Raw genomic sequence first — 72,089 nt, forward strand, 5'->3', positions numbered from 1 at the left:
CAAGCAACCGATTAGAGCGAAAAACGAATACTTACAGTTTTTGGCTCACGAACTGAAAGCTTTCACAATCCGTCTTCGTCTTGAGTCGTCATGATGAAGGACTCGAGGATGACACCTTAGTCTTCCAAAACGTAATCTCCGAGGCGAATAAGAAAGATGAGTGGGCACAGTCCTTATCTCACTAGATCACGAAACTAGGTGTTTCGAGATCTTGCTCTTATTTTACTAAGAATGGAAACGAATTTTCCGAGGGGAAGAGAGAGAGAATTTCGCACGGCCAAGGAGGCTAGAATGCACGAAATTATTAGGTCAAAATCCTTAATTTTTGCCTTCTCATGAACCCCTATTTATAGTAGTAAAAATGAGATATTCATGGAATCTTCCAGAATATTTTATTTCCTTTTATTGTGTTCACACTAGAGGATTTAATCTAGGCCCTAGGATCTCAACAAGTGAATCCTACTTTTTCTCTCATCCATCAGATCAATATCTATGGGATATTATTCTTTTATTTAAATAGAGAATAATTTATTTAGTGAGATAATAAAGGAGAATATATTATTCTCCTAAATATTCTCCTAAATATTCTCCTAAATACTTTCCTTTAAATAAGGAGAAAATATAGGACAATATCTTATATTTTTCTCTCTCCTTTATTTAAACAACTAAAGAGAAAATATTGGTAAATACCAATATTATGAAATTCGAATTTTAGGCACACGGCCAAGGGGATTTGCGCAAACCCTAGTGCCAAAATTCCCAAATTCGACTTTTCATGTGTGCAAGGCTCAATTGCTTAAAACCCAATTAATTATTTATTTACTTGGTCCAACAATAAACAAATAATTAATAATTGTTTATTTACTTGATCAAACAATAAATAAACAATTCTACCATAAATATTTATTTAATTCTGCGAATACCCGTTTTCCAGAATTAATGCTGTCAATCACAATTACAGCAAGTGAGATTAATAATGATAAACATTATTATACGAAAATTCTTATCCGCCTTTATCAGAGCCGAATCGGGGACTATGGACCTAGTAATAGGAGCTTAACAAATCCGATGAAAAAGACGAAATAGTCATTTCTCTTTTGTCCATTGATTCGTCTAATCTTGGTCAAATAGTCCACCTTGTAAACCAAGACTGAACTCTCCTTTATACTAGAATTATATTTACTCATCGTGACGAGTGTCCACTGATATAGTCAGTTCGTGATCAAGATCCTCCAGGTTCAACCTGTGTCAAGAGAAGTCAATTTATCCGTTATACTTCTCTTGATACATATCAGCCCTAAGCATTGTTGCTTCCCCAGCGAAAGATTCTTTCGAACGTTACTTACTTCGAAAGTGCTAGCAATCTATCGGTTCTGGAATCAACCCTTAGGTGAGTGAACATTAACCTTCTTTCAGGAAGGCTGGATTCCGTATCTGTAAATCACTTCCCACTCGAATCATGCTCTGAGAAAACTCCCAAGACATAAGCTGTGATTAGCATGAATAGCCTTTTAGCGAATGAGTCAAAGAGCTCAGTAACATAACCCAGTGTCCATGATCACTTCAGGATTTAGATCAAGTCTCACTGTGACCATCATAGTGACCTCGGTTAGTGTGTCGTAACGGTCCTTAAACGATACATCTACACCAAGACCTGTCCAGGTCGTACACTTACCACAAGTGTAGAATGCTCCCACATAGTGATCAGCCTTCACCCATGTGTTCCACATATATGACTTTAGATATAGTTTTCCAGGCGTATATCAGTCATCGACCATGTTTTAGCACACCGCCCGAACTCAGGTGCCCAGCACGTGACTCAGTTAGATACGGAGGCTATGGAAGATAGTTGCTATTGATTCTAATTGTTTAGAACTCAACCCACTAATCATATAATGCTAATAAAGTAATCTTATTATCGAATTTAGCAATCATTTATTCATTATCTTCAAGTGGGCAATATTCCTAACAGAAATGTCGTCTTCACATCTATCTGTTGCAGATGCAGATTCTCCTTGGCAACCAACCCAAACACAGTTTTGATCGCCACAAGCTTGACGACCGGAGAGAAGATTTATGTGAAATCGATTCCCTCCTTCTGCTGGAAACCTTTCACCACCAGCCTCGCCTTGAACCGTTGGCTTCCATTGCTCTCCTCCTTTATCTGGTACACCCACTTGTTGTGCAGTGCTTTCTTCCCAGCTGGTAACTCTGTCAGCTCCCAAGTATGATTCGTGATCAGCGAATCCATCTCATCCTTCATGGCGAGCTCCCACTCGGTCGAGGCATCGACCTGCATCGCCTCTTCATAGCATTCCGGCTCTCCCATGTCTGTCATGAGGATGTAGTTGAGAGTCGGAGAGAACTTATGCACTAGTTTTCTCACTCTGCTCGATCTCCGCAGCTCGGTCACTAGAGTCCGTTGATTCACCTCGAGTTCAGTGTCCTCATCAGCCTCGTCTTCACTTTCACGACCACGTTCAGTTCGGACTAATCTCTCCTCGATCGTTGAAGCGTCTTCACTCAGCTCGATCGTCGAGAAGTCTCTCAGATCGATCGTCGACTTCTCACCCTCATGAGCTTTGCTCGTTGAGCTCCCTTTCAGCTCGTCCTTATACATCGTCTGCTCGTTGAAGACGACATTCCTGCTCCGAACAATCTTAGTTGCATCGGCATCCCAGAAACAATAGCCGAGCTCAGTGTTACCATAACCAATGAAATAATACTTCTTAGATTTCGGATCAAGTTTATTTCTAGCAGCATCATCAATATGAACATAAGACAAGCAACCAAACACTTTCAAATAAGAAAGGTTTACCTTCTTCCCATTCCACGCCTCGTATGGAATTCTGAAACCCAAAGGAACGCTCGGTCCTCAGTTGATCAAGAAGGCTACTGTGTTGATTGCATCGGCCCAAAACGTCTTGGGCAACCCGGAGTGAATCCGCATACTCCGAGCACGCTCATTCAGCTCTCGGTTCATCCTCTCTGCTATGCCATTCTATTGGGGAGTTCCTGGGATCGTTCTCATCATCTTGATCCCATTATCAGCACAATACTTCTTGAAGTCGGAGTCGACGTACTCTCCTCCGTTGTCTAACTTCAAGCACTTCACTTTCGAGCTCGTTTCCAGCTCGACCATTGCCTTCCACGTCTTGAAGGTAACGAACACATCAGATTTATTTTTCAAAAAATGAACCCATACCTTACTTGTACAGTCGTCGATGAACGTCACATAGTAGCGAGATCCCCCGAGTGATGGGACAGGAGCCGGTCCCCATACGTCGATATGTACCAGCTCGAGCTTCTCCGCCTTCAGCTCTCTGCTCGCATTCGTGAAGCTGACTCGCTTCTGCTTCCCAAGAATGCAGTTCTCGCATGTGTGATGTTCCACCATCTTCATCTCAGGGATCTTTCCGTCTTTCGCCAACATCTTCATCCGTTTCTCGCTCATGTGTCCGAGCCTGTTATGCCACAACTCGGTCTTCTTGGTTTTGTCGACTACGGCCACCATGTCTCTGCAGCTCGACGTCATATAGAGCGTGCCTGTCTTCTGTCCGCGAGCTACCACCATAGCTCCCTTTGACACCTTCCACGAGTTGTTCCCAACGCCGTGGTTTAGCCTTCATCATCGAGCTGACCCATCGAGATTTGGTTCCTCATAAGCTTCGGCACGTGTCTGACTTTTTTGATCTTCTAGACTTGTCTGTTACACCCACTTGTTGTGTAGTGCTTTCTTCCCAGCTGGTAACTCTGTCAGCTCCCAAGTATGATTCGTGATCAGTGAATCCATCTCATCCTTCATGGCGAGCTCCCACTCGGTCGAGGCATCGACTTGTATCGCCTCTTCGTAGCATTCCGGCTCTCCCATGTCTGTCATGAGGATGTAGTTGAGAGTCGGAGAGAACTTATGCACTAGTTTTCTCACTCTGCTCGATCTCCGCAGCTCGGTCACTAGAGTCCGTTAATTTAGTTTAGTTTTATATTATCGTAATTATTTGAATTGAAATTTAAATGTTTATGTGATTTAATTAGTTAAGTTAATTTACTATTTTTCGACGGCTAATTAGTTTATTGGATATATGTTGAGTTGAATTGGTTGTTTAATTTGATTGTAATTTGTAGTTTAATGTGATATATGTCGCACCTAATGCCTTTAGCGACGGACTTTCTAATAAACTATTAGATGCGACATATGAGGTATTTGGTGCCACAATCGTCGCATCGGATAATGTTTTTTGTTCTAGTGGCAACACGCGGACCGCCATCCTCGTTTTTACTAAAACTTTTACAAAATCTGCATTTACATTGTGAAAATGTAATTTATACTATTATTATACAACAAACATGCATACAATCTTGCGAAAAATTTCACCCGGTGAGAGAGTAACCGGCTACGAACACAGACAAGTGGAACTCGAATATTATAAACACAACAGACAGTTCTTCCGGACAGAGAAAGAATCGAGTCGATGCGCTAGCGGTGCTCCAATGCAGAGCAACATCACAAACACCGATAGCGGAGGCAGAAACGGGAGAATCGCGCCGAAAGAACTTGAACGGAGGAGCAGGAAAATAAACTTAGAGTGGTCAAAAATAAATTTTAAAAATTAAGTGGGGTAAAAAAAAGTAAATTTTTAATTGAATATTAATAACTAAAATAAATAGAGGGGTGTGTTAATAAGTTTTTTTTTTAACGTGAGACAAAATAATATTTTACGCAAATAGGACTATTAATGAAACTTGGTCCCTAATGTCACGTAAATGAAACTTGGTCCCAAATGTTAGCTATATATGGACTTTTTTAGCAGTTTAATAAAGTATCATTAAATTAAAAATAGTTTAGGTGGCAAAATGCGACAAACTTACGGACTATTTGCACTGAATAAAATTACACACAGAATATAAACCAAACCAGTCTACGCAATGTTCATTATTTACAAACATTAACCACTATAAACCTTTAGAAACATATAAAAATGGGCAGAGATAGAGTGGAATCTGTTTGAAGAAGACTATTGAAAGAAAAAGAGCAAGAGAGTATTAAGAGATAACATCTAATTGCTAAAAATGTAGATGTATGAATTATTTTTTTTATTATTGGTTATTTGACTGATTATGTTTCCTTTTTCTGATTCGTTGAGTTTCTTGTTTATTCATTTACTTTAAAAACTTAGGCCAGTAGCCACAAGGGTAATGTAGTCCTCATTAGCTCGTTTATTTTTTGTTAATAACTCGATTACAAAATTAATCAGACATTAACTAGATACATTCAACGACTACTTTCCTATATTTTCCTATAAAATATATCATTGAAAACAATGAATATATAGCTTTTGTTGCTACATTGGTGTTTTGGTTCAGGCAACTTTATTGTTCTTAGTGTTGTTTCTTGCGTCGCACAGAACATCTTTCGTCACTTTATGCCAGGATACGACGTGGCCTCCCTGACAGCTTTTTGTCTGTGCTCGTCCTGATGTGTGTCATCTGTCCTGGTGTCTGATCATGGGACAATCTCGTTTACTGTCTCTTATAAAAGAGAATGTCTTACCATAGGTAGGACAGCACACTTTACATGCCGAAATCATCTCTTCAAGAGAAAAGTGTGTGCGTTTTGTTCTATAGGTTTTGTTTCTTTTCGGGGGAGACAAAGCCAACATTTTTACAGTTGTTGTTGTTATGGATATACATTGATACACTGGGAGAGTGTAAGAGTGAAAAGTGAGGGGAGCTCAAATATAAGAGGAGCCTAGGTTAGTAACACCATAGGATAGTTTGGAGTAGGAATAGTGGACGATGATCATCCATTGTATTCCAGTGTTTACTCATTCTATTGTCTAGTGGAGTTACTCTTTTTACTGTGATACAAATCCCCCCATAGTAGGCAGTTGAGGCCGAACTAGGTTACCACTCTTGGTGTCATTTACTTGCTTTTATTACCGGTTGATTGTTGTTCTTTCAGTTGGTCTTAACAATAGCTATCAAGACAGGTTATACAGTAGATCTGGACCTTCAGCTTTTATAAAAATATATAAGAATTAAAATATAAAAAATAACGAAACGCATAATGATAAAAATATAAACCCTTCTCTAGGTATGATTGAGCAACTTGGTTAACACTTCTTCCTAGCTTCTCTGATTCTAATGGTGACTCGGATTCTCAAGATCTTGGTTGAGATTCTATGTAAGTTGCAGTGGCGACTAAATCGCTGGCTAAAGGTGGTAAGTTGTTGCCGGTGGCTCCATTATTACTAACCACAATAATTTCCGATGCTGATTCCGTCGGAGAGGACGGCGTTCACTATTACGTCCTCCATGATGATCAATTTATTTGGCGTTCGGCGGTGTTGAAAGATTTGGAGAGGTCGAGATTTGAGGAGGACGCAGCTAGACTCCAAACTTAAGGGAGCTAAAATGAAAAAAAAAATCAAGTGGCTAATTTGTAAATTTTTAAGGTAAAAATAAGAAAAAAAAAATAAAATTTTGATAAAAAAAAAGTGTAAAAAAAAAAAAAAATTGAGGAGGGCTTAAGCGCCTTGTGGGCCTGAAGTGGCTTCGTCCCTGGATGGGTCAATGGAGGAGTTTGACCGTGTGATTTACGTGAAATGAGTCTCGGAGGTCGGCTCGGAGATCGTTACACTTCCGTGCTCTCATGCTTTTCACGCCATTTGTGTTCTCGACTAGCTAGACAGAGCTCACACGTGTCCCACGTACCGTCATGAGCTCTCTTTTCATCATCCTCATAACCCATGGCCAAGCACCGGGCCTTAACTTGTGAATTTTTACCTTATCATACTATTTTGCAGCATTAGGGTTTCTTTCAATTAACTACTCAAGCTTTCGTGTGATTCGCCTTTTTGTTTAATTTTCTTTTTTGTTTACGATTCAAATCATGTATTAGTCTTATTGTGCTTTCAATATCCAACAAAAGTTGTAACCTTATTAACATTATGTACTTTGAAAGAAAGGAAAAAAATATTAATAAGAAAAATTCAAGACGAGTGGCACCGCAATTGGTCTAGTGATAATTTCACACCACATCCAAAGTGGAGGTCATGAGTTCAGTCTCCACCGCTAGCAAATATTAGATATATACCACTCTCTTATATATAGGTAAACGTGTCATGTGGGCGGTTCAGCGAGAAGCAGAGTATGCCACCAACCACACACTACACTTCTGGGGATGCAGCCCTCGATGGTGACCTCTGAAGGAATGTTGCGATCGATAGCATCGCCCAATCCAAGCTGCCATGGGAAGCCAAAGTAAGTATGTACGTATGAGATGCATAGAAACGTTTGAACTAGAGACCAACTCATTTTACCTGCCCATACTTGTTCCATCCCCAGCAAAAGACTTTACTATCCTCTTTGAGCCAACAAAAGACACAAGAAATGCTTGATTAGCAATACAAAAAAAAAAAAAAAAAAAAAAAAAAAAAAAAAAAAAAAAAGGTTTATCTTTTGTACATATGACTAGGATGACCATTGAGCTCTATACGAGCTTTGATATGTTTGACCCTTATCCTCGCTTCAAAAGTCTTGGTATACTTTGACCAACTTCAGTCATAGTTAGGTTCATGTAATTTTATACTCAAATCCATTCTAAAAATCTACTCCGTGCCTAAAGCTTGTTGATCTCTACCCTTGCAATAGCTAATTAGAGTCCATATCTACATAACTACATAGATTTTTTTTTTCCTTACAAAAATTAAGGTGACGTGAGTCGCACACTTAAAATGTCGTCCAATACTCTAAGAGCCATAGGTCCAAAAATTTCAAATTTCAAGGAGGCCGATTCAGTGCAAAACGATGAATATTTAAATAAGAGCGAATCTGATATACCTGTGATTATGGCGGTATGGCGAGCCCCACATGATACAGCTTTTGCATTTGTGTATTCGAGGCTCGGAGAGTCGAGAAGCCTAGGAAGAGTCTGTAGTAATTTGTTAAACAAATGCATATCCTTTGTTTCGGAATTTTAAGAGTGTGTTTACCTCTGCGTGGTCAACTCCGGTGCCTAGCTGACCAAACTGATTTCCACCGAATGAGTAAACATTTCCATCGGAAGATGTACAAACAGTGTGCCAAAGTCCAGCAGCGACGCCCTCGATCCTGATGCCCAGTAGCGAAGATACACAAACCGGGCTTAGCTCATCCTCTGTACTTCCTTGCCCACACTTGAATCAAACAACACAACGCCGGAATTGGTCAGTCTAACTACTATCATACAATACAAAAAAAAAAAAAAAAATAGGCTTGAATGATCTATAAAGCTCAAGGAAAGTATATAATGTCTAGAGACGAGAGCAATCGAGCAAAAATAGCCGTTTTAATCTTGGTCATTTGCAAAATAGCCATAGTTTATAAAGATTGAGAATAATAACTATTGTTTATTCATAGTGGTCGTGGATGGAAAATGACGAAAAATAACCTTTCTATTTAACGAATTTTTATAAACAATTATGTTTACAAAATAGTCCATAATTTATTATTTATCAATTAAGAGATATATGGGATAAATATTGAATATTTAATTGACCAACAAAATAGGAAAATGTAACTAAAACAGTATTGGAAACTCATTTCACGCTTAAAAAGTTTACATTGCAAAAAAGTAAAAATAAAAATCAAATCAAACCACAAGCCTAAGATCTTACACGGCCAAAAACTATCAAATCTATTTGTCCATGAGCTGAAAGACAAGTTATATATATATATATATATATATATATATATATATATATATTGTACGTCTGCTTACTAGATGATGTTAAGAACAACAAGACAAACAACAAGCAACACGTAATGAAAGCAAGTAAAGAACACCAAGAAATGGTAACCCATTTCGGCCTCAAATGCCTACTCTGGGGGATATCAATCCCGGTGAAAATAACAACTTCACTAGACAATATGCTGAGTACACGTCGGAATACAATGAATGGTCACCTTCCACTATTCCTAACTCCAAGCTATTTCTATGGTGTTGTTAACCTAAGCTCCCTCTAGGTTTGAGTTCCTTTCACTTTTCACTCTTACACTCTCTCGGTGTTTTAGTTCATTACAATAAAAAAACTACAGCAACAACTGTAAAATACACTAGGTAAGACTTCGCCGGACATGAGTCAAAAACCTAGAAAAACAAAAACACACGCTTGAAAGATTGGTTTTCGGCGGTAAAGTGTGATACCCTCGCCTAGGGTAAAACCATTCTCTTTTATATGAGACAACAAAAGAGAATGTCATGTAATCGGACACCGGGACAGATGGCACATAGCAGGATGAGGAGAGACAAAAAGCTATCAGGAAGGTCACGTCGACTCTTGACCGTACAACAACAATAGTGTTCTGAGCAATGCTAGAGACAACAGCAAGGACAATAGAGTTGCCTGAACCAAAATGTCAACTCAGTGTAACTACAATCTCCCCCTTTGGCTTTGAGAAAGCAAAACTCTATCCTGCAACCACTTAGCCCTCAACAAGGTGCGGCAAGATTCACTCATGCCACAGTGACTGGCAGAGGAAGGCAAAAACCAACATAACACACTAAAATATATAAAGCATTGTATCAATTGAAAAGCAGAAAAACTAGAGTTGCAAATGACTCCCCTTTTTTGCCAAGCAAAGAAAAAAAGGAAAGAGACTAAGAGTAAGAGAAAATATATTACAGACCAGAGGGTTTGAGAAGAAGGAGGAGAAAGAAACAGGAAACCGGAACATAATAACCAAACTTGATCAGCAAACAGTGTGATTAGCGAGAGGACGAGGCGGGGTCTTCATGGAACATCTTCATCAAAACTTGATCAGCAAACAGTGTGATAGCGCTGATGTTGTCACAGTACAACGTGATGACATCATGTGAAACATCGTACTCTTCCAGCATAGATTTGTGATAGACTAGTTCAGTGCAAGCCGCACCAGCAGCAATGTACTCAGCTTCAGCTGTGGACAGCGATACACAATTCTGTTTCTTGCTGGACCAAGAGGCCAGGTTGTTCCCAAGGAAAAAACAACCTTCTAAGGTGCTTTTTCTATCATCTGAGTTGCCTCCCTAATCCGCATCGGAAAAACCCACAAGAAAAGAATTTGTGTCAAATGAGTAGAGGATACCATAGTCGGTGGTTCCATGGATGTTCTTGATAATCCTCTTGACATAACTCAAGTGGGTTGTAGTAAGTTGAGCCTGGAACCTAGCACAAACTCCCACTGAGTAAGAAATGTCTGGTCGGCTAGCTGTCAAATAGAGGAGACTCCTGATCATGCTCCTGTATAATTTGGTATCAATTGATTCAGCTCCATCTTCTTTAGAGAGCTTGACTGTAAAAGAAGCTGGGGTCCTTTTAGGCTTTCCTGATTCGAGACCAAATTTCTTAACCAATTCCTTGGCATATTTCCCTTGAGACAAAAAGATTCCCTCTTCAAACTGTATCATCTGAAAACCCAAGAAGTAAGAGAGCTCACCCACCATACTCATCTCAAACTCAGATTGCATTTGTTCCACAAAGTGGTCCACCATGGTCTGGGACATCCCACCAAACACTATGTCATCCACATAGATCTGAGCAAACATCATCTCCGACCATACAAGGCTTTGTGAGGCTTGTAGACATGGTTTGGAAACTTAGGATCCACAAATCCCTTGGACTGCTCAACATACACTTCTTCATTCATAATACCATTCAGAAAGGCACCCTTGACATCCATCTGGAACAGCTTGAACCTCTTGAGGCACGAAATACCGAGAAGGAGTCGAAAAGTTTCATGTCTAGCCACATGAGCAAAAGTCTCATCGAAGTCTAGGCCCTCAATTTGAGAGTAATCCTGAGCAACCAATCTGGCTTTATTCCTCGTGACATTGCCAAGAGCATCAGGTTTGTTCTTCAAGATCCATTTTGTTCCAATAACATTCACTTCCTCAGGTCTGGGAACAAGTTTCCAGACTTCATTCCTCTCAAACTGAACTAATTCCTCTTGCATGGATATCATCCAGAACTCGTCACTAACAACCTCCGTGACATTCTTTGGCTCAATTCTGGATGTGAAGCAAACGTTGCCTATCATTTCCCTGTAATTGACAGGTTCCTTTCTCCTGGTGATGACTCCTTCATGCAGGTTGCCTATAATAGCTTCTGTAGGATGATTCTTCTTGACTCTACTCGAGACTTTCTTCACCGGAGAGTCAGGATCAGTTCTTTCCCTTGAGATAGCGGAAGTTTCACCAGTGTCTGAGACATCTTCTGTGTCAATGGAATCAAGGGAGACACTAGATTCATCCTCCTCAGAAACCATGTCTTCATCGTCGACCACCACATTCCTTGACTCCACGATACACTGAGTCCTCTTGTTGTACACTGTGAATGCAGCACCACTGGATGTGTAGCCTAAGAAAATGGCCTCATCACTCTTAGGATCCAACTTCTTCCTAGGTTCTCTGTCAGCAAGAACAAAACACTGCTACCAATGATATGAAAATACTTGACATTGGGCTTCCTCCCCCTCCATATTTCATAAGTTATGCAGGACATGCTGGGACAAATTGAGACCCGACTGTGAATATGACACGCAGTGTTTACAGCTTCTGCCCAAAAGCGGTACGAAAGAGACTTCGCGTGAAGCATAACCCGTGCCATTTCCTGGATAGTTCTGATCTTTCGCTCCACAATGCCATTTTGTTGAGGCGTGATAGGGGCAGATAACTCATGCATGATCCCTTGAGAATTTCATAACTCAAGGAATTTGCCATTCTCAAACTCCTTCCCATGATCGATGCGAATCTTCATAATCTTGCCTGAAGTGTTCTCCTTCTCACCCTGCAACCTCAGACTCAGGGTGTGGAATGCATCAAAGGCATCAGACTTTTCTCTGAGAAACTCAACCCAGGTGTACCTTGAGTAGTCATGAACAACTACCAGAATATATCTTCTCCCACTCGGACTTTCAACTTGCATGGGACCCATGAGGTCCATGTGGAGGAGTTCCAAAACACGAGAGGTGGTGAGGAAGTCTACCTTCTTGTGAGATGCACGCACTTGTTTACCCACTTGACACTGACCACAGATCCTTCCTTCTTTGATCTTCAACTCAGAAAGACCTCTAACAACTTCTTTGGACACAAGATTGCCCAAACTCCGTAGATTCAAGTGCTCAAGTCTTTTATGCCAAAGATCTGTGGCATCAGCTTTGCTAACAAGACAGGTGGACGACAAAATAGAGGTAGCAGACCAAAGGTAGCACTGTCAGGGGACCTTAAACCTTTCATGTACACTGACTTGTCGTCACGCGTGCCAGAGCAGTCGTTCTTGGTGAAAGTGACTATCAAGTCTTGGTCGCATAACTGCCTAATGCTGATCAGGTTTGCTTTGAGCCCATCAACCAGAAGGATGTTGTCGAGAGCTGGAAGGCCCGATACATTTAACTTTCCTTCCCAACCCCAGTGATAGTCGATCCCCCTCCAAAAGTGACATGCCCCTTAGGACAACTCTGCACGTTGTTTAGAAAAAAACCCTTCTCCAGTCATATGTCGTAAGCATCCACTGTCAAAATACCAGTCGTCTCTGGTACTAGCTTTGAGAGAGGTATAAGCAACAAAAGCTCTGTGGTCGTGTTTGATTCTCCACACTTGACCAGCAGGAGTAAGCGAGGTCTGCCTCTCTGAACATTCTCTCAGATCCACCTTCATCTTGGGGAATCTACTCTGAGCATACAGAACATTTTGACCAGTTTTTTTCCTCTCTAGAAACCTGCCATAAAGAGAATAGCAAAAGGGGCGGATATGCCCCCATTTTCCACAGAAATGACATCTCCAGTTAGATCTAGGAGCAGACCTTGGCGTTGGTAGAACATGACTTGATGTCTTCTGAGATGGTGGAGACATCTTGCGCCTATTTTCTACTGGCACCTGAGACGGAGACACAAAGTTAGTCTTGTGTGCGAGGTGGAGGTGCCAGAATGATATCCATGTCCTCTATGACTTGAGGATGATTGCCCAATCTTCAGAATCTCATTCAAGCTGGAAGTTCCTGAGTTCAGCATCTGAACACCCTTGGTCATATTCGGTAGATCAGCATTAAGTTTAGCGATTTGTTTCTTCAAACTCCCAATGACCTCAAGATGGTGAGATTTTTCACCAAGCAGCGATTCAATCCTGTTCTTTAGCATGTCAGGAGCGTCATTCCTTAGTTCTTCTATCTCCTCGAGTAAGCTAGATTGCCTAGCCTCCAACTCTTAATCCTAGATTTCTACTTAAGAAATTGTGCATGATTTCACACTTCCTGTGGACCCAGTCTGCGACATGATGACTTCATAGGCATGAAGTAGAAATTCGTCACTGAGTTCCCCACTTCCAGCTGACTTGAAATCGTTGGAGCATTCAGAAAGAGCCAAGGCAGTTTCCCTTTATTCTCCTCTGATGGACTGTCCTGAGCACCTGAACTCCGAACCATGAACGCAAGGAAATTGTTGCCTCCATCCTCTCCTGCTTCAGTACTGGAATCATTGTCTTCATCACTCAGAGTGGAGTTAAAATTCTTCTGCTGCCTCCTCTGATAGTTTGGACACTCAACCTGTATGTGGCCAAAACCTTCACACTCTCTGCATTGAATCCCCTTTCCTTTGGATGCATAAGAAGTTCCCCGATATTCTCATCCCTTTTTAATGTAATTCCCATGTTTGTAACCCTGAGAAGTCTTCTCGCGGTTGAAGGGACCAGATGCCTGTCCAGAGAGATTGGGTGATCTCTTCTCGAACTTCTTCATGAGTCTCCCATAGTTCTTGACCATCAAGGCCAAGGACTCCTCGTATGATTCTGAAGGTATCTCAGCGTTCGGGGATGAGAGCTCAGAGGCAGTGGACTTGAGAGCAAGACCTCTTGATTTCTTTTCAGAGGACCCTGTAAATGACATCTCGTAGGTGAGTAGGGATCCTATGAGCTCGTCTACCTTCATCGCAGAGGTGTCATGCACTTCGTCTATGATGGTCACCTTAATTTTGAACCTCTCGGGTAGAGATCTCAAGATCTTCTTGACCAGTTTAGCATCTGACATTGGTTCTCCAAGAGAGTGAGACTCATTGGAGAGATCTCTGACCCTCACATAGATTTTGTTGATTGTTTCCTCTTCAAGCATCCTCATGTTTTCGAACTTGGTGGTGACAAGCTGTAAACGTGAATTCTTCACTTTGTCCGTCCCTTCGAAGTCAGTTTCAAGAATGTCCCAAGCTTCCTTGGCACTTTCACATGTATTGATCAACCTGAAAACATTATTGTCTACACCATTATAGATGGCATTGAGAGCCTTGGAGTTGGATAGAGCGGCCTCATCTTCTGTAGGACTCCACTCAATCTCGGCTTTCTTTACAAGGGTAAAGCCATCATCCACAGCCTTCTTGGGAGCTTTCCACCCTATAATAATGGACTTCCATGTCTTGTAGTCGATGGACCGTATAAAAGCTCCCATATTGGCTTTCCAATACGCGTAGTTCTGGCCATCGAGAAGCGGAGCTTGAGAAATAGAGCCTCCTTCCCTGAACGTGTCCATATTTAGCAACAACAATAAGATTAAGAGAACCTCACCCAGAAACTTAGGGTGTTTGCTCTGATACCACTTGTAATTCCAGATCTACTATGTAGCCTACTTGTTAGATGATATTAAGAATAACAAGATAAACAACAAGCAACAGGTAATGAAAACAAGTAAAGAACACTAAGAAATGGTAACCCAGTTCGGCCTCAAATGCATACTCTGGGGGATATCAATCCCGGTGAAAAGAACAACTTCACTAGACAATATGCTGAGTACACGTCGGAATATTGTATTGAATGGTCACCTTCCACTATTCCTAACTCCAAGCTATATATATGGTGTTGTTAACCTAAGCTCCCTCTAGGTTTGAGCTCATTTCACTTTTCACTCTTACACTCTCCCAGTGTGTCACTTCATTACAATAACAAAAACTACAGCAACAACTGTAAAATACACTAGGTAAGACTTCGCCGGACATGAGTCAAAAACCTAGAACAACAAAAACACACACTTGAAAGATTGGTTTTCGGCGATAAAATGTGATACCCTCGCCTAGGATAAAACCATTCTCTTTAATATGAGACAACAAAAGAGTGTCCTATAATCGGACATATGGCACATAACATGACGAGGAGAGACAAAAAGCTGTCAGGAAGGCCACGTCGACTCCTGACCGTACAACAACAATAGTGTTCTGAGCCGTGCTAGAGACAACAACAAGGACAATAGAAGGACAATAGAGTTGCCTGAACCAAAAGGCCAACTCAGTGTAACTACATATATAATTTATACATTTAACAAAAAAAAAAAAAGTTTGTTTATAAACCAAAAAATGAAGACCAAAACGAGTTTATGGACTGTTTACGTATATTAAAAAATATCGCATACTGTCTATTAAAAAATTCATAATCCATTGTTTATTTGTGACAAAGTATTTTATAAACAGCAAAAAACACAACTTCATTTTGCATGGGTTATTTAAAAAAAAAAAAAAAAAAAAAAAAACAACCTTCATAATGCATAGTTTGTTTGTAAGAAAACGAAGTTTGTTCTTAAAAAACAAAAAAGATTATAAAAATACAAAAATGAGACCAAACGACCTTATAAACTACTCCAACAATATAGACTATTTATATATAAAACACATAACAACATAATGATAGTTGTTTATAAACTAATATATATATATATATATATATATATATATATATATATATATATATATTCGTACTACTGAAACTAAGAAAAAAAAATCCGACGTTTTATGAAATAACATCACCTATTATATTAGTAAATCATAGTTGAAAAATATGGTGTGATAACTAGTAGCTAAGAGAGGAAAGCAATTAATGAGTAATAAAAACTTCTAAAAATTTTTACAAAAAAATTATTGACAAAATTTAAGAAAATAATCTCACATCAATCTGAGCGAACATTAAAATATGAAATTGTTATCTCTTAATAAAATCTGCCAGTTAATTAGTTTCTAAATACAAAAAAAAAAAAAAAAAAAAAAAAAAAAAAAAAAAAAGTTAGAGAAATGATAAAAAAAAATGTAAATTGAAAAAGAAAATATGCCAAATAAAGTGATCGTGGCTAGTAATTTAAATAAAATAAGACCATTGTTATTTCTTAATTGAAATAGTTTAGAGTGGCATAGATTGTGTGATTTCTCAATAACTAACCTGTCCATGAAGTCCCCATCCAAAAGCAAGAACCGCTCCAGCATCTTTAGTAAGAATAATATAATATTTGTGAGTTGATGATGGTGTTAAACAAAACTACAACGAAAAAGCAAAAGAGCTTGATATCTGAGTGCATGTTTAATATTATTTCATTTTCATTTTCTGATGGTAAAAACATACTACAAACAATGGGTTGCAATAACCAATTTTCTAAATTTTTTTTTAGATTTTAGCCAAAATTTCATGTTATTGAGAAAGTAGCAGACCAAGCTCGCAGTAAATTAATTTAATTATTAAAGAGTAAGCAAACAAAAGAAGAAAGATGTATATTCTTTTCAGTATATGTTTGTACAACAGGACCTGTGATTACCGCACTATGTCTCCCTCCACAGGCTATGGCCTTGACATGATTTCCTGGAACCATGCTTTCACTGTTACTTCCATATGAATCGGTGCAAGGCACGGGAAGTGGAGATGAAACCATGCGCATCCGGGAGCCCGAACCAAGCTGTCCTTCTCCTCCATATCCCCAACCCCACACCTGTCCCATATCTGCAATTAAATTTTTTGAAATATTATTAAACCTACTAGTGGATTTGGAATATAGCAACGCTTTGTCTAAAATTTGTGAATAATATACTAATATAAAAGAGACCGATAGATATATAGCCATACAAAATATTGATTTTTGCCATTTAGGCAATCTTTTGTAAGTTTTATTAGTAAATGACCATGAAATGTTATTTACAAGCCCAAATTGATGTCAATATCTCAAAAAATTTACAAAAATTAACGTGTAACACATGCAAATATGAAAATCAGAAACTATCTAGAAGATATCACGTTGCTATTATGAGTATTTACTTAAAATTTAAAAAAAAAAATAAAAAAAATGACTATTTAGCAAATCTTTTAGTTTAGCTAGTTTAGTTAGTTGTAGATTTGAATACAAAATGTGCAAGTACCAAGTTCAAAATAATTTTTTATCCTGAGTGGTACGTTGTTTGCTTATACCATTTCAAACTCACACTAAATTGGTGTGAAAAGTGACATTTATTGTGCGAATGGCTCCAATCCACTCCAAATTATACACTAAATTGATGCAAAATTTAGTGTGATGAATAGTCTCGCACTAAATTTGATATTTGACTGTTCATATACACTAAATTGGTGTAGCACAATTTCTAATTGCAAATGAATCACTAAACAAAAATAATTTATAATTTTGACTTTAATTTAAATCATTTATAAAAATAAACTACATAGCATTAACTAAAAAAGAGAGTAAATAAGATAACATTAATAACGTACATAGAATTAATGAAATATAATGCATTCTATATGAAATATCACACCAGTTATACTAATAATATTTCAAAAAAATTAGAAAAATACCCAGTTTAAATGTTTGAGATAGCCAACGTTTGGTAAATCTTAAGTAAATATCCACTTTCAGAAGTAAATTTTAAGTAAATAGTCACTTTAATATATCAAACGTTGATTATTTACCTAAGATTTACGTCTGAAAGTGGCTATTTACCTAAAATTTACCAAACGTTAGCTATTTAACAATATCAATCATTTAAGTTGGCTATTTTCCTGATTGATTCATAATATTTTGTGTGTTTTTATTTTTCTTTTGCATGTGCGTGTTTATTTTTTTAAAAATATATTTTGAGTATTTAAGTTTATCAAAGAAATGCAATGTTTATGTAATATTTAACATATGAATATTAATGTAATCCAAAATATATTTATTTATTTTTTTAGGTATTTTTTTAATTAATTTTGTGATATTGACATAACATTTCATATTATTGTAAATTAATTTGGTATTGTTGATATAGAAAAAAAATATATATATATAATATTTATAAGATTAATATTGACATAAAAACTAATAAAAAGTTTAATATGCAATTGATATGGAGTCATATTGAAAAGTATAAAAAGATAATATATATATATATATATATATATATATATATATATATATATATGTGTGTGTGTGTGTGTGTGTGTGTGAATGTGTGTGAAAATTGGTGTTGTGAGTTTGAGATACAAATATTATTAGATATGATAGTTACATTAATTTGGTGTAAATGTTGCACAAATTTGGTGTTATGGTTTGAAGATGATCTTATATATAGAGGATTAGTATTTAGGCTATTTGTTAATCGATTAGTTTCAAATGGATTTTTTTTTTTGTATAACATTATGTTCATATTTTTTACCCGATAAAGCTAGAGTATGGCGTCCTCCGGCGGCAACGGTGGCTATTCGGACTCCAGTATACAGCGTTACAAGACGTGGCAAGGACGAACGGCTTTCGTCCTTTGATGAAGAATTCTTGGCGGCTTTCTTTGCCGACGACGAAGCTCTTTTTCGCTTTGAACTTTCTTCTCCACCTACTCTGGTCTCGTTTCCTAAGCATGTTCGTCCTTTAGGTCGGGAGCCTTCATAATGAGGACTAACTATAGCATACCCATAACACAAATGAACACATCAATCTACATCCAGAAATAGACTTCCACAAATATCAAATAAACACTATTCTCCTTAAAAAAAAAAAATAGACTACCTGGCTCTGTAGAGGTACTCTTCTTTTCACATGTTTCTTTATTGTTGTTACCAGAAGATAGTTCTCCAACTAGTTCTCCGGATGGAACGCACTCTTTCCAACCCCACGTGTAAACTTCGTCACCACCTACAACAAGCATACTAATAATGGAAATCGTAATACAAAGTAAGTAACTAGGTATAGAGTCCAAGAGAAGACTTGGTCTACTGATAATGCCAAGGCCTCATAAATTTTAGTCGGGTTTAACCCAGACACTAGGTTATTAAAAAAATTGTGGAGTATGGTTAACCAAATCTCACATACATGGCAAGTGACATTATGACAAGTCAGCAAGGCCGTATACAAGTTAGCGGGGCAATTAGATTATGATAGGAACAACATAATTGACTTAAGATTGAATCATACCTAAACTCCACATAAATTTTGATGCAAATCATCCATCATTCTGCATCAGTTTATCTTATTGTTCATTTAGGAGTGGCAGAGAGAGAGAGTATCAAGAGAGAGATGAGAGAGATTCTGAGAGTGACATGAAGAAGATTTGGATCTTGCTTATCGGGAAAACATATGAGAAACTTGTATACAAGCATTAATCTGTGATCAAGGTTTGGAATAATTTTTTGGGATTATCGATTTTGTACTCGTGTGTAATTGAAGATTGGATATTGTTGATCGCAAATATGTTTCTCGTATTTTCCCTGACTCGGATTAGGATCACACTGATATGAACCTAGGATAAAAATCGCCACGTCTTTATTTGTTTATGATCTTGGGGCGCAATCACTCTAGATTGCTTGCTCAAGACTAGTGTGTTCTTGTGTTTGATTGTTCTATTTCGTGTGCTATTTTAGCTATTCCATGTTTATTCTAACAAATTGGTATCGGAGCTTTGCTTCTGCTCTGTGCACAGAATTTTCGAGCCTTCTCTTCGCATCGAGTGAGATTTGTAGTTTCAGAATTGACAAATTCCTGATCAAGAATAAACGATAGAAATTTTTAAATCTGACATCGAGAAGTTTGTTGGCAAGAATCTAGGACTTGACGAAATTCTTAAAGGCGATATCATCTAGAGAATCAGCGATTTGACCCCAATAAAGGTGATGTAGGAAGAATATTTGAGTCAATGTACATGAAAAAGTCTTCTCCAACGCGGATCTACCTGAAACAGAAGTTCTACAGCTTCAAGATAAACAAACAGAAGCCAGTCGATGAGAAGGATTCTCCAAGCTTGGGTCATATCTAGAGGATTTTGAAATCGAAATTAAAGATGAAGACTAAGCCACTTTAATCAACTCTCCCGCTAAACCTTATGAACAATTAGGTGATACATTAAATTATGGTAGAGATAAACTAAAGGTTGATGAGGATATATTTACAACAAATTCTAAGGAGCAAGATCTGAATGCCAACCCTAAGAACGTGAGATCAGAAGGATTGCATGTGAGAGGAAGACGAGAAGCGAAAGAGATCAAAGTCCATATCCAAGTCCAAGTCAAAGAGAGAAAGAAGCATTTGGAGGCTAGAACATTGAGGAATCATCGATTCTCTCAAGCGGTCTAATTGACCATGTTGAAGTCCTGTCTCTGTATTAGATGATAATCCTCGAGCTTCCACATGTCACCAGTAAATGATTGGCCTTTCGACTATCAAGAAATGGATGGTGGAAAATTACTTGGGGGAAATAACCAAGCATGTGAATTACTTGGCATTGGCTCAATGAAGAACGAGAGCTTAGATGGCTCAACCAAGATCTTGAGAGAAGTCAAGTATATTCTAAATCATAGGAAGAATTTAATCTTACTTGAAATGCTTGACTCTGTAGATTATGTTTACAAGGCTCAAGAAGGAGTCATCTAAATCTTAAAGGGAATTCTACAAGTTCTGAGAGATAGGCTAATCAACGGTCTATATTCTTTTGAAGGAGAGGCTGTCACAAGCTAATCAACGTTGCACAATTAGAGAATTAGACATATGAGAAACAGAGGGTTTCAAGTAATGACCAAGCAAGGTCTGATCAAGGCCTCGAGCATGACCTCATTGGAGTTTTGTGGCAGCTTCATTCTGGGAAAAACTCGCAAGCTCATTTTGTGAAGGGAATTCATATATCAAAAGAGACTCTTGATTACATCCACTCCGATCTATGGGGTTCCCCTCGGGTACTTACTTTTCTGTCAAAAAGTCGATATTTTATATCATTTGTTGATGATTGTTCTAGAAAAATCTGGATTTACTTTCTTAGAACCAAAGGTGAGTCTTTTGAGAGGTTTGTGACTTGGAAAACCTTAGTAGAAACCTAGACAAATAAGAGGGTGAAGAGGCTTATAACTTATAATGGGTTAGAGTTTTGCAGCTCTGAGTTTCATAGCAATTGTTCTAGGACACACTTGTCCATGTACCTCTCAGCATTATGGAGTGGCTAAATGATTCAATAGAACCATTATGAATAAGGATAGTTGTATGTTAGGTGAGCTTGGTTTTCCTAAATCTTTTTGGGAAGAGGCAAATTCTACAACATGTTACCTCATCAATCAGTCTCCAAATTCCTCTAGAGATTTTTAGATCCCTAAAGAAGTTTGATCTGGTCACAAGCCTGGGTATAGTCACCTTAGATCTTTTAGCTGCATAGTCTATGTTCGAACAAGCTAGGGAAAGCTCAACCCTAGAGCCAAGTGACTCGTTGATGACAAGAGGATTTTCATAAGTAGAGACATTGTCTTTAATGAAATTGTTATCTACAAGGTTAACACTGGAACTCTGACAACTTCTCAGCTTGATCATAGACAAGATGATTCAATACAAGGTAATCTCATAGCTAAAAGGCATTCAAGATCAAGGAGAGCTGAGCACCAAGAAGTTGCTCAAGGCCAAGACAATCAATTGAAGATCAAGGCTAGGATCAAGAGTGTCATGATGACACAAATGAGATTAGAGACTATCAGTTGACTAGAGACATGGGAAGAAAGATCACACCACCAGCAAGATTTAAAGAAGTAGACCTCATTGCCTTTGCACTCAGCATTGCAGAGACAGTTAAAGCAGAGCCTTAAGACTTCAGATAGGCATAGTTCAGCAAACAAAAAAAAAAAAAAAAACAAAAAAAAAAAAAAAAAAAGAGGTGGCTCAGGACCATGGCTGAAGAAATGGAATCTCATAAGAAGAATCTGACATGGATTTTTGTTGATAGGTCGACTAATGAAAAGATCATTTGCTGCAAATAGGTATATAAGTCGAAACTAGGAATTCTAGACATTGAGAATCTTAGATATAAAGCTAGATTTGTGGCATAAGGGTATTCTCGAGTTGAGGGTATTGATTTGTAAACACACCTCAATCAGGCTTATGCTCTTAGCAGCAATACAAGATATCGAGTTAAAGTAGCTTTATGTGAAAACAACATTTCTACATGGATCACTTGATGAAGAAATCTTCATGCAACACCCTAAGGGTTTTTTTCACATGGAATTACGGCATGATTGCTGAAGAAATAATTGAATGGGCTCAAACAATCTCATATGCATTGATACTTGAGATTTGATGAGTTTATGATGAATCAAGGGTTCACAAGGACAAAGTATGATAAATGTGCCTACATCACCATGTTGAAGAGTGGCAATTACATGTATTTACTGATGACATGTTGATTGCTTATAAGGATAAAACACAAGTGCTGAAGATGAAGAATCAACTCAGTTTTGAGTTTGCGATGAAGGATCTAGGCCCTGCATCAAAGATTTTGGCATGGATATAAAGAGGAACATAATTCAAATGAGGCTTATTCAATCACAAGAAGGATATGTCAGAAAGGAAGTTGATCTATTTGGCTTAAGTGACTCCAAGTAGGGCGGATCCACGTAGGGACCAGTGAGAGCACGAGTCCCCACTGACTCGGGATGAAACAAAAGATATAATAATAATAAATGGATGAAACAAAAATGAGCCCCCATGAATGATAAAAATTAAGTTAACAACTGGTAGCATATAACTCATCTGTTGTCTGAGTTCAAATCTCACTACTAGCAAGATTATCCAAATCTCACTACTAGATAGATTATCCAACTTTTTAAACTTTTGATATTGTGGTCTCAATTATCATTTTTAACTCCATTAACTTCATTGTTTAGACAAATTCTCTTAATACAACTTTATTTCTTTTCAATATCTATCACTCTGTTTACACAAATTCTCTTAATACAACTTTATTTCTTTTCAATATTTATCACTCTCACCTACAAATTTATCCAAATTTTACCACTCTTAGCCGTGAGTTTATCCTATTATTAATAAAATTAGCACAATAAAAGTGGTAGTTATTAGCATTTATAACTCCAATATCTTTATTGTTTACAGAAACCCCGTAAATACCTACAATTTTATGAAAGTCCATTTTTTTTTTTTTTTGCGTATCATGTTTTAAAAAATAATTCATGTCCCTAATCATTCCATTGATACTGAAATTATTATCCAATATTTTCAGAGTTTGAGAACTCGTCATGGAATTAAGATATTTTATTGAGGTGGATGCTTTTATTATATTTTGAGTCCTTAATTTTATATAATTTTTTTGTATCCTCCTTAATTAAGTTTGTGGCTCTGCCATTGACTCCCAGAGTGTCACAACACCTGTTGGAGCTCATATTAAGCTAAAGGCAGTTCAAAAGAATGAAGAATCTAGTTACTAGAGATTCATGAAGGACATACCCTACTTAAAAAGTGTAGGAAATTGTATATGTGCTATGATTAGTACAAGGCCTGATATTGCTTATGGTGCAAGTCTAATCAGTACATTTATGAGCAAACCAATATGTGACCAATGACAAACTGCTAAGTGGCTAGTGAGGTACATCAAAGATGTGAAGATGGTGTTCGGTGAAAGAGGGCACGAGACCAAGAGGCAATCTAAGGAGTGAGAAGTGCTTCACCAAGGTGGAGATTTGCAGAGCATGGTCAACCACATCTCACACACACGGCAAGTGACATTGTGACAAGTTAGCGAGTAGTTGGATTATATCAGGAGCAGCAGAATTAGCTTATGCATGAGTCACACCTAAAATGAGCAAATTGTCCAACATTTTGCATCAATGTATCCCATCGTTCATTCACGAGTTGGAGAGAGAGAAAAAAAAAATTGAGTGTATCACGAGAAAGCTTATGAGAGAGAGGAATAAGATTGTGATCTTGTCACCGGGGGAACACTTGAGAAGGTTGTATGCATACACGGATCGATCTGTGATCAAACTTTAGGATAATTCTTTAGGATTCTCGAATTAATGTGTATTAGCGTATAATTGAAGATTGTGAATCGCAAATAGAGTTTGTGTGCCCAGACTAGCTAGATTAGGATCAAATTGATCATAACATATAATAAAAATCCTCGCTTCTTTATTCGTTTATGTTCTCGGTGCACGCAATCACTCTAAATTGCTCGTGCAGAAAGCTATTGTGTTCTTGTGTTTAATTGATCGATTTTGTGTTTAAGTCCGTTATTCCATTTCTTTCCTCTAACAATAATGTTGAATTCTCTGTGGCATCGTTAAGTTTTGCAAAACAAATTGTAACAGTTGTTCAAGTCAAATCTGCAAGAAGTTGTTAAAGATATGAGTTACTTATTAGCTTTCCTCCAGCGAATAGAACTATAATATTCTGTTTTAGTTTAGATTTTTATGGACATATAAGTATCGGATATTTGGTTTCTTAATTTTCAACTTATCAAAATTCAAGAAAGATTAAGAACTGGTCTAATAAAACTCAAAAAGAGTTTATTTCGATCATTCCCTTTCCAGTTTGGTCAATTAATTCGCGTTGACCTTAACCTTGAAGTTGTCTCTCTACTCTAGCGAAATTACATCAAGAAGTTCCAAGTGTTTGATATTGTTGTACTTTATTTGTGAAGAGCTTGTGAGTGTTTTGCATTGATGGGATGTGTCAATCTTCCGAAAAAGATTGCGTGAAAAAGAAGAGTCTCTGATCTCAAGACAGTTTAGATTGTAATTTATTGTAGAATCAAAGAAGAACAAGCATTTGAGAGGGAGTTTGCAAACCAAAGTCTTTCATCACTTTGATTGAGATATAGTGGATTATTTTTCACCACCGCACGTATCAATCTCTCTAAATAGGCAGGAGCAGAACCAGAAGTTGAAGTCGAGTGTGACCGAATATAAATAAAATTTGTTTAAAATATTTAAATTAGATTCATAAAAAAAAAAATTAAACTATAAAAGATGTATGAAAGCAAAGAAGGGACATAAATAATATTATGGAAATGATTCAGAAACCCCACACACAATTGGAAGAAACAAAAAAAAAATAGGGAAAAAATTAGACAGACCAAAAAAAAATGGTTGAACAAAAACTGTTAAGCAAAAGAATGAAGAAAAAAAATTGCACACTGAAAGAAACAAAAAAAAGGGGGAAAAAAGCTATATTAACATGTCAAAAGCTATATAGCAAAAGAATGAAGAAAAAAAAATACACGCATGTTGTTGACCAATTAAGTATTAACATGTCACTGACATATTTAAAGGTGTAAACTTTTTTGGGATTACCTAATTTATCAAAATAACTCATTATTTTATGAAAATATCACAATTTTTATAATTTTATCTTGATGTTATATTTTATTAGACATATTTTTAAATTTTTCTAGATTCATTTATTTTTTTAAATATTAGTTTGCAATTTTATTAAAAATATAAGCATAATTATTTGAAAATAAAAACCATGCAAGTAATTACAAAATTTTATAATATTTGAGTCATTTAAGAAATTATTATATTTTATGAGATATTTACAGAATTTCTCTAAATTGGGAGTGACTTAGACCGCTGAGACTAACGTGGGTTCGTCTACGTGAATTGTGTCTTATTTTTTTAATTGTGATTGTTTGTTTGATTGTTGATTTGCTTAATCGTGCAGGAAACAATCAAATTGTTTTAACTTTTAACAAGTTGTCCACTGACCCAGTAGTACTAGTTGAACAACTATTTTGACCATTTCATATTAATAATAATAATGTAACTGCGTTATCAAATTGAAGAATATCAGATGTCGAATAAAAGTTAATAATAATATAATTAAAACAATTGCTTTGTTCAAGGTGCGTCTCGTGTACGTACACTAATATCAGATGTTGAATAAAAGTTAATAATAATATAATTAAAACGATTGCTTTGTTCAAGGAGCGTCTCTCGTGTATATACTAATATCAGATGTTGAATCAAAGTTAATAATAATATAATTAAAAAAAAAAATCGCTTTGTTCAAGGTGGGTCTCGTGTCTACTGATTATCTTCATTTGTATGCAACCCTCCGGTCTTTCTTTTTTTAACGAACGTAGTTACGAAAAAATAAATAAATAAATAACTATCAATTTCTTGAATAAGTTTGTTTTTAGAGGCTGAAGATGATTAGCGGAACCGATCTACCATTTGGCTATTGGGTTTTCTAGTTAACCCCAGAATTACAACTTTCGTTTTGATTCAGTGGAAAAATACCTGTAACTGCAACACAATGAGCCCAACCCGCGGCAGCTCGAACAATAGAGATTTCAGGGGGAAGAGGAAAAGGCTCCGGAGTTTCCTTCCAATAAAGAAAAGTGTCGGTAAAATAATAACAAAAAAGTGATTAAGGAATGCGAATATAGTTTATATAGTACCCCGTGTTTCCCACACGTAACGTAGCTCTGTCCTAAATCATCGGTCGAACCCCACGTAATGAGCTTTCCGGAATCTGTCGTTTTGACAAAAAAAAAACATATGATAGAATACTACGTCAAAAAGAGCTCTTTGGACTCGATTTTCCAAACCCAGAAAAAAGAAAAAGAAAAGAAAGTGTCGGAGAAAGTCGAATCGGAAAAGGAAGAAACCACCGGAAATAGCCATGGCGAATCCGCAGCCTCCGGCGGAAACTTCCTTCCACGATAACCCTGCCGGCTTCCGTACGAGCGTCGGCGAGAGGAGCGGCGAGCTCTGCGCCAGAGCTCCGGGAAGGTACCCCGACATGTACACCGCCGTCTCCGACGACGAAAACGCCATTTCGACGTCGTTTTCACACCCGTCCATGGATTCTCTGAGAGAACGTGTTGAGGTTGCTGTGTGATTTATTGAGAGTAAAGGGTTCTATAAATGGAAAGAACCGAAAGACAAAATGGAATCAGCTTCGTCTGGTGCCACGTAGGATTCACATCGTGGGACCGTTGACACGTGGGGAGACGTGAGCCTAGAGATCACTAGAGGAGTTTGAGGCCACGAATTCGTTAGATGCTTCTGGAAGAATTAGCCCACACGTATCTCATTTAATATCCTGTCGGTAGGTCCCCCCTTGATATTTTTTTCCATTTATCCCTATTTCTACTTTAGGAAGTTTAGTCTTCTTTAGGAAGTTTGGTCTTCTTTAAAAGTAGGGATTTATTTACCAAATCGGATAGCAAGTGTTATGCATAAATTTGCGCAGATGTCATCAGAATAAATTGGAATTTCGTTGTGGAAAAAAAATCCTTAAGTGCCGCAGATTTACTTTTTATTATTATTTTTTTCTTTATGTATTATTTTTTAGGATAATTTACAAGAATCCCCATGAACTATTACTCGATTAACGAAGTGCACCCTCAACTCGGATTTTCATCAAAAATTACTCTGAACTCGTATATCTGTTCACTTTTGCCCATTCCGTCAAATTTTTACTAACTCTGTTAACAATTTTATGACGTGGATGTCATATGTGACTTAAATTAATACCCTCTATTATTATTATTATTATTATTATTATTATTATTATTATTATTATTATTATTATTATTATTATTATTATTATTATTATTATTATTATAAATTAAAAATTTTACAGAAAAAGAAAAATCTCTAGAGAGAATCTGGTTCAGATATGGATATAGCCCTCAGATTGAGCCTCTCCGATCTCCTCCTTATGCTCACAGTATAGCAATAGCAAAAAGGCTCTCTCTTTTCCACAACGCGTTTGCCATGGCTTTAAGTGACGAATCTCAGCAGCTTCAAAACCCTCCGATGGCCCTCGACGCTCTGTTCTGCGAGGAAGATGACTTCGACGAGGCTCTGGCCGACGATTCCGACGTAATGGAGTCGATTCTCCCTCCGGTCCTCCTCGAGAACGACCTTTTCTGGGAAGACGACGAGCTCACATCCCTAATCGGGAAAGAAGAGGCACAGATTAGCGATCTGAGCTCGGACGCGTCCGCGGCGAAGGCTCGGCGAGAGGGCGTGGATTGGATTCTGACCGTTCAGACGCATTACCAGATACTTCGACAGGTTCGTTTCGAGCCTCCAGTTCCATAGAGACAAGCCGTGGATGAGTCAACTCGCCGCCGTGGCTTGCCTCTCCCTCGCCGCCAAGGTCGAGGAGACCCAAGTGCCGCTTCTCTTGGACCTTCAAGTAAGTTGCACGCCAAGTGCTTGTTGAAATTCCCCAATGGCGGCGATGATCTCTTTTTTTTTCTTTTTTTTTTCCTAACCTATTTAATGTGAATGGATGGACTTTTTAGGTTGAAGAATCTAGATTCGTTTTCGAGGCGAAGACCTTAACCCAAGAAGAGGGCTTTAGAAGAGTAAAGCCCTGCTCGGAATCGGTGTATCTCTCGAGCTTGAGCTCTAAAGCAGAGACGGCCATGGAAATGGCCATGGGAGAGTTGGAGATAAACCCGTCCAGAATCAGTATGGCAAGAGAGGAGAGGCTGAGTTGTCGCTTCCGGAGAGAGAGAGCTTGAGTCTCCACCGTGGAAATGGGTCTCTGGTTTGGGACCGAAGCTGGTGGGAACAGAGTTGTTGTCGGAGATGTCGGCGCCGGAAAGTACGAGCTCCAACATATTGTCAGTGAGCGATTCATCCCTTTTACGTTTTTTTTAATTGTGCGTTAATGGCGGTCACAGAGATTGAACCAGAAATCCTGGCCTTCGTTTTATACTTTTATTTCATAGGGAAGATGACGCATATGTGTAATATCTTAATCTTTAATCGTTTAAAAAAATGTTGGGTTTGTACATTATATTTAATTAAATTTAAATTAAAAATAAGTTGTATATATAAATGGGTTTATGTGTGTATTGATTTGTTAGCGTGTATGTGTCAGGAGAGAGAGAGAGAGAGAGAGAGAGAGAGAGAGAGAGAGTTAGTAACAATAATAAAAATAATAATAATAATAATAATAATATTAGAGGGTATTAATTTAAGTCACATATGACATCCACGTCATAAAATTGTTAACAGAGTTAGTAAAAATTTGACGGAAGGGGCAAAAGTGAACAGATATACGAGTTCAGAGTAATTTTTTATGAAAATCCGAGTTGAGGGTACACTTCGTTAATCGAGTAATAGTTCAGGGGGGATTCTTGTAAATTATCCTATTTTTTATTATTATTTTTCAATAATTCAAATTTATTAGATTCGGCTTTTGTACCGCCCGATTTTTAATCAAAATGATTTTGAATATTTCTTAGATAGTTTTTTTTTTTTGCATGGATCTCAGTCAGGCAAAACCCATAGAATCGCAAATTTGCAACAGACAAATACTGTCGTTTTCTTATAATGACTGATTATCTGCATTGATGGGTAATGTTAGGAATACTGTCTGCTGAATATAATGAAATAAAGAGGAATGATTACTAAATATAATAGAAAGTTGATTTTATTAGCATTATTGATTAGTGTGTTATTTTCTAGTTAGAATCAATAACAACTATCATTCATAGTGTTAATGCGTTTTTCTGATCAACATTCACGAGACACGTGTCGGAGTGCGAGCTTGCAACGTGTATCGATCTTAGGTTGCAGGCATCGAATCTCGTATGGCTCTGATTGGATCGTAATGGGTGGAAGATATCTCGTGGCGTTACAACTGTAGTGGAGACCTTCGGGAACTCGACGTGGGTGGCGTGGTTTACCGTGATCTTCCTTTTCCTTATCTGAAATAGAAGAGACAAAGGGTGATATGTAATGAAATGTTCCTCTTACTAAGGGAAGAACATGAGAATTGGATTTCTCAAATTCTTTGACACCTTTTTAGAGGGAATATAATGTGGCATAATTTCAGCTTTTGTTTGTGAAAAGAAATATGAGAGAGAGAGAGAGATAATAATTCTTCTTCAATTCTAGAGAGAAAGGAAGTAGATCATTCATCTTTTGTGTTTTTCTAAATCAAAGGTGATGGGTGTGGAGTAACTCTAGCATTATTTTGCGGGTATGTGTAGAGTGAATTTTTAGAGAGAGAAAGAGAGAAAGAAGTTAGAGAGAGAAGTTGTAGTATTTTTCTTCTCTTAGAATGAGTTGTTCTTTGCTCTTGGATGATTAGAGTATTTATAAGAGTTTTGTTTCTTGGGCTCCAAAACTCCTTGAGGTTGCTTGTGGAGTTGGTTGAAAATAATTCCCTTGGGGGGTCGAAAATTCCTTTGTGGGGTCGGGAGTTCCTCTTGGGGGTCGAGAATTTCTTTGGGGGTCAGGAGTTTCTTTGGGGGGTCGGGAGTTCCTTTGGGGAGTCGGGAATTCCTCTTGGGGGTCGAGAATTCTATTGGGGGGTCGGGAGTTTCTTTGGGGAGTCGGGAGTTCCTCTTGGGGGTCGAGAATTCCATTGGGGGTCAGGAGTTTCTTTGGGGCGTCGGGAGTTTTTTTGGGGAGTCGGGAGTTCCTCTTGGGGGTCGAGAACTCCTTTGGGGGGTTGGGAGTTCCTTTTGTTGTATTTTTTATTAGGAGTGTCATTTTTCACTTGTGAAAAATAACGACATAACATTAACCCCCCAGTTTCACGTGTGACTTGTCGTGCGAGAAACTTTATAGTCTTGGAGAGTCTTTTCTTTGCCTTTTTTTTAGATGGCCTTTGTGTATGCTCGTCCGAACCGCGAAGGGTCTGACTATATGCTTTTTGGCTTGCTTGTCTGGATCGCTGGGATTCGATCTTCTTCAAGTTTAGGTGAAATTTACTCCAAGTAGTGCAACAGCCTTAACCGCTTGCGCCCGGGTACAATCTCGGTTTTAGGCTAAGCGCGCTCAAACCTCTTGGATCGGGGTTTCGCCTATCTTTGGATCGTTCCGCGGTGCTCTGGGTACGGGGTGTTACACCGCTTGATGATGATTTCAACCAAGCCATCTGAAGTCGGGTTCGAGCGACCCAGAACCACGGAGGTCGAAATGTGTTTGGAGCCACGGGGGCCTTAAGCGACTCGATCACGGGGATCGAGCGACCCTAAACCGCGGGGGTCGGGATTTTCGGAGCCACGGGGGCCTTAAGCGACTCGATCACGGGGATCGAGCGACCCTAAACCGCGGGGGTCGGGATTTTCGGAGCCACGTGGGCCTTAAGCGACTCGATCACGGGGATCAAGCGACCCTAAACCGCGGGGGTCGGGATTTTCAGAGCCACGTGGGTAACTCTTATCGTGCGTCCTCTCTCATTAGACGCTTGGTCGAGAGCCGCAATGTGTGGCGGAGTCGGGTTGGCAAGGATTGGTCCCATTTCCGCTCGAGGGTTCACCCGTTCGATAGGGGGAGGATTCTGCGAAATCTCTCTTCGGTCGTTGAGCCGTTGCCTCAAGCCTTCCTCATGGTGGGGAACGGGTCTCGGGTCGTGGACGCGTCTCGGTGGCGCAAATCTTCGAGTGTCCCTGCTATCTGCCATGTCCTCTCTGTGGCCTAGGCGATCGAAGGCGGACGGACGCGAACGATCCGTTCTAGCCTCAGAGTAGGAGCGAGAGCTCCGTGAGGAGGCCGGATGGTTTCGTGGCCTTTGTTCAACAATCGTTCGGCGATCCTCGCGGCGTTGGTGAAGTCCACGAACTCCTCATTCCCTTTCAAGGTGACTGTGGCCGATGTCTCGAATGCTCGGATCAGGGGCGTTATCGTTTTCCTCTTGAAAGGGCTCTTGGGCTTCTCCTTCAGGGTTGTTGTCGAGGCCTTGCTCCGAGTCTTGAATCTCTTATCCCAATGGGATGTACTCCGATGCGTCTTGCTCATCAAAGATGTCTTCGGCGACGGTACCTCGACCCTCGATCCTGTCGATAATGCCGGCGAGGCGGAAGAGATTCGTCTCGATCTGTTCCATTCGTGCGTCTCGAATGGGTGCAGGGAGAGCCTCATCCCGAGGGGTGTTATCTTCTTGTGATTGGCAAGTTCGGGCCCGAGTGTTGAATGCTACGCTTCCCGTCGGAGGGAGTCCGCCCTCAGAGATGGCTAGGTGCCTAGCCATTTGTTGTTGGTGAATCTTGTGGTCTTCCGCGGAGGAAGTGAGTTTTTCGGTGGAGAGCTCATGGTTGTTCTCGAGATCCCCTCCTTCTAGCGCCAAAATGTTAATGCGTTTTTCTGATCAACATTCACGAGACACGTGTCGGGGTGCGAGCTTACAACGTGTATCAATCTTAGGTTGCAGGCATCGAATCTCCTATGGCTCTGATTGGATCGTAACGGGTGGAAGATATCTCGTGGCGCTACGACTGTAGTGGAGACCTTCGGGAACTCGACGTGGGTGGCGTGGTTTACCGTGATCTTCCTTTTCCTTATCTGAAATAGAAGAGACAAAGGGTGATATGTAATGAAATGTTCCTCTTACTAAGGGAAGAACATGAGAATTGGATTTCTCAAATTCTTGGACACCTTTTTAGAGGGAATATAATGTGGCATAATTTCAGCTTTTTTTTGTGAAAAGAAATATGAGAGAGAGAGAGATAATAATTCTTCTTCAATTCTAGAGAGAAAGGAAGTAGATCATTCATCTTTTGTGTTTTTTCTAAATCAAAGGTGATGGATGTGGAGTAACTCTAGCATTATTTTGCGGGTATGTGTAGAGTGAATTTTTAGAGAGAGAAAGAAGTTAGAGAGAGAAGTTGTAGTATTTTTCTTCTCTTAGAATGAGTTGTTCTTTGCTCTTGGATGATTAGAGTATTTATAGGAGTTTTGTTTCTTGGGCTCCAAGACTCCTTGAGGTTGCTTGTGGAGTTGGTTGAAAATAATTCCCTTGGGGGGTCGAAAATTCCTTTGTGGGGTCGGGAGTTCCTCTTGGGGGTCGAGAATTTCTTTGGGGGTCAGGAGTTTCTTTGGGGGGTCGGGAGTTCCTTTGGGGAGTCGGAAATTCCTCTTGGGGGTCGAGAATTCTATTGGGGGGTCGGGAGTTTCTTTGGGGAGTCGGGAGTTCCTCTTGGGGGTCGAGAATTCCATTGGGGGTCAGGAGTTTCTTTGGGGGGTCGGGAGTTTCTTTGGGGAGTCGGGAGTTCCTCTTGGGGGTCGAGAACTCCTTTGGGGGTTGGGAGTTCCTTTTGTTGTTTTTTTTTATTAGGAGTGTCATTTTTCACTTGTGAAAAATAACGACATAACACATAGCATTTGTATTGAATTGAATTACATGATGGTCATCTAAGTTCGGATGGTGAGCTAAAACATGGTCGGTGATTAATCTAATCTTAGGTAGTTGGATTGAAATCACATATGTGGAACACTTGTGAAAGGTTGATCACTTAGTGGGAACATTCTACACATTCGGTATGTCTACGGCCCGGACAAGCTTTAGTTGTTGATGTGTCGTTTAAGGAACCGTTATGACACACTAACCGGGGTCGCTATGATGGTCACGGTGAGACTTGATATAAATCCTGAAGTGGTCGGACTTCTAGATTATATTATTGGGTTCTTTGACTCATTCGTTAATGGCTACATGTAGTTGCCTAAATACTTATGTCTTGGGAATTCGAGATATGATCTGAGCAGAAAGTGATTCACAGATATGGGATCCAACTTTCTTGAAAGAAGGTCAATGTTCACTCACCTAAAGGTTGATTCCAAAATCAATTGATTGCGCGGAATTTCATAGTAAGTACGAAAGAATCTTTCGATGGAAAACAACGGTGCTTAGGGCTCATGTGTATCGAGAAAGGTATAACAGAATAATTAACATTTCTCGTTACTAGTTGAACCTGGAGAACTGTGCTCATAAACTGACTATATCAATGGATTCTCATAAATATTGAGTAAAATATTATTATAGTAACAATAACAGTGCAGTCTCAGTTCATCTTGTGGTATGACGCCGAGATTGACGAACTTAATGTATAAGAGAGAATAGAGGTTTCGTCTATTTATTCATATTCTTGAGCTTCAGTTACTATGTTCATAGTCCCTAAGGTGGCTCTAATAATTAGACAATTGATTGCACACTCACTACTGCAATTGGTTGTAATATCTTTCGCATTCGTAAAAAAGTATTTTACGAATAAGTTATCAATCGTTAAGTAACTTCAGAATATCACTTAGATTTAAATAGACTTGTAAAAAAGCAATTTAAATCAGCCCATAAGGACCAATATGGCTTCTGGTAGACGTGCAAAACACGCTACATGGGTCTTAGATTTGATTGATCAAAGCCCAATAGGATTGAGGCTTTTCTCAAACAAGAAATAAATATTTTATATTAATTATGATCCGATTTGGTGAGTAATTTATATATTATAATTATTTATGATAGTATCATGGAATATGCTCTAATATTATATTTATAGAATAATATATCTTATTGTGATAAACAAATAATATATTAATTATGTTATTTATTGAGAATATCATGGATATATTCTCTATTATTCTATTAATAGAATAGTATCTTTTATTGTGAGAAATAAATAATATACTAATTATGTTTTTATGGAGAATAGCATGGAGATATTCTACATTAATCATTTACCTGATGAATATATTATAATATGAGAAGTAAAAAATATTAGATATGATTTGAATATTTTATTTATTAAAGTATCTTGAAGATACTTGATTTGCTCTATTCATAGAATAAATATCTCTTAGTAAATAGGATAAGATCAAATCAAATCATATATTCTATTTGGGATAATCTAGAAAGCTATAAATAGGGGGCATAGGTTAAGGCAAAAATTGCCCAACATTGCACAATTCCTCTCTTGGAATTCGGCAGTCCCTTCACCTAGGTGTGGACGTTTTTCCTCTCTCATGGAGTTGAGAAATTCGTTCATACCACTTTCCAAATAAAGAAAGAATTATTCCGACACCTTGTTGGAATAATTGGTGAGTAAAGAGTTAGATCACACATTGGTCTTTATCCTTTCGGAGAATACATCTTGAAAGATTACGGTATCGATCAGCCGGAGCAAACGAGGAATCGACGATCCAAGAACGAGGAGCAGCCGAGGAATCCGAGAAGTAAGGAGTTCCAAAAACTAAGAGCGTGGAGGATATGTAGCTGAGCTGAAAGGTATGTAACCGAAATCCTCTTACAGTATTGTGTTGATTATGTTTGTTCAAATAATTTATACATATATATATATATATATATATCACATTCCATGAGAAGAGCTTGAGGCTATACAAAAATCATACTAATATTATTATAGTTGAAACTACTGAAAGAAGATAAGCTTGAGGTATAAAAATCATACTAATTTGCAATGAGAAGAGTTTGAGGCTTTACAAAAGCTCCAATATTAGATCTGTTGTTATTGAACGATTTCGAGTCTCCTGCTAATTAATGTTGACGTTAACAATTAGTGATTGTTCGCGTTCTCTTCTATTCCGCATTTGTAAACATATTGTAGGGTTAAGAGATTGGTTACCCAATAAGAAGTATTGAAACAATCGTTCGTGTTCAATACATGGAAACCATAATTAACTCTTTATGAATGTAATTTACCCTATAATTTGTATTAGAGCGATTGTTTGTGTCCGATACAAACCTGTTTTTCCTACGATTGGTATAAGAGCTAGAGTTAGATTCTCGTAGTTTACCATTTGACTCAATAATCATGATTTTTTATTTACTCCAGCTCGAAGAAAAAGAAATAATTAAAGCTTGGTCCTTTTTAGGTGCGAAAAAGAATCGAGTGTAACGGAACGTTTTATGAAGTTGTTTAAAGCTTTTATTTGTGTTTTATTAGCAAGGTAATAACATGATATAAAAGGAAAAACAACAAGCATAAAACGATTCAAGTAAAAACAAGAAACTAGTAAAGCAAGAAAACTAGTCACAAAATTTTACTCGAAATTTCTCAAACCTTTAAAACACGTTTTTCAATATAAAAAATTAAAAACTTTTAGAACTGATTCTAATGTGTTTTAAAAACATCCCAAACTCATAGAAAATCAACATGCTTTTTAATTTAAAGGCAAGAGCAATAAATTAAAAAAAATCTAAGATTACAATTCTAACTTGTCACAAAATTAGTAAACTTTCGAAAACGATTTTCAAGCTCATAATTTTAAAAAAACATGTACATGCTAATCTTTGACCATAGCTCTGATACCATTTGTTGGAATTGATCTAGGGTTTAAGAAAAAGATTAAACGCTTCGCAAAGCGGCGGAATTTTAAAAATTTTCTTTTCAAGTAAAAACGGTTTTTTACTAACCTAGACAAAGAGCAAGTACACGTAATTAAAAATCAATATGAGCTAAGAGTTTACTAACCTTTCTTGAAGCTTGAACTTTGAAGAAGCTTTTGGAAAGTTCGCAACGCTCGTCTCCCCTCGCAGCACGTCTCTCTTTCTTTCCTCGGCACCTCGAGCAACCACGAAAGTTTCTATCACTAAATCACTCGAAAAGAAGGAATCAGTGAGTGGGCACTTTTAAACGCTACGACTTAAGAACGAGTCTCGAAGTCGCAGAGCTAAACACTAGGTCGAGTGAGGACCTAGGTGCCAAGACAAGAAAAAATCGAAAATAAACTAGAGGGAGAGAGAGAGGATTTTCGGCCAAGTTCTAGAGAGAGAGTCTCTCAAATCTCTTAAACTTGGATGAATGAAAAGTGAGGAAATGAGGCTCCTATTTATAGGAGAGGTCTCACCTTCAATAAGGTAGTTTCCTCTTCTATAGAATATCACATATTCATGAGCAATTTCCTCTTTTTCCCTTTGAGACACTCGGCCAACACAAGGCTTCTAGAAGCCTTGATTTGTTTCCTATTTTGTTCAAGGCCTTGCCTTGTCTCTCACTTGGCCGATTCCCACTTTCCTCTTGGAGGAAATTTGTTTCCTCTTTTTCTTTTGGCAAGTATCTTGATACATTTATGCACAAAATAAACTCTCTTTCCTTGGGTATTATGGGCGCCTATTCTCATCTAGAAGGAGCTTCTAGAAGCTTCTTCATTTGTTCATGACAACATGAGAAAGGCCCATTAAGAATCTTCAATAAAATTCTTATGAAATGAAATTAATCCACAAGGCCCAGTAAATCTTATTTTGGCCGAGTGAAACTTGTCATCAAATGACCATGTCAAAAAATTTATTGACATTCATTTCATCCTATGTCTCAAAAGACAAAAATACTCTTTTGACTATTTTCGTTCTTGTTTTGACTTAGCTTCCAGTTTAACTATTCCTATCGATGTGATTCGTGACAGTGACCTCATGGACCCAAATGAACAAAGCTTGAGCTAAACACTTGGACTCAAAAGTTCACAAACCTTTTCCAAGTTTAGCTTAATGCCAACTGACTCCACTAAAGAGCTGACACTGAAAATCTCTCGGTTCAAATGAATTTGTTTTCTACTCAAGAATTCGACCTAATTATAATGAGCGGATCCACTGAATATTATCTATGTTTACCCTTCATGAATGTCATCAGCTAGTCGGGATTTACTAAATTATCATTTTACCCTTCTAGCTGTTATTTCCTCAACTCCTTTGTCGCTTGTGAATAAGTTAGAAACAATGTATTGACGAGGAGCTAACAAGTCACATTGTTTCATCCAAAAGAGTCAGGACTCAATTTGGACACTGGCCAGTTCATTTATTCACACTCCAAGGAACAAAGCATGAGGTGACATACATTGCATTTCAGCAATCTTGTACATGAATTCCATATCTATGAGAACTTCACAAAGTTACTCATGACAGACTCACAACTTAGTACTTCACCAATAGGCCTTGTTCGGAATCACATAGTGAGTCCGAACTTTGACTTTCTCAAATGAGAATACTAAGGTGTGAAATGGCATGTCTCATTTCAGGATTAAGGTAAGCATGATGCAATTCATACATAGTGACTTCGAGACATAAGAGGTTAAATGGTTTGTTCTTATCTTGTCTCTAGAAGTGCACTGGTCAATTCAGTACCTTCGGAAGATACCTAGAAGAACTATAGAGTCCCAAACTCTCAATGCCTCATAACCAGACATCATAGATTCTTCTAACAATCATACTGAGGTCAATAGTCCTTTGACCCTAAGATTGCGAATATATCGTTTTAAGCAAACTACGAAGAGTTTGTTCATGCAAATCTACATTTGTCTCTTCGTAAGTTGTTAAGTTTGTTTATGGACTAAAAGACTAAGGTTTTATCATAAAGCTTCAAACAAAGAAAGAATGAATGAACGTTTCAACTTTATTAATGAATAGATAGGCAATTACAAGCAAGAGTCTTCATGAGACTTTATTACATCAAATGTACAAAATAAAGACTACAACTCTTCTTGTGGGCACCATTGACAACAAACTCCCACTTGACTCAAAGAAGGTGTGTGTAGTCCTTCATGCCTAATCTCTCACGATGTTGGTCGAAGACCTTGTTCGCTAGGGCCTTGGTGAATGGATCTGCGAGGTTGTCCACCGTTGAGATCTTCTTCACTTCCACGTCTCCGCGCTGCACGATCTCTCGAATCAAATGGTATTTCCTCTCAATATGCTTAGAGCGCTTATGGCTTCTAGGTTCCTTTGAGTTAGCGACAGCCCCACTATTATCACAATAAAGGGTCATGGGCTCGTCGACGTTTGGAACAACTTCCAAATACTTAAGGAACTTTCTAAGCCATACAGCCTCTTTGGATGTTTCACAAGCAGCCACATATTCTGCTTCCATTGTGGAGTCAGCAATGCAAGATTGCTTAATACTTCTCCACACAACAGCTCCACCATTAAGGATGAACACAGATCCCGAAGTGGATTTCCTGGAATCCTTATCCGTTTGAAAATCGGAGTCGGTATATCCCGTCATAGTCAGGTCAGTACCTGAGTATGTAAGCATCAAGTTCCTAGTTCTTCGAAGATACTTAAGAACATGCTTAACAGCAATCCAGTGCTCGGGTCCAGGGTTGGATTGGAAACGACTAACTACGCCAACGGCGAAACAGATGTCAGGTCTAGTGCAAAGCATAGCATACATGAGGCTTCCTACGGCAGAGGCGTAAGGAATCTTCCTCATGTCTTCAATCTCTTGTGCAGTCTTGGGAGACTGGTCCTTAGAGAGTGAAACTCCATGCCTAAAGGGTGTTTGACCCCTCTTGTAGTCTTGCATCGAGAAGCGATCCATCACCTTATCAATATAAGATGCTTGAGAGAGCGACAGGGTCCGGTTTTTCCTATCTCGAAAGATTTGGATCCCCAGAATGTACGCGGCTTCTCCTAGATCCTTCATATCGAATTGCTTTGCCAGCCAAACCTTAACCTCAGATAACTTACCCACGTCATTACCAATGAGTAGTATATCATCGACATATAGTACCAGAAACACAACTTTGTCTTCGTGTATTAACTTGTAAACACAAGGCTCATCTATTGACTGTTCAAAGCCAAAGCTCTTTACAGTTTCATCGAATCTAATATTCCATGACCTAGATGCTTGCTTTAATCCATAAATGGACTTAAGCAACTCACAAACCTTGGTCTCTTGACCTTTATCCACGAAACCGTCTGGTTGAGCCATGTAAATGCGCTCGTCAAGATTGCCATTCAGAAAGGCTGTCTTGACATCCATTTGCCAGATCTCATAGTCGAGAGCTGCAGCTATGGATAGGAGTATGCGGATGGATTTAAGCATCGCGACTGGCGAGAAGGTTTCTTCATAGTCAATCTCTTCTTGTTGGGTATAACCCTTCGCCACAATTCGTGCTTTGAACGTCTCAACGTTCCCATCAGGACCCCTTTTCTTCTTGTATATCCACTTACACCCTACGGGTTTAATCCCTTCAGGAAGGTCTACAAGTTTCCAGACATTGTTGACATACATCGAGTGCATTTCAACTTTCATGGCGTCAAGCCAAAGGTTTGATTCAGAACAAGCCATCGCTTGGCTATAGGAAACAGGGTCATCCATGTCGGAGACGGCTACAAGAGAGTCTCCATAAGACATGTACCTGTCAGGCTTTTGAGTAGCCCTCCCACTACGTCTAAGTACTACTTGACGAGATTCTGATGAGTTAGGTTGTGTTTCAGTTGGGGTAAGAACAGTTCTTACAGATTAGGTAGAAGCTTCCTCACCCAACTTTTCTTCAAGCATAATTTTGCTTCTAGGTTTTGCATCTTTCATAAAGTCCTCCTCGAGGAAACGAGCATTCGTGCTAACGAAAGTCTTATCGTCCTCGGGACTATAGAAAGTAAAACCTTTGGTTTCCTTTGGATATCCCACAAACAGGCACAATTCTGACCTACTAGCCAACTTGCTAGTCTTTTGCCTCAGTGTGCAGGGCAACCCCAAATTTGGATGCGGCCAAGATTCACTTTACGGCCAGTTCATCGTTCATAAGAAGTACCAGGAACCGTTTTGGACGGAACTTGGTTCAGAATGTAGGCGGCTGTTTCGAGGGCATATCCCCAAAAGGAAAGCGGGAGTGATGAGTAACTCATCATTGATCTAACCATCTCCATAAGAGTTCGGTTTCTTCTCTCTGACACTCCGTTTTGTTGAGGTGTGCCAGGTGCGGTAAGCTGAGAAGCGATACCTTCTTCTTTAAGAAAGTCATCGAACTCTCCAGACATATACTCACCACCTCGATCAGATCGAAGGGTTTTGATCACTTTGCCAGTTTGCTTTTCCACTAAAGCCCTAAAGACCTTAAATACGTTAAAGGTCTCGGATTTGTGTTTAAGCAAATAGACAAACCCATATCTTGAGTAATCATCAGTGAAGGTAACGAAGTATTCGTATCCTCCACGTGCCTGTTGGTTGAGCGGACCACATATATCAGAATGTATTAGTTCCAGCAACTCAGTGGCTCTTCGACCCTTATCGGAGAAAGGTCGCTTAGTCATTTTTCCTTCTATGCAGGATTCACAAGTAGGTAGTGAACCTATTGCAGAGGCTTGGAGTGGACCATCCCTCACAAGTCTCTTAATCCTATCTAGACTGATATGACCAAGTCTTAAGTGCCAGAGGTATATTGATTTTGTTAGATCGGAGGATTCAGAAAGTTTGATCCTATTTGGCTCCCTAATTAGATCGTTATCTATTTCGGTGTCTAAAAGAGAAGGTTGAGTGGGATAGATGTAAAAAAGACCATTCTTCATACATGCATCAGTGACAAAAGAATTTTCAGGAAACGAAATACGAATTTCATTCTTAATGAACTTTAAACAATAATCTTGCTCACGAAGACGAGCAACGGATATTAAGTTCTTCCCAAAGGTAGGAACAAAATAAACATCATTCAAGTTTAAAGTGCGGTCTTCAAAAGACAGCGTCACGGATCCCACAGCCTTTGCAGACACCAGGCTCCCATCACCCCATTTGAAACAGAACTCGCCTTCCTCTAAGCTTTTGGTTTTCTTGAAACCGTTCAAGGAACAACAAATATGGTTAGTAGCAGCAGAGTCAAGAATCCACGTTGATACATTATCAGCTACTAAGCATGCTTCGGTAACTAGTACAATACTATGTTCCTTTGCTTTGAGATAGGCAGGACAGTTCTTTTTATCGGCTTTGTGAGGTCTCTTCTTAGTTCCAGAGGCGGAGGCTTTTTGCTCAGTAGCATGTGCCTCTCTTTGATTCCTCTTTCTCTTAGTGAGACCTACAGCAGTATGAAGTTCCTTCATAAGCTTGGTAACAGTGTACTCTAGCTTGTTTATGGAGTAGTTCATCTTGGAGGTATCAAGAGATGCGGGGAGAGTTTCTAAGATCATATCTATGACATTCTTCCCATCAATCTCAGATCCTAGGATTTCCATTTTATTTAGAAAACTAATGATCAGTATCATGAAGTCTCCAACAGGAGTCCTAGCCTGCATATGACAGTTCATAAACTGTCGGACTGCTTGTAGCCTTGTTTGACGCCTTTGCCCTCCAAATATCTCAAAGAGATTGTAGAGCATTTCAGCGGCAGTCTCGATGTCACGATGTTGCTTTTTCAGCATATTGTTCATAGATGCTAAGATATAGCACCTCACAATCTCATCGGATCGAAGCCAGGCCGCTAAGGCGTCATTGTCCTCTTGAGTTGAATCATCATTCGTCAGAGGAGGACACGGGGTGGTGAGTACCCATTTGTACTTGTTAACGGTAGGTATTATGTCGAGGTTACGTTTCGAATCTACGTAGTTTTCGTTTTCGAGTTTGTTCGAGGAAAGAAAGATAGAGAGATGGTTGAGAGACATATTGCCTATATAAGTTGAAACAAGTTTATGATTAGTCTTTGGTTTAGGATTTAAGTTTTATTAAGACTTTTATAAAATCCAAAGGTGTTATAAACCAAACGATAATTTACTCCCTCAAGAGCAGGCCGCAAAAAATCTCCTTTTATAAGTAAATGACACATCATTAATGCTAAGCCAAGATGTCATTACATCTATTTTGACTAGCCACCTTTTAAATTGGTTTGATCACTCACATCCTTTCGCAGAGCCTCAAGGGAGGATTACTAGGGATTGAGCCTAAATGTGCAACCAACCACTTAGTCCAAAAGATCAGCTTTGAAAAACAATCCCCCAAGGGGAGGCCTTGTCATCATTGCATCACTCTCGGACGTAGCTCATTGAGCAATGATCGAAGCAATAACGCCTTGGAGTACTCACATTTAAGTGAGGGTCGCAAGAGCGGCTCTTAGTCCCACGTTATTGCATCTTTCATTAGTGTTGGGGATCGTGGGTTACAAACAACGAATATAACCCTCCCACTTAGTTTTTGGAGTTGGTTCATCGACTCTTATAAGTTCGGAAACAGATTTCCTAGTTAGAGAGCGACAGAGCGGACAACTAGAAGAGAATCCTAGATCGACATGTTCAGAGCAGGTGCATAAAGGCACAAAGTACATACTCGATCTTTTCCTATTTTCTATTTCGGGAAAGTGCGTGAGGGAAGTGTGAACTTCAACTCACTCGAACACTTGAAAGTTTGAGATTACACATCTTTTTATTTTTGGGCTTGTCTACAAGGAGACCTCCCACTCAAATTTTCAAGAGCATATAGATTTTGAACATATGTGATATAGATATAGTTTTGAAAACTTATTTGATATGGGTGACAAAATATTTTACAAGTTTGAAAGTGAAAACGGTTTTTCAAAATTCAAACTAGTTTTGTAAAAACTCAATTTCAATTAATCTTTCAAAAATCAAAACTTTTAATCTTTACACATCATGTTTATAATCATATGAAAAACATTTTTGCTCAAGAAAATTTTCTCATTAGAGTTCTATAACTCATGGTAGTGGAGTTTGAAAATCCGGATTTCTAAAAAAAAACTGGAGTTTCAGACAGCCGCGCACCTCGGAGTAAAATCGTCATATTTGGCGGCTCCGATGTCCTTTTCAGCCGAAACTGGTGGCATTAGACAGAGGACAGACAGAGCTTTAATTTGATTCAAGAATCATTAAATTTCAATTTCTGAGCAGAGAGTTATGCCACTTTTAATGCGGGTTTACTCCAGCTCGAAGAAAAAGAAATAATTAAAGCTTGGTCCTTTTTAGGTGCGAAAAAGAATCGAGTGTAACGAAACGTTTTATGAAGTTGTTTAAAGCTTTTATTTGTGTTTTATTAGCAAAGTAATAACATGATATAAAAGGAAAAACAACAAGCATAAAACGATTCAAGTAAAAACAAGAAACTAGTAAAGCAAGAAAACTAGTCACAAAATTTTACTCGAAATTTCTCAAACCTTTAAAACACGTTTTTCAATATAAAAAATTAAAAACTTTTAGAACTGATTCTAATGTGTTTTAAAAACATCCCAAACTCATAGAAAATCAACATGCTTTTTAATTTAAAGGCAAGAGCAATAAATTAAAAAAAAATCTAAGATTACAATTCTAACTTGTCACAAAATTAGTAAACTTTCGAAAACGATTTTCAAGCTCATAATTTTAAAAAAACATGTACATGCTAATCTTTGACCATAGCTCTGATACCATTTGTTGGAATTGATCTAGGGTTTAAGAAAAAGATTAAACGCTTCGCAAAGCGGCGGAATTTTAAAAATTTTCTTTTCAAGTAAAAACGGTTTTTTACTAACCTAGACAAAGAGCAAGTACACGTAATTAAAAATCAATATGAGCTAAGAGTTTACTAACCTTTCTTGAAGCTTGAACTTTGAAGAAGCTTTTGGAAAGTTCGCAACGCTCGTCTCCCCTCGCAGCACGTCTCTCTTTCTTTCCTCGGCACCTCGAGCAACCACGAAAGTTTCTATCACTAAATCACTCGAAAAGAAGGAATCAGTGAGTGGGCACTTTTAAACGCTACGACTTAAGAACGAGTCTCGAAGTCGCAGAGCTAAACACTAGGTCGAGTGAGGACCTAGGTGCCAAGACAAGAAAAAATCGAAAATAAACTAGAGGGAGAGAGAGAGGATTTTCGGCCAAGTTCTAGAGAGAGAGTCTCTCAAATCTCTTAAACTTGGATGAATGAAAAGTGAGGAAATGAGGCTCCTATTTATAGGAGAGGTCTCACCTTCAATAAGGTAGTTTCCTCTTCTATAGAATATCACATATTCATGAGCAATTTCCTCTTTTTCCCTTTGAGACACTCGGCCAACACAAGGCTTCTAGAAGCCTTGATTTGTTTCCTATTTTGTTCAAGGCCTTGCCTTGTCTCTCACTTGGCCGATTCCCACTTTCCTCTTGGAGGAAATTTGTTTCCTCTTTTTCTTTTGGCAAGTATCTTGATACATTTATGCACAAAATAAACTCTCTTTCCTTGGGTATTATGGGCGCCTATTCTCATCTAGAAGGAGCTTCTAGAAGCTTCTTCATTTGTTCATGACAACATGAGAAAGGCCCATTAAGAATCTTCAATAAAATTCTTATGAAATGAAATTAATCCACAAGGCCCAGTAAATCTTATTTTGGCCGAGTGAAACTTGTCATCAAATGACCATGTCAAAAAATTTATTGACATTCATTTCATCCTATGTCTCAAAAGACAAAAATACCCTTTTGACTATTTTCGTTCTTGTTTTGACTTAGCTTCCAGTTTAACTATTCCTATCGATGTGATTCGTGACAGTGACCTCATGGACCCAAATGAACAAAGCTTGAGCTAAACACTTGGACTCAAAAGTTCACAAACCTTTTCCAAGTTTAGCTTAATGCCAACTGACTCCACTAAAGAGCTGACACTGAAAATCTCTCGGTTCAAATGAATTTGTTTTCTACTCAAGAATTCGACCTAATTATAATGAGCGGATCCACTGAATATTATCTATGTTTACCCTTCATGAATGTCATCAGCTAGTCGGGATTTACTAAATTACCATTTTACCCTTCTAGCTGTTATTTCCTCAACTCATTTGTCGCTTGTGAATAAGTTAGAAACAATGTATTGACGAGGAGCTAACAAGTCACATTGTTTCATCCAAAAGAGTCAGGACTCAATTTGGACACTGGCCAGTTCATTTATTCACACTCCAAGGAACAAAGCATGAGGTGACATACATTGCATTTCAGCAATCTTGTACATGAATTCCATATCTATGAGAACTTCACAAAGTTACTCATGACAGACTCACAACTTAGTACTTCACCAATAGGCCTTGTTCGGAATCACATAGTGAGTCCGAACTTTGACTTTCTCAAATGAGAATACTAAGGTGTGAAATGGCATGTCTCATTTAGGATTAAGGTAAGCATGATGCAATTCATACATAGTGACTTCGAGACATAAGAGGTTAAATGGTTTGTTCTTATCTTGTCTCTAGAAGTGCACTGGTCAATTCAGTACCTTCGAAAGATACCTAGAAGAACTATAGAGTCCCAAACTCTCAATGCCTCATAACCAGACATCATAGATTCTTCTAACAATCATACTGAGGTCAATAGTCCTTTGACCCTAAGATTGCGAATATATCGTTTTAAGCAAACTACGAAGAGTTTGTTCATGCAAATCTACATTTGTCTCTTCGTAAGTTGTTAAGTTTGTTTATGGACTAAAAGACTAAGGTTTTATCATAAAGCTTCAAACAAAGAAAGAATGAATGAACGTTTCAACTTTATTAATGAATAGACAGGCAATTACAAGCAAGAGTCTTCATGAGACTTTATTACATCAAATGTACAAAATAAAGACTACAACTCTTCTTGTGGGCACCATTGACAACAGGTAGGGGGTGACTATTGGTCGAATTACCAAGGAACATAAAAATTGGGTTCTTTCAACATTAGTATTTTATCTCGTGCATGTGTGCATTATGTTTTTATTTCCTCAATCTTTTTCGATAGTTGTTTCTTCTTCAAGTTGCTAATTCAGTACTTTTATTTATTCAGTATTCATGTCAAACCCTATTATGGCCCTATTGTCGAAAGACGTTCTCACTAGTCAAAACTTTCTTATGTGGAAGTCAAACCTGAATATTGTGCTAGTGAGTGAAAGCATCCGCTTTATTCTCATTGAAGATAGACCACTTTTTATTGGTACTAATGCCTCTAGAAATTGAGAGAGGATTATGATAAGTGGGTTATGGCCAACAACAAGGCCGTTGCCTACATGCTCGCAAACATATCTGATGCGTTGCAAACAAAAATGGAAGGGAAGGAGACTGATGTAGAGGTCTTTGACTCGCTGCAAGAAATGTTTGGGATGCAAAGCGAGCAAGCTCGCATATAACTCACCCGTAAGTGCACTGGCACTAGGATGATGGCGGGGACTCTGGTAAGGGATCATGTCATGAAAATGACTAACTATTTTACTGAAGCTTAACTCCATGGGGCACAGATGGATGAGGTTACTCAAGTGGGAATCATGCTGAACTCCATGTCGGGTGATTTAATACAGTTCACATCCAATTATAGTTGAGCTATGGATTGTCTCAGCTACTGAATGAATTACAGACTTTCGAGTCAATTTCTCAACATGGGAAGAACAATGGGTCAGCTCACTATGCTGATAAAGGTTCTTCGCCTAAAACAAAGAAGAAATAGTCTTCTGGAGCTTACTCATCTAAAGCACATCCTAGTACCTCAAAGGGGAAAGCTCCTGCCAAGAAGGAAAACAGAAAATTCAAGAGGAATGAAAAAGGAAAAGAGAAGAAGCGTGATAGCATTGGTAAATGTCACCACTGCAACATTTATGGTCTTTGGAAGAGGCACAGTCCTTTGTACTTGACCAAGCTTGAGAATGACAAGAAGAATGATGGTATAGTACTATTGTCGGTGGTTTTCGGAAATTATTAAACTCAACATGACTTACGAAGAATTCCGCATCAAATTCCAAATTCGAAGGCTCAACGGGCCAGGCCATTAAAAAGCCCATCAATGCCCATTTGAAACGGGCCTAAGGCGAGCACGGCCTGCTCCCGCGCCCCGCGCTCGACATGCGCGGGGAGAGCGCTCCTAGAAGCCCCACATCCACGCGCCTCAAAGAAGGAGGCACGGTCCTCGAAAGGAGCGCGCGCTCGGTGCGCACTCGTACAGCGCTCCCCTCGTTGCGTGCACGCCCTGAAACCGCCTCGCGCGCCCAAAACCCGCGGCCCGCTCCCCGAGGTGCATCCAAAGGCCTTCATATGCCTTTTCATTCACTAGAAATACTCCCCTCTCAGTATAGGGGAGAGAGACATTTATCCTTCATCAAGATTACTCGCTCTCAGAGTTCTGAAACGCTGCCAGAGACTTTCTGAGCACAATTCCCTCTGGTCGAGCGCTTAATCTAGCGCACAAGCTGCGCTAGGATTTTCTACTGAAAATCCCCTATGCGTCCAACGCACGAAGCTGCGTCCGGAATTCTCCATTGAGAATCTCCTAACGTCTGCAAAGAGAGAAAACACGCATTCTCTCTCGGGTCACTCGATCCTAGAGTCCCGAGACGTCGCCAAGGACTCCTCTGCGCTCCGTCTCCTCTGTCGAGCACACCCTCCAGGCTCCGCATCTCATACAGCGTATACACACGCCTTGAACTACGTTCTGACTTGATTCCGCAAGGCGGGTATGTAGGCAGCTCACAAGAAGCATAGTCACACCCCTCATTCACCCATTCTCTCCTTAGAGAACACCTCCGACTAGAGGAACCTCAACTCGAGACTTTTGAGTTCACGCACTTGGCTCTGGTGCGGCCACTTGGTCCGGACTTGGGTCAAACCGCTCGAAGTTTTAGATAGTTGTTCATTTTGTGCGACAACAAGTACCTTAAAATTCATTATTAAAGATATTCTAAACTTATTTTGAAAATAATTATTCATGACCATTCATCTTTTGTGGTGCAGAGCAGATTTGATGGAGCTCGCTAGAGTTGAGGAGCTTGCTAAACAATGTCGGATTCAAGTCCAAGTTGTAGAGAAGTTCATGCTCCAGTTGAAGATCTAATGTCGCGCTAGTTTATTACTTTCCTTTATTGGATTAAATGTTATTTATAAACATCATGATGTGTCCGAATAATAATCTAAGTTTTCTGGATTATTGCCATTTTTTTTTTGCTACTTCAGATATTATGAATCTTATCTTTCTTTATGATTTATTTCATTATTTTTTAATACATGGTTGTGTCAATAAATATGTTCTTCTTTATTATTGAATTTTTTATGATATTGTGATATGCATGCATGTTTGCCCTAGAAACGAATGATATAAAAGATGAATGAATTTAATGTCCGTTCATAAATTATCAAAAAAGCACAATTTATATTTCTAAGTAATAAATCTATGTTAGAAATTTAGTTAGTATTTATTGCTTTCTTTATTTCTTACAAGTGGCACACACCCGCACGTTGCCGTGGAAGTAATAGATATATTTTTAAAGTATATTATTTTATGTTAGAAACATTCAAAAATATATGGGATATGTGAAAGGATACGAAAAGTCTGGAAAATCCTAGACAAGTCAGAAGTTGTAATTTCTTCATTGATTGGCGTATTTGTAAATTTTATGTATTGAAATGATAGAAATGATATTTCACAATAGGGTGAATAGTGAATCGTTCCTAGATAAATAGTAAAGAAATAATTGCGTCTAAATATTTATTACATTAAACATCGACAATGATTTGTGCGAGTGTTGGGTAACAAGGAGACACAAAACCAAGCTAGTGTTGATTGTACATTGAGTGAGTCGGAGCATCCTTAACTGGAACCTTGTCATTTATATTCAATGAGCGAGTGAGAGCATTCTTAACTGAAAACTTGCCACTATTATCAATAACCAAGTGGGAGCATCCTTAATTAGAACATTGCCATCTATTATCAACAAGATCTTACTTCAAATGGAAAGTACTTGATCGTGAAGTATCACAAAAGATCAAACTAATTAGCAAAAGTCACAAACCCGATTTTAGTAGATCTACCGTTTAAGGCATTGACTTAATGGACATATAAAGATCTATAAAGAGACATATGAATATGTTCAAGCTTTAAAAACTATTTAGTAAATAAGGGATTTGACCCTTGAGAAAAGACGTCGGAAACGTTCTTGTTCATCACTCTGATACTACGAACTAGTTCACCGGGATCTTCAGTTAAGAAGATGAAGAGTCCACATTGAATAATGTTCCAAAAAAACTTATGACATGGATCAATGTAGTTATTCTACTAAACTTTTTGAAAAATCAAACGCTGATCCAATTACCGTATAAACCAAGTATAAAATACATGAGGTTTATCAAGAACGAAATTTAGAAATGATCGATTTGTGTAACTCCTAAAAGTGTGTCGTGAATAAAGTCTTTACCATTTAATGGTTAATTAAATTATGATACAAGTAAATTATTTGATTGAGCTAACAGTTTCTACAACTTAAAGTATAGAAACAAAAAGCTCGTTCCATTTTATCTCAACTATACTTATTGATATAAGCTTTAAGCGCTCGGTTGACAGAAGCTAGACTTGTCATTAAAATTATTGATAATCAAACCTTAGACAAGAGTAAATTTTCTAGATATAATAAGGGTTGAACACTAAATTTTTTGGAAATAGTGAGATACTGAGTTATTAAAATATAGTAAATTTTTAGTATGAACACGACTAAAAGGGATAAACTATAAATAAAATAGGTCGATGTATAGTTTTTATGAATACGTTCAATAGGTTACACTATGAATAGTAGTGAGAGATTGATAATCAAGATTTTTAATTTTTATATTATTATATAGCAAGCAGATAAATGGTTGATTTACTTTCAATAGAATTATTGTGACGTAACAATATTGTGTATAGCCTCTTCTGTTATAGCATTGAAAATAACTTTCGCAATATTAACCAGCTATGTACTTATTAGTTATTAGTATCTAACAAATGAAAAAAAAAATTTATTTTATATTAATAACTTAAATCAGATTAGAGCTCAAAAGAAAATTTAAATTCTACATGAAAAGTGAATCACAAATCTATGATACTAGTCTTTACCTATTAATAAAAAAAAAAATAGCTATTTAATTAATTTTCAATTTAATAAAAGTGTATATATACTCCTGGAATTTGAATCCAGCGAAAAGCTACGCCAACCCTGTAATGCTAAGGGTTGTCGCATTCTTTTCTTTTCTTGGTATTGAATAATAAAAAGGGGATGTTTTTTCAAAATACTATTTATATACTCAATGTTTTTTTTCTTTGACAAAAATATCACATGTTACTGTATAAAGGTTCTGTTACTACTAAGACCGTTAACTGGTAAATGAAAGGCCAATATTGAAGAAGTAATATTAATTGTTTGTTTTTGTATTATATTTTCGAGTATTTGTAAATTAAAGGTTTAAATAAATAAGGAAACAACCGTTAGTAATTTATTTCAAGAAAAAAAAACCCCCCTAATTCGTGAAACCCCAAATTCGTGAAACCCTAAATTGAAAAATCATCAATTTGGGCGGCTTAAAGTGACGATGTCTGATCAAGGTGATGGAGATGGTGATGACGAACGATTTCGACTTGAGGAATTTGAGTCCAATAATGATTCTGAAGGTGATGAGGCTCAGAACACGGAGGCTAGAGATTGGCGTGACATCTTGAAAGATATCTGCAACGTTGGAGAGGCTAATGATGAAGATTCTGAAGGTGTGAGATCAGATAGCGTTCTCAATAGTCTGTGCAGTGACGATGAGGATGGTGAAGAGGTGTCGAAGAAGAGTAGAAGAGAGTTCAACCCGCGATCAAGTATGGACAATTTTCAGTTCAAATTAGGCATGGAGTTTCCTTCTATTGGTCATCTGAGGCACGTGTTGAAGGAAGTGTTCATTAAGAATGATCGGGAGTATAAGATTTTGGTGAACGACACAACTCGGTTGAGGGCTAAGTGTAATGCCACGGGTTGCAATTGGATTCTGTATGCAAGGAAGCAGGAATCGGAGAAGAAGACGGTAGGGGTGAATACGCTGATTGACAACCATGACTGCGGAATAGTGTTCAACAACAAGCATGTCACGAGTCATTGGCTAGCGAATTTTTTCCTACAGCACTTTCGACTAAATCCTAACTTGGATTACAAGTGCTTCAAAGAGATGGCTGCAGCGTCCAAATTCTGTAACGTGTCGAGTCTAGTCTTCTACAAGGCAAGGAAATTGGCTCTTGAAAAATTAGAGGGCTCGGTCAAGGAATAATATGCAATTCTCGATGACTATTGCAAACAACTACAAGCTACAAACCCAGGTACAACATCCCTTCTTAAAAGTACTCTAGTTCACGGAAAAAGAGTATTTGAAAGAGCTTACATTTGCTTAAAGGCTTGTAAGGAGGGGTTCAACAAAGGTTGCAGACCCATCCTAGGTTTTGATGGGTGTTTTTTGAAAGGTTTTTGCAAGGGAATGATACTTGTTGCTATTGGTATTCACGCCAATAACTCTCAATTTCCAGTAGCCTTCGCTGTAGTCGAGAAGGAAAACACATCATCTTGGACTTGGTTTATGCATTTGTTGAATGAGGATTTATAGGTTGATAATCCAAGCCGATTCACAATGATGAGCGATAGACAGAAGGGATTGGAGAAGGCATTGAGAGACGTCTTTCCCGGGGCTGAGATTAGGTTTTGTGTGAGACACTTGCACGCGAATTTCAGAAAAGAGCGTGGCGATTTATTGCTCAAACAGATATCGTGGGCTTGTGCACGCGCAACTACACGCGAAGAGTTTACTAGGCGAATGAACGAGCTGAAAGAAGAAGATGAAAAAGCACATGAATGGTTGGTGAAGAAAGATCCTAGGAAATGGACCAAGTCGCATTTCAGAGAAGAAGGAAAGTGTGATATGGTTATCAACAACATGTGTGAGAGCTACAACTCAGCGATTATGCCAGTTCGCGACAAGCCTATTGTAATTATGCTAGAGAAAATCAGAGATTGGCTCATGCGTCGGTTTGCCAGTAAAAGAATGGAGGTTCATAAATGGAGTGCACCTGTTGGTAAACGGATACTGAAGGTTATTGAGATGTATAAAAACACTACGAGGTAAATACAGGTACTTCATTAGCATAAGTAGTTTATCAACATAAGAAATTTACTTTGTGATGATTGTGATGTTATTACAGGTACTGTCAGGCAACATTTGCTGGAAATGGGAAGTTCCAAGTCACTTACCATGGATCTGAATAGTTCGTGGTTGACTTGCGAGCCAAGATATGTACGTGCAAGTTATTTCAATTAGGAGGGATACCTTGTGGCCATGCATTGGCATGTATCTGGTCATCAGGTCTTGACCACATGGACTTCATTGACAACTGGTTCAAAAAGGAAGCCTATATTGTTGCTTACTCGGGGGGATTATCGAGCCGATGACTAGTCCGGACAAATGGCCAAAAGTTGGCTTGAACCTCATCCTTCCACCACCAGACCAGCCAATGCCTGGATGGCCAAAGAAAAAGAGAAACAGATCGAATGATGAACCTGCACCCGGATACGGGCCATTCCCTAAACATGCAACAAAACTCTCGAGAAAAGGGCAAGTAAATCGGTGCAGCAAATGTAAACAGCCAGGCCATTCAAGGGTCACATGTCGTAACCAAACTGTAGAAGAGGTAAATTATAGTCTTGTTTCACATTTTGTAAGCAACCGGATTATCTTGTAAAATTGTTGTCACATTTTGCAGTCTCGGCAAGTCAAGAAAGAGGTCGACCAATAAATGTCAATCCAAACCCGGAGACAGTTAAGCAAGCTGAGAGAAGGAAGAGGCAGCAACAAGCTCAGTCTCATACTCAGTCTCAACCATCTCAGTATGGCCCATCACAGTCCCAGCCATCACAGTCTCAGCCGTCACAATCTCAACTATCTCAGTATGGTCCATCACAGTCTCAGCCATCACAGTCTCAACCATCTCAGTATGGTCCATCACAGTCTCAGCCATCACAGCCATTCACAGCACTTGCGGCGTGGAAGAAAAAGTATCGACTAAACAGTTAGTTTAGTGTGTCAAATAGGCTTATAAGTAGGGCCTGAAAATATGTGTAAAGGTCCCTTTTTGGTAGTTTACTACATGTCTGTTTTTAATATGTCTTTTAGTATATAAAACCTGCTGAACATTTAGTATGTTTTTAGTGTGTCTTTTTGATAGTTTAGTACATGTCTGTTTTTGGTATGTCTTCAGTATGACATATATGGATGCCTATTTGAACATGAATACAACTAACAAAACATTTTGGCTCAATTTGTGTTTTCTCACATTCTGCTTTCTCAATCAATAACACATTCACCACCAGCAATACAAAAAAAAAAACCAATTGCATTACACAGAGTAGAAGATGATAGTATTCAGTCAAAACCAATACACAACAAAAGCAGTACACATAGTACATTGCATTCAGTCAAACCAATACACCACAAAACGTTGACACATAGTAATATAACCATAAATTTCATCCCTATACAGAGTAGAACCAAGACACAATCAAACCAAGCACAACCAAGACACCATTTCGCTCTCAGAGTAAGAGTAATTAGACAACATGGACATAGATTGGAATGAATCCAACACTAACTACATGTATTCGTTCATCTTGTGCATGCTTTGGATGTCGCTCTGCCATGTGGTCAATTTCGCTCTCAGAAAAAGCTAGAAGAAGAAGAATCGAAGAAGAAGAGAAGTTTTGGGCATTTAGGGATTTCGGGATTTGAATATTAAATATTGATAACAATATTCCTCTTCATTTTCCTTAAATGTTTACTTTAATTATTTTTATTTAAAAAAATATTTTTATCAATATTTTAATTCAGCATATAGGTAGATTCACGCCATGTGGATTTCCGTCTATCACTTAACAGTGCGAGCTGTAACGGGACTACTAAACTGTAACATGTGGTATTTTTGCCAAAGAAAAAAAAATGAGTATATAAATAGTGTTTTGACCAAAGATAAAGTATTATTTTCACCATTTTCCCTAACTTAAATCATAATAGAGGTCAAAGAAAAATTTAAAATTCTACTTCAAAGAGATGAAAAGTGAATTGTAAACACGACAAAAGATGTGATACTAGTATTCTCATGTAAATCATACCACCACAAACCCAATTTATCTTCACATATTAGCATAGACGGTGTCAGTATAGGCAAATGAGAGGCTATAGCCCCCCTTAAATTACGTTTTGCTAGTTTTTAATTTTGTTCTTTATTTTACCTTAAAATTTAACAAGTTAATCCCGGATCGACATTGTTTTCGCTACTAGAAATTGCGGAGATCCACACTCATACAAAAGATTATATATCCATATATGAGACTCATGACCAGGCTCGGCTCTTCCCCTAGCGAAGTAAAGCCACTGCTTTAGGCTCACATAGCAAAAAAAGCCCATTTTGTATACCCAAACCTTCACTTGTTTACACAATTCCATAAAAAAAACAAACAAATGTAAAAGGTAATGAGTGGGCTCATGATGTGCCATACTTACATAAAGGCGATTTATTTACGCTTAAAGTACACATAATTAAAAAGAAAAGCTCAAACTGATGTACCATAAATTCTGAAGTATATATAACAGAAAAAAAAAAAAAAAAAAAAAAAAAAAAAAAAAAAAGTTAGTGGCTATCTAACCATATGAAACGCTAAAAAATTTTAAATAACCAACGTTTCGTTAATTTTTGGTAAGTAGCCACGTAAATCTATTTACGCAGAATAAATTTCTGGTAAATATGTGTAAATAACGTTGGTTACGTCATATTTTTGACTATTTATGAAGCATTTATGGTTATTTACGAAAAATTTACAAAACGTTGGATAAAATGCAAATGTTTTTATTTTTTTGTCTTATAAAAAAAATTATGAATGAAAAAAAAATGTTTACAGGGCATATCAACCCTTCATCAAAAATAAAAATTGATGATCTTTTACTTTGTGTAGGAAAAAAATTTGTTAATGATTTGTATTATTGTTTGATATTATCATTATTATAATCACCAAATATGAAATTTAGATTGTGTGTTCTTCAATTATTTTCCCGTAACAATACCATTTTTTTTTCTTCTGAAGATTCACTTTAAGCCTCCGGCTCTGCTCATGACCTAATGATGGTACTACAAAAACTACACTGATCAATATATACTTGTATCGAAGCTAGATTTAAATCTTAAATAAATCATTGAAAAAAAAAATCTGCAAACGACTTGCATATGGAGATTTTACACGTGGGACAAAAATTAGCGGAAGAGCCTGATGAGTGACGACCCAAAAAAACCAAACCTAAAAGGAATTTTACCTCTTGAAAGAGAGATTACCGTGATTAGTTACATGAGTCATTAAAGTTCAGTCAGTTGAGATAATAAGGTGGCAAAAACTTATTTGAGGATTACGAATTATAATAGGAAGTGTCGAAGTGAGCATAGAATAGATATACATTAGCCATAAAATGTTTGACTAAATAGAGAGATTTTAGCAACAAAAAACATAAACAAATTTCAAATAAAGAGATACACATGTGGTATCGTTCAAACTTTCAAGCTCTTTTTCCCTCAATATTTTCCATTTCATTTCGGTTTTGTCAAGAAATTAATCAATGGATTACGATCCTCATAACCCACTTCCAGGGCTTATTAGCCATGAAGACCAAGAGTTGACGTGGCTCTTCAATGCTCAGTCCTCTCAGATGGCCGCAGAAAATTACGATAAAGTGCATAACTCGAACAAGCTCAGAAAATGGGCTTCGCTTGTGATTTACAAAGTAAGCTCTCATGCTGAACATATCATATAGTAATGATAAACATTATAAATTAGATTTAACGTTACTCTCGATTTTCTTTGCAGTATTCAAAATGCGAATATTTTGATGCGACCATACCTTATATAGCCATGACTTATTTCGATCGCTACATTTCACGTGGAAATCCTATCTTGGTAAAACCCTTAAAAAAATGTTTTTGTTTTAAATTAGCACCCATATGTATTTATTTTCAATATTACTTTTCATAGCAAGTAATGAACGACATTATCCGAGATATTGAGCTTCTTGCTCTTTGCTGCCTTACACTTGCTTGGAAGATGAGAGACATTAATTTCACTATCCCCAAACTTCAGGTATTAAATTGCTACGCTTTACTTCTTAGTCTTTACTAATATATAAGAGGTGAAAAAAGAAACTCTAGCAATCTATTTAATGACATATATCACATATGAAAAGAAAAAAAAAATGGACCAAGATACTTATGGATAATCACAAGATATTATTGCTATCAAACATGGGGTCATGAATTAATTGTGAATCAATAGCCTAGTTAGCCCTCCCATTGCAATGAACATTGAAACTTAAAGTTTCACAGTTGGAGGAAAATTAGTTCTATTTTTTTTTTTTTTTTTACTATTAGGAAAATTAGTTCAAACTTTAAAAAAAGTGACACTAGTTATCAATAAAATTTAAAATTTCTATCTGATGCGTCAATGAAATTTTGGTAAAATTTCTATCTGATGCGTCAATTTATTATATTTTTCTAAAATTTAAAAATGACTACTAAAACATATCAATCAGTTGTTAATTTTTTTTTTTAAAACGTAGCAAAGACAACCAGATCTTGCCAATTTGACAACAATGGAATTCCATAGAGTAGAGCTTAAGATTCTTAAAGCGCTCGATTGGAATTTGCGTGTTGTGACTGCCTTTTGCTTCGTGCCCTATTTCATTCCCAAGTGTGTCACACCCCATGGCTTCAACCCTAGGAACATCAATGAAATCATCGTAGGAATTCAATGCCATGAAGGTATTTTATGTACTACTTTCACATATAATTTTTTTTAATGATTGCATTTTTCTAGCTATCTAGGTAATTACAATATAAATCCTAACTAATCTATGCATTTTAATTTATTATTTTTTTTAGAAGTCGGCATTTCTATCGCGAAAAGGAAGCCATCGGTAATTGCAGCCTCGGCTCTCGTCGCAGCTACCAAAATTTTGTACCATCGGCGACTTTGTAAGTCTATCGAGGAAGAAATACTTCAAGAGGTGTGCGGAAATTGAAATCATGTAATTTAAAATTCTTACGAAAAAATATATCAATATTGAATTATATTAATTTTTCATCAGGCTCACGAGAGACGATTCGCGAATAAAGTGGTTTCTGCGTGCAACGCGATGAAACTCCGGATTGAGAGTGACATTATTATTGTGCATAAGTTAAATGGGTGTGGACCCCCGAAAAGGATTAGAGTACGAGCCGGAGGATTGATGGGGAGACATGAATTAGTGGGCGCCGGGAATTCCTCGGAAAGATTGAATTTAGTTCTTAAGTGGAGCCCGGCAATGGGACGCCGCGATGTGTTCGTGATATTTGCCGGTGGGACTCGAATGGCGTGGCCACGTGGACAGGATGTGGAGAAAAAGACCCGACAACGTATTAGGATCGCTCTCGAGAGTGCTGTTCGGGATCTTTATGTGGAACGGCTCCGTCTTATGCTGGCCGGGATCTTCGCATAGCTATTTTAGTCATTTTGAAACTTAAAACTAGTTTGGCAATATTTTACTAGTAAGAAAATGTAATTATTTTACTCAAGTGACGATATTCAAACATTGACTTATTTTACCTTTATTTGGTCCAATGGATTCTACTAGTCAACAAGTTTAGTCGAGATATATTTACTTCTCCTTGATACTTGCTAGCAAGAAGTTCAAATAAATTTGAGTTTATGAGGTGTCAAATGATGTGTTAAAATTATTTTCCAAAAAAAAAAGATGGATTAAAATTGTTCATTAGCCAAAACCAGTTTTTTTTTTTTTTTTTTTTTTTTGCAATAGGTAAAGGATATAAAAAATATTATTGGCTTCATAGAATTCTAGGAGAGCGGGTCTCTAGAACCATTTAGATTAACATTGATCGCGGATCATATGCTTGAATATGAAGAAAGAAAGATAGTTTCATTAAATTATAAAATTAATTAGAATTCAATTATATATATATATATATATATATGTATATATTTATGAGTGTTAATTATATTCGTGCATATATTAGTTAACCCTGTTGTAGGTCAGTCAGTGCTCACGAGTGACCATTCATTTGTTAGTTTATTATATTCGTGCATATATTAATTAATTATATTCGTGCATATATGAGTGTCAATTGACCGGGCCGCCCTGAGCCCCTTCTGCTGTTTGGGTCCCGAGCCCGGCCCACACCCCTAAATTACCCAATCTAACCCCGGACAAGATGCCAAACCAAGTCTGACTCAAAGAGACAAGACTTGCCAAATTTTAATAATTATAAAATTATTATCTAAAGTTGTTTCTCTAAAAAATAAATAAATTAAAATTAAAATGTTTTTAAAAGGACCTTTTCACCCCCCAAAAGTCATGGCCTTGGTTGCCTGAAATACTATTCCTCAAGGCCAACCCAGCCCACTATTTTTTTTCCTCTTTCAAACATTCTCATCAATGGAAAAGTTATCATCACTGACAGTGATTTCCCGCTTCAGTGGTGCCCTATAGTAAAACTCGACGACGTATTTCTCATCTTCAATGATGAAATCCAAAACGTCCGGCTACGCAGACCGAAAACTCAATAAAAAAATTGCCCTCGAGAGTGCCATTCCCAGCTTCAGCTTCCATGGTATTTGAAGAGCGGTTTTTCGTTTAAGCTATACACTGAATCTAATTACACTGGAAAAGACAGTCGATCACTTTTTGATTCGAAACTAAACGAAGCTGAAATGGGTCTTGAAGATTTCAAAATGTTGAAAAAAAATTAAAAATTAAAAAAAAAAAGGTAAGAATACAAATGTCTAATCTTAAAAATAAAAAATAAAATAAAATAAGTAACGAGCAACCTAAACAGAATTGCAGTATCTAACTGGATTAAAAATAAAATATGATAACCACAATCTGATGATTTTCGGGATAATGGCACCATAAAAGTCCCGACACAACACCAAGCCAAAATCGGACATGAGAAGATGCTGTGATCTCTGCAAAACTGTTCACTATCTCTAATCCTTGCACATAAATATCTCTAACTGCTAAGCCTCTCGAAGAAGTATAGATAACCCATGTCTTTTGGGGGATGAATGGAAGCTCCGACCTTGTTGTCGTTAAAAATAGTCCACCGACCGTCTTTCAGAATGTGAGCTACGTAATGACCACATTGAGTGGAGGTTCCGATGTGGCTTACGATTCCCATGAGCCTGTATTCTGTGGAAGCAAACAAACCAAACAGATATTTCTCATCAGATGGTGAATTTCGAACGAGGGTTAGTTTCATCCTCGAGACTATAATAATCGAAAAGGTAAAAAATAGAAAATCAAAAAGGTTTTTAAGATCACTAACTTCCTCCCCCATCTGGTAGCCCTGCATCGGCTGGACTAGAAGCCGTGTTCGATGATGTGGCTTCCATGTCAGATGAAGTAGAAGCATCGGGATTGGTGAATATCCAGTCAGTTGCTTTCTCAATATCACCTCCCTGACATTCAATGAAAATAGAATTAAGAACAGAAAAGAGTCAATTAGCATGTGACTGTCTCGTATATGAAAAAAAAACATTATTTATAACTAGAAATAGTAAAAGGGTTGATGAATGACAACTGTTATAGAAAACTTACCGAAGCCTTCAATGCCTTCCGAGCAACTTCTTCTTGAAATCCAAATGAAATCAACATCTCAACTTTTGATTGATCCACGGCGGATTCTCCACCTTGGGATATAGGTGCATCGATGTCTGATAAAAGAACGTGAAAAAATAAAAATAAAAAAATAAAAAGATTTAGTACTTACTAAAATGAAATCAAAATCAAAAGTAGAGAGAATTAATAGGTACTAAATGCGGTACCTGGATCATCCATGTGAGAAAGTAGCCAATTCATCGCCTCTTCTACTCCAGCATTTGAGGTATTAATGGCAGCTTTCTCGCAGTGAAGATTATTAAAACCCATTGCAACAAGCTGGCCGACAATATCCATGTTGGCCATAGGTTTAGCTACCTCAGCCTCAGCCTCATGAACTAACATTTAGAGGGAAAAAAATATCAAGGAGCAATAGAAAATCGATTTAACTTTTTCCTTCTGAAGAGTAATTGAAGACACTTACCACCCTCGGGTAATAGCTCCTCTCCGGCTTGACATCCCTTGCTACGCATGTGACTAATATCAATAACATCAGGTACATCAATATAGACATCTGTATAGAATGAAAGCAGTAATGAATGTTAGCAAGCGCACAAATCTGTTTTGAAAAATAAAAAATAAAAATAAATTTAATATAAAATTCCATAAAGATTACCTAATTTTTTCGGCACCCAGCCTGCTTCCATAACAAATTTTCGCATATGCAAAACTAGGTAATCTGGGAACGAAGTCAGACCAGCTGTCCTGCAAGGCATTCAGAAATGTATAGTAAGACAATAGTTCCTCACATAAGAATGATGAATAACAAGCATTAGAGTCTTAGAACAATAGACTCCAAGAACTATCATGAATTAAATAGAGAAAAGAACAATATACAGCATTGAAAGAGACCCATTATAAAGAACTACAATAACTACATGAGCTCTCCCAACTCCATTAACAGACAAAGGCTTTCTTTCCTTAAAGAAACCCCATTCAAAAATCTATTTCAGAGTACCAATCCAAAACTTGATACAAAAAAAAAGGCACAAACCAATAGAACTGCTGGTAGGAGAATTCTTTGTACCAAAACAATTTTTTTATTTTTCTACTAAGTTGGAAAGATAGAAGAGCTTCTACAGATTCTTAAGGATTCCAGAAGTCGATTCTTTCAAGCGATTATTCATGATCCAAGGGACTACAAGTGTTCTTTGCAATGATGTGAAAACAAAAAGGCTTACTTGACAGCCGTTGTCTTGGACTTCAGAGCTGAACTATAGAAATCGTGTATCTCCTCTGGAAATACAAAGCTGGACAGACATGCTTCTAAAGGCACCCTTGGACGTACTATCTCTTCATTGGATCTGCAACATGTTGACACTCTTAGCAAGGTGAAAATGAGAAAACAGGGTATAACTAGGCAATTAATACAAATTGAACTTACAATTCCTTCCCCTCGGATTCCTTTTCTGCTTTCAGCTTCTGAAACGCTTGAAATTCCGCTGAAATAATGATTTTTTAAGGAAAAGACAAATTGCCTTACATAGAACTTTGATTTTTTAAAAATATGGTTTTAGATACATGTCCCCAACTCACCTTTATTAGTGGCTTCATGTAATGGGATATTTAGAGAGAGAATATAGTCGAGCCTTCTATTGTAAGCAACTTTTCCAGATGAACACAGAATACGGTCTTCAATACCAAATTTGAAACACCTTGCAGGATCAACCTCGGGTTTCCCAGTATTGACTCGTTCAACTTGGTCAAGAAAATGTAGGAAGAATTCCAAGGCATCCTATATGGTGGTAATACTTTCAAGCATTCAGAAACAATGCCGTACTTGATTCTTGTTTTCATACCTTTTTTTTTTTTTGTATAACTGAAACATTGAAATAAACTAAAAAGGCGATACATGTACCTGCTGTTTCATGGTAGAAAATTCAGGATGACTGGCAGCAATAACAGCTTTGAACATACGAGGTGGTATCCCTACTTGTTTCTGATATTCGTATAAAAAGACAAAAAAAAAAAGGTAAATAAATAAATCAGCAAGTAAAAAAAAGGAACCATAAAACACATTAGACTAATGGTTGGAATGCAAGTCCACGCTAGGACAGGTGACTTGAGGAGCAAGAAATATAAGACTCACAGTGGGCGGCGCGGTTGGGGTAGCAGCACTGACATCGTTTTCCTAGATAAGACATAAAGATTATGTAAAACCTGAATAGGCATAGCTGACAAGCATTTCTACACATAAAGCTGTTTGGCTTGTTTTCATACCTCCAGAGATGGGATAGAGTATTTACCAGACAGCAAACCATGACCCAGCTTTGTTCTGCCATAGAATATAAAGCCAAATTATGTACCTTGCGTATCAGGAAAGCGCAAGTCTAACTAGTTAGACAGTTTTGGTACTACTCTTTTTTTTTTTTAAAGAAACTCGAAAATTATATTAAAAAGAGTAAAAAAGAAAGCTTCTACTATGAAGAAGCAAAAAACAAGCTAGTTTTGGTACTACTGTAACCACCAAGAGAATTTCTAGGGGTGGTGTTTTCTTTTGAGAGGCGTTATGGGAGAGGCTTAATCGCTCTTCACTATTTGGCTCTCAGCTTTATGTTCAGATTTTATTCCTTTTTCTTTGTACGTTCTCACTTTAGATTGGTGTTGCATGTTTTAAAACTTGTTTATTTCCTTATGGTTTTCCAAATCAAGTTTCTTCATAAAATATTATTAGAGTTCAAAATAAAATAGCTACTTACAACTGCATATTCAGATCTACAGTTGGATCAGCAGGAGCAGTCTCAAAAGCCCTTTTCAAATCTTGAGTCTTGTAGTATCTGACAATGGGGAAAAAAAAAGGAAAAATTTAGTCATCTAGCGTAACAGATTTCACAAAGAGACGTGATTTTTGTCAAGCTGGACAAGGTAGAAGTCGAAAACTAACCGTGTGTAGAAGGACTGTGTCGAGAACACAACTTGCATAGTTGCTGCCAGATAGCAACTGCAAAGAAAAGAAAAAATGAGAATACAGATAATGTTTGCGAACAAACTAAATAGACCAAAACAAGTCTGGTTTAGCAACATTACCTATTTCCAAGATTGACAAGTCCTGTGTAACCAGGTCCACAGATCAGTTCCAAATCCTCCCCACTTTCTTGAATTCGGTCCCAGTCAAAATTGGTGTTCTTGTCGAGCTCTCTTTCAGCGGTAGTCATTTCTGTCTGGAAACAAGAATATGACGGGTAAAGTGAGGTTTTTAGATGCAGAAAACCTTAATTCCCATCAAAACTTCCCACGTATTAAAAGTAATAAGAGGCTGAGAAGATCAAGGGATCGTTATTTTTTCTACCAAAACAACATTTGCAAACTCAAGGCATGTTGGAATAAATCGGGTAAAAAAAAGTATGGTTGAAATTTATGTACTAACCTTTTGAAGAGACGAAAAGTCAATTCCAAAAAAAGCAAGATGCTGTCCAAGAAATGGATCTATGACACTGTCATCCTCTGGGTATGAGTAAACATCTGAGCTGCCACAATATGTTACCCATCATTAAATCTACATATACACCGAACCTTCAAAAATTGACTAACACATAAAAATAATCAACCACATATATTAAGCTGCTAATCACTAGAGATAACATTACCTGCTCCTTCTAAATCAGCGGTGATCGTTCCCAGCTTTACAGCAAGAGGATATCCTGTTTCTTTGTAATGTTCTACGGCATGGTTGTTGCCACCAGTTCCGTCCCAATTTTTCCGGCCGCAAAGTATCATTCCATCAGTGAGGTTCAGCCAGAGATTCTCTGTTTTGTCGCACTTGGTGCATTTCCACCCCGACGGAGGAACGATAACACCATTGTCTATTTGCTGCAAGCTCATTGCATATCCGCTCGTCTGCTTTGAATCGGCTGTCCACGCTGCAACTTGCTCCTTCCTTTCAGCACCCTCGGCCAGTAGGATCGCATCAACTGCCAACCTTACCTGCCGTATCGATACCCAAATCATATCATAAGTTGAGATGGTATGTAAAAGGGGGGAGACGAGTCATAAGTCTGGATTTGGATATTTTTTTACGATTAATAAAAAAAAGGGGGTATATTATTTACTAAACCCCTTGGTCAGTCTCTATAAAGGGAAGAACACATATTCATCAAACAATGGGTTTTTCGATGGTTCGTGATTAATAGCAACCACATTAGTAATCAAAAGGTGCCAAGAAAAAGGTCATGTTGACAAGAAAATTTACGGACTGAATTTATTTGAAGGCCTCTATAAATTATTTCGAATCTCAAATATTGAAAGAAAATAAGTAGGTTCTCTGGTAACTTCACTGAAGGAAAGGGAAGGGTAACATAATTGGTAATCAAAAGGTGCCAAGAAAAAGGTCATGTTGACAAGAAAATTTACGGACTGAATTTATTTGAAGGCCTCTATAAATTATTTCGAATCTCAAATATTGAAAGAAAATAAGTACCTTCTCTGGTAACTTCACTGAAGGAAAGGGAAGGGTAACATAATTGGGCAATATGACTATATTGTACGCATCTTCATATTCGATTTCATTGTTGTCGAAGCCACCGTCCAAGCCTACAAATCATAATATGAGTATCGTAGCATTCTGTCCAACTACAGGAGATAATACCAGCACAATAGATGTCCAATTACAAATCATAATATGAGTATCGTAGCATTCAGTCCAAATCATAATATTTGTCTAAAACAGTCATAATAGATGTTCCTATGACCATTCATCAACAGTTTTCACCCAAAAAAAATTAACTTAAAAAGTTAAGCGGTCACTTCTACGAAATAAACCTTGAACCCTTTCTCAAAAAATCAATGTTAGAATCAGAGTCTTTTGGATATCAGCAAATATAAAGCAATGGCAATTTTACAATTTATTAGAAGACAAAAAAAAAAAAAAAAAAAAAAACACCAACAGCATATCGTGCCAGTAATTCAAAATAATGATGTAACTCTATAAAACCACTCCAAAACAGAATGGATCTGATGTCCAAAAAAAAAAAAAAAAACACCTCAAGAACTAAAACACAGCCATATTAAGTCCCCTTAGTAACATACCTATAGCCAACAGAGTAGGTTTTTTCAGAGGCCTGTCCTCAGGAACCAACTTCTTTGTTTGTTTTATGTGCAAGTAAACAGGGTTTCCAGTCTTTTCATAGTTCCAACCAACACATTCCTTTCCGAAAGCAAGAAACGTAGTCATGTCGATAAACAAACCACCTTCTGATCTCTGAATTTCAATAAATAAATAAAATCAATTAGAAATTCAAACCATACAATGCCTCAAAAAGTATATTAGATCAGAGTCCTTTTTTTCCTACATACCTCAGCTTCCAATCATTCATAAAAGCTAAGAGCGATACAATACCCAGGGAAAAACTAAAATAGAATAATATTTTGAAATACAGTCTTCGATCATTCAACTCGCTAAAACTCAACTTCGTTTTCCATGGATCATTAGAAACCGAATGGGAAAAAAGAAGAAAGAAAAAGTGATATTACAAAGCCATGACTAAACATTTAAATTCCCTGGATAACTATTACACGAAAACCCCCACTTCTCAATCTGGGAAACACCGTAAATCCAAATAGAATAACCAAGTTTTTTTTTTCCATGATTTCGAGCTTTCATAGCGTTTGAAAAGCAAAAGCTATAATTTTTCTCGGAAACAAACCACAAACAGCAAATGGAAAGCGGGCGAGAGATTACCGGAGTGTCAAATGAGACACAGCATTCCTGCTTGTAGATACGGTTGGTAGGCTCGGGAATCCGAACTCGCGAGAGGTTGGATCGGAGGAGTTCCATGGGCTCAACCATTGTTTCCTCCGAATGTTTTCCTAAAAAAAAATTGATTCCTTTTATTTCTTTCCAGGGAGAGAATCTGTACTTTGCTTTGCCCTAAGGTCTCTTCAGTGAATAAAGAAGAATTAGTGAATAAACTTTTGGTTGAGTAATGTGGAATGATGGATCTAAGCCGCGTACGAAAGTACCAATTTTTTAATAACTTTCTAATCACATTTTATATCTTCGCCACTATTATGATGTTATCTCTGTGAGCATATTTTATTACTAAATAAAATGATATTTAATAGAAAAATTATATATGCAAATCAAGTTCAACACAGAAAAATTATAGTCATGGAAACTTATAAGATAACAAAGGACGGAATTACACCTTACAAAAACCTTGTAATTTTTTTGGAGGAGATATAGTAACAAATAACTAGATATTTAATTTCGCTAACATGAACAAGTTACAAGCACAGACGATACAAAGAGAAGCATCATATGTGAGACGAAAGTCGTATTCATGCGATCACAGGTCACTCCATTCCAATATCGGAATCGAATCCAAAACCCTAAATCGACTTCAGACCAGATAAAATCCCTAAATTTATTTCAGAATAGGATCAACAAATCTAAACAAAAGCCCTAAATCTAAACACTCACCTTCCGGTTAAGCTTCGGTCGGTCGGTCGCTGTTGAAGGTCCTTGGGGACGAGGGACGGTTGTTCTGAGAGAGAGAGAGAGATGTATGTGAGAATCGGAGTAAAAGTGACGACCGTTTGAGAGTCCGAGAGAGGAGTAAAGTGACTAAACTATGCTCGGCAGAGTGAAAAAAATAATAATAATAATAATAATAATAATAATAATAAATAAAAGGTAATAAGATAAATAAAAGGTAATAAGATAAATGGCTGAGATAAATGCTCTGTTTTTGTTTTTATAAAAAAAAATTAAACTGTTTATTCGGTGTTTGGCAAAACTGTTTTTACAAAAAAAAAACTTTAAAAGCGATTTTAGAATTTCTACATGAGATGAAAAAGTTATGATTCTTAACTTTTGAAAAAAGTGTTTTTAAGTTTGCTATACAAATTACCGTGATTTCCTCGTACAAAGTGTTTCTAAGTATGATATTTTAAATTCTATCTCGCTTCGTAAATTGTGAGAATTTTTGTACCATAATACATAACTTTTCTTTCTGCCTCATTCAGAATTTTTGTGTTTTGTTTCTTTGACTGTTCTTCAAATTGTTTGGAAATATTCTTGAAAATTCTTAATATATAGATTTCAATGAATTGATGTTTCAATTCACTATAATTTGTTATTAAAATAGGTTAGTCGTTATTTGAAATATTCAGGTTCCAAAAATAATCATCTAATTTTCCAAAATATCAATCAACTGGTCTATAACACTCAAACAAGTTATAACGATCTTTGATTATCAGTGCACATCCAATAATACAATAAAATGTCAAAACTAGTATGTCAAGGTCGAAGCTTAGTGTACAACATTCTTGTTTCACTGTCTTTTTTTTTCTTTTGTCTATTTTCTTTATCGAGATCTTCATATCCAAATTCAATTGTGTATGGTGGATAAACCACCTTCCCTTTATATGTTTCACGCTTCCCCTTGATAATAAGTTGTTCATTTAGCGCATTTTTTCTTCCTTCACGTGTTTCCAAACCCTTAATAACAGCTAACAAACATTTAAATATAATCATGCATTCATAAATAGATGTCCACTCTCCAAAACATACAAAAATAATAAAAGATACTTATCATAATTCTATTTTTCGTAGTGACAAAAACTCCACTTTCTTAGAAAATAAACATGATTCAAAATACTTAATCGTGTAAAAATTTGTAATCAACTTTTTATAACACATAAGTAGTTCAAAATCATCTTCCAAATCCCCCATCCAAAATAGGCAACACAATGTCAACAAATTTAATCTAAAAAATTTTAATCGAATCTCAAAAACAAGATTATCAAGCACGTTAATGCAAACAATGCACTTACAAAATCTGATCAAAATAGTGATCCATAAATTAAAATAACCAAGAACTAGTTGTTGATGATGATCTCAAAGGCAGGTAAACTAGTTCAAGATTTTAAGGCGGCGTGAGTTTTTCTAACAATTGATGAATGACCTAATTCGACCCATAATGAGTTTTATTAGGTCATCCCATAATCTTTCGCGATTCTCCTATCCTCGGAAATCAAATATCCGAGAACATCTCACCAAATAAATCACAACCGGAAACTGGATATTTCCAATTATAATCCCGTGGGAGGAAAGTGACATAAGTAATCGAGGTCTTGAACAACTTCTTGCAGCTTCACTCGAACAACATTAACAAAATTGTTTCTCCAAACTAAATCATGCCACACAGGATCCAACACATATTAATAGTTATGTACTTTTCAAGTGAATAGGCATACTTAGAGATTATTGATAACCAGGTGGAGGTGCATTTTAACTTTTAAAAATTTATTTTGAGATCTTTTTGGTCTTGATTGATCGAGTTCAGTTCGTTCATTAGCTATAATTTTTTCCTTCAAAAGAGTCAATATTGTACTCAATAATTTGTGTATTATCAAAACGTTTATCTATGAACTTGTTCATTTGAATGTAATTTGACTCGAAATCTGGTTTGTTTTTGTATCTAGACTTCCAAAATCTTGCATATTAATAGTTAGAATAAATGGCATATTTGTCCCCTATATTATGGCAGATATTTCAAGTTAGTCCTCGAATTCTGAAAACGATCTTATTCATATTTGAACTTTGTTTTTGGACCGATTTAGTCCTTCCGTCAATATTTGCATAACTCTGTCAGTCAAATAGGCATATTTTAATCACGTGACAATGAAACAAGGGGCAATATAGTAATGATGCATATGAATTCGAATTGTTTTAAGGAAATTGTTTAATAAAACGTTTTCTTAAAATAACAATTAATTAAAAGAACAATTAATTAAAAAAAAGAATAGCAAACGTTTTGGATATATGAAGAATTATTTGTTACCCATTCGACAGAAACCCTAAATCGTGATGGTGAAAAAAAAAAAGAAAAATCGGCGATGAAGCACAAGACCAGTCCGTCGAAGTCAAAATCGCCGGCGCGGGGGAAAAAGAAAGGAAAATTGCCGATGAAGGACAAGACCAGTCTGTCGAAGTCAAAATCTCATGCGCGGGGGAAAAAGAAAGAACAATCGCCGATGAAGGACAAGACCACTCCGTCGAAGTCAAAATCTCCGGGACGAGGGAAAAAGAAAGAACAATCGCCTTTGAAGGTCAGTCCTCAGTCAAGAAGTGGGAGAGAAGAGAGTTATTCATCATCGACGTCGCAATGTGCAGCAAATCGGACCACACGTGCATCAAATCGGACCCCACGTGCATCAAATCGGACCCCACTTCAAACTGGGTGTTATGGTAAGTAATAAACAACAAAATCTCGACTGGATTTCTCTTTTGCCGAAAAGATGTTGTTCTATGTGGGGGGACCAGTTTATAAAGGAGTAAATATTCTTTGTCTTTTTTCCTTTGAATCATTTTTACTTTATTTGGGGACCACTGAGTTTTTGTTTTTGTGGGACATGCGGTTAGGGTTTCATATTTATTGTGTTTTGTGTGTTGTTGAGAAGTAACTACTGAATTGTTTAACCTTAAATATTTTCGATATTGTTTTCAGAGGAGTTGCTGAACAAGTTTAAACTGAATCTTTATCATGGGGGTTCCATAGCATTCGGCAATGGCACAACATCTTACGTTGGTGGGTCTATAACAGTATTTGAGAACGCAGACGTAGACCGGATGTCAATTATATTGTTGGATGGAATACTGATGAATCAGCTTGGTTACTGGGCGGGTGTTTTGTACTTCATTAAGCCTCAAAGGCAAAGAAAGCTGGACTATGTGTACGATGACGAGACTTTGTTAGAAGTTATTTCTGATGTTCTTAAGACATCTTGGGAGGTTAACATGTTTTGTGATCACCCAGTACAATCACCAAATACGTGTCCTGTAGATGAGACTGACCAAGACTTGGTTGTTGCAACTCAAGACGTAATTGATGTGGAAGATCACAATGTATTCCAACAAGGTGAAGACGACACACAACCTGATGTAGAAGAGCCAGAACAAGTACAACAAGATTGTGGTCAACCTGATGAAGAAATGCATCATGGTGAGCATGATCAAGACAAGCAACAGGGTGATCATGATCAAGATGCTGTAGACATCAATGCGATGTTTGAGCAGGATTGGGATGAAATGATAGAAGAAGACCAAGATGAGTTGGCGCAACAACAAAAACAACAGCAAGAGGATTAAATACATCTAGACATGGCAGACCTGTTTGAAGAGGCTTGGGCTAATGTAGCTGCTGAACGTGTGGATGAGGTGCAACAACACGGTGATGAGCCACAACCAGTCCATGATCCTGTTGACAATGAGACACAAACCAGTCTATGATCCTGTTGACAATGAGACACAACCATAAGTCAATCTGTTGATAATGAGACACAACCAGTCCATGAAACTGAGGAAATTCAACAGGAATTTGGTTTTGCGGTAAGTGAAGATGATGTACAGGTTGATGGTGACGCTATCGACATTGGCTTGGGCGGGTTGAATAGAAAAGGCAAAAGGGTAGTTACCGACCACGACAGCTCAGATAACGGTTCTGACTACGACATAGATGCTGAGATGGGAGGTATTGCGTACTCGACAAGCAAAGACGAGGTTGAAGCCGGCACTGGTGCTAGCACTTCAATTCCAGATAAATTCAGGGATCGCCGGAATGTGCAGAAAAAGCTTCCAAGGTTTCAGACTTTCAGAGAAGACACGGACTTGAAAAATCCGACGTTGAAGTTAGGTTTAGTTTTCCTTACTTCAAAGGTATTCAAAGAAGCAATTCGCGAGTACTCAATCCGAGCTGGGAAAGACATACACTTCAAGAAGAACGACTCAAACCGAGTCCGAGCGGAGTGTAAGGACCCTAACTGCACGTGGACATGTTATGCGTCACTCATAGCCGACACAGGTATGTTTATCATAAAGACATACAAAGCTGAGCATACTTGTCCAAGAGTTAACAAGAATAGGTTTGCTACCTCCAAGTGGTTGGTAAAGACCTATCTACAACATTTCAAAGACAGTGAATCGTGGTCCGCAGCTGACTTCATGAATCGGGTTCAGCAGGATTATGTGCTTGAGTGTAACCAGATAAAGACGTATAGAGCTAAGAAGATTGTTAATCGTGCAATTGAAGGCTCTTTCAAAGAGCAGTACGCCGCTCTATGGGATTACACTGCTGAACTCAAAAGATCTAATCCTGGATCAACTGTTGAAATAGAAACCGAGGCGGGATCTGATGGTCACCCTATTTTCAAGCGGATTTATATATGCTTTCACATATGCAAAGCAAGGTTCACTCATTGTAGGCCAGTTATTGGCGTTGATGGGTGTCATATTAAGGGTCACCACACCGGTCAACTTCTATCGGCCATTGGAATTGATGCCAACAACTCAATGTTCCCTATTGCATCTGCTGTTGTCGAGTCCGAAGGGAAGTCGTCATGGACATGGTTCTTGAATTTCTTGAAGGAGGATTTGAGCATCAACAATGGTCATCATTGGACCTTTATCTCTGACAAGAAAAAAGAATTGGCAGAAGCATTGAGTGATATGTAGGAGGATGGCTCAGTTCAACCTGAACACTGTCACTGTGCACGCCATCTTCGGGGTAACTTCACCAAGGTAACAATAATTACAGTCTTTATGGAATAATTACAGTACTATGTATATAATATATTGTACGTACATGATATGCAGTAATAAATATATTTGAGTATACACATTGATTGACAGGTATTTAAAGGACAATATCTCAAAACCACGATGATGGGAGCTGCTATGGCGTACTCCACACCACGTTTTGAAGCTCAGATGGAGTTGATCAAAGCAGAAGAGCCAGACGCTTACGAATGGCTGATTGCAAAAGAACCGCAACACTGGGCACGATGTAACTTCCGGACTGGCCCCAAGTGCGAAATTTTGCTCAATAACCTGTGCGAGAGCTTCAATGGGACAAGAGTTGTACTCATGGCGAGGCACAGAAGCCAATCCTTTCTCTGTTGGAACGAATAAGAATGTACATTTTGCAAAGGTTCAATAAACAAAGGGTGGCGGGTCAGAAGTGGAAAGGCGAAATTGGACCAATGATATACAAAATTCCGGAAACAAATAAGGTTCTCAGTGCAGAGAACATTGCATATTGGTGTGGAGAATCAAATTACCAGGTCTCAAATATGTATGGTTCCATGTATGCCGTTAATCTCGCACGTTCTACTTGTTCATGCCGAAGATGGGATTTGTCGGGTATTTGGATGTTCTAAATTTAAATTGAATATTTTC

The 72,089-nt window shown here is 37.7% G+C and overlaps 4 protein-coding genes across 6 annotated transcripts; 2 read left to right on the forward strand and 2 right to left on the reverse strand.

Moving 5' to 3' along the window:
* Nucleotides 1-6,975: 6,975 nt before the first annotated feature.
* Nucleotides 6,976-26,859, reverse strand: LOC149398341 (ultraviolet-B receptor UVR8-like). Its single transcript, XM_089615216.1, has 11 exons — nt 26,647-26,859; nt 26,434-26,507; nt 26,273-26,357; nt 18,783-18,908; nt 18,436-18,675; nt 16,562-16,753; nt 16,202-16,245; nt 7,995-8,177; nt 7,843-7,933; nt 7,323-7,366; nt 6,976-7,245 (listed from the first exon to the last, which is right to left on the reverse strand). The coding sequence occupies exons 1-11, from the start codon at nt 26,837-26,839 to the stop codon at nt 7,123-7,125; spliced, it is 1,395 nt and encodes a 464-aa protein (XP_089471342.1). The 5' UTR covers nt 26,840-26,859; the 3' UTR covers nt 6,976-7,122.
* Nucleotides 26,860-27,718: 859 nt separating this feature from the next.
* On the forward strand, nt 27,719-28,733 carry LOC149398342 (cyclin-D3-3-like). The gene is made up of 2 exons (XM_089615741.1): nt 27,719-28,184; nt 28,294-28,733. The coding sequence occupies exon 1, from the start codon at nt 27,758-27,760 to the stop codon at nt 28,085-28,087; it is 330 nt and encodes a 109-aa protein (XP_089471867.1). The 5' UTR covers nt 27,719-27,757; the 3' UTR covers nt 28,088-28,184; nt 28,294-28,733.
* Nucleotides 28,734-51,467: 22,734 nt separating this feature from the next.
* On the forward strand, nt 51,468-52,440 carry LOC149398343 (uncharacterized). Its single transcript, XM_089614563.1, has 4 exons — nt 51,468-51,503; nt 51,656-51,718; nt 51,785-52,296; nt 52,377-52,440. The coding sequence occupies exons 1-4, from the start codon at nt 51,468-51,470 to the stop codon at nt 52,438-52,440; spliced, it is 675 nt and encodes a 224-aa protein (XP_089470689.1).
* Nucleotides 52,441-58,990: 6,550 nt separating this feature from the next.
* UBP14 (ubiquitin-specific protease 14) lies at nt 58,991-66,488 on the reverse strand. Of its 3 annotated transcripts, none has more exons than XM_089615401.1 (21): nt 66,333-66,488; nt 65,592-65,719; nt 64,940-65,111; nt 64,332-64,444; nt 63,502-63,838; nt 63,282-63,376; nt 62,942-63,075; nt 62,799-62,855; nt 62,614-62,691; nt 62,135-62,189; nt 62,004-62,045; nt 61,773-61,853; nt 61,451-61,649; nt 61,299-61,356; nt 61,096-61,218; nt 60,531-60,619; nt 60,339-60,428; nt 60,082-60,252; nt 59,855-59,970; nt 59,583-59,715; nt 58,991-59,446 (listed from the first exon to the last, which is right to left on the reverse strand). In XM_089615401.1, the coding sequence occupies exons 2-21, from the start codon at nt 65,697-65,699 to the stop codon at nt 59,268-59,270; spliced, it is 2,430 nt and encodes an 809-aa protein (XP_089471527.1). In that variant the 5' UTR covers nt 65,700-65,719; nt 66,333-66,488; the 3' UTR covers nt 58,991-59,267. The 3 variants fall into 3 exon arrangements, with proteins under 3 accessions (XP_089471527.1, XP_089471528.1, XP_089471526.1); XM_089615402.1 differs by having other exon boundaries at nt 65,592-65,780; XM_089615400.1 differs by having other exon boundaries at nt 65,592-65,789.
* Between the last annotated feature and the right edge of the window lie 5,601 nt (nt 66,489-72,089).

Source organism: Urtica dioica, chromosome 5, assembly GCF_054948205.1.
Source record: "Urtica dioica subsp. dioica isolate 48M chromosome 5, U.dioica_male_clone48M_v1_H2, whole genome shotgun sequence".
Lineage (NCBI taxonomy): Eukaryota > Viridiplantae > Streptophyta > Magnoliopsida > Rosales > Urticaceae > Urtica > Urtica dioica.

What these genes read in the sequence shown, in the direction of transcription:
- LOC149398341 (XM_089615216.1), bottom strand. Translation starts at nt 26,839, where the DNA reads ATGGACGGGTGTGAAAACGACGTCGAAATGGCGTTTTCGTCGTCGGAG. An exon ending in GATGGGGACTTCATGGACAG is followed by an intron (nt 8,178 to 16,201) that starts GTTAGTTATTGA and finishes GTTTGATTCAAG; the next exon opens with TGTGGGCAAGGAAGTACAGA. An exon ending in GATGGAACAAGTATGGGCAG is followed by an intron (nt 7,246 to 7,322) that starts GTAAAATGAGTT and finishes TTCCCATGGCAG; the next exon opens with CTTGGATTGGGCGATGCTAT.
- UBP14 (XM_089615401.1), bottom strand. Translation starts at nt 65,699, where the DNA reads ATGGTTGAGCCCATGGAACTCCTCCGATCCAACCTCTCGCGAGTTCGG. An exon ending in ACCTACTCTGTTGGCTATAG is followed by an intron (nt 64,445 to 64,939) that starts GTATGTTACTAA and finishes TATGATTTGTAG; the next exon opens with GCTTGGACGGTGGCTTCGAC. An exon ending in ACACAGTCCTTCTACACACG is followed by an intron (nt 62,692 to 62,798) that starts GTTAGTTTTCGA and finishes CCCCATTGTCAG; the next exon opens with ATACTACAAGACTCAAGATT.
- LOC149398343 (XM_089614563.1), top strand. Translation starts at nt 51,468, where the DNA reads ATGACTATTGCAAACAACTACAAGCTACAAACCCAG. An exon ending in AATTTCCAGTAGCCTTCGCT is followed by an intron (nt 51,719 to 51,784) that starts GTAGTCGAGAAG and finishes GAGGATTTATAG; the next exon opens with GTTGATAATCCAAGCCGATT. An exon ending in ATGTATAAAAACACTACGAG is followed by an intron (nt 52,297 to 52,376) that starts GTAAATACAGGT and finishes ATGTTATTACAG; the next exon opens with GTACTGTCAGGCAACATTTG.
- LOC149398342 (XM_089615741.1), top strand. Translation starts at nt 27,758, where the DNA reads ATGGCTTTAAGTGACGAATCTCAGCAGCTTCAAAACCCTCCGATGGCC.